This window comes from Halichoerus grypus, chromosome 10 (assembly GCF_964656455.1).
Source record: "Halichoerus grypus chromosome 10, mHalGry1.hap1.1, whole genome shotgun sequence".
NCBI classification, from domain to species: domain Eukaryota; kingdom Metazoa; phylum Chordata; class Mammalia; order Carnivora; family Phocidae; genus Halichoerus; species Halichoerus grypus.
This window is the reverse complement of record NC_135721.1, coordinates 37,658,564-37,720,979: the sequence shown is the minus strand read 5'-3', so window position 1 is coordinate 37,720,979 and position 62,416 is coordinate 37,658,564. Positions and strand designations below refer to the sequence as shown.

Sequence of the window (62,416 nt, the reverse complement as noted above, 5' to 3'; positions counted from 1 at the left end):
GAATATTCGCTCAACAAGCATACTCTGACCTCCTATGTGAAATTTGTGGGGTGAGGGGTTATGTTTTGAATCTACAAAGGAACTCACTGTGTAGTAGGGAGCATGATGAGAGTTAAAGCTCCCTTTTGACCAAGATGAAGTTTGAATAAAACTTCAAAATGTAGAGAATGATTGAGTCAAGAGTAAGAAGGAATTTTCTGGTCAGGGAAGTCAAGATTCATGAAAGATTCGTGAATAGAGAACAAAGCTTGCAAAGGCATAGAAAAATAGGCTGTTGCTGAACAAAGCATGAGGTTCGAGGAGGAAGAGTAGAGAGGAGAAGGAAGACCTGGGGATGGGAGCCAGAAAGGGAGGCCGTAGCAAAATGGTGAAGGGGAGGCTGCTTTGTATCCCCAGATGAGAGTGTGTGTGTATACCCAGAATGGGGTATATATCAGCACAGGACATGATTTTAGATGGTAATGGACAAACACTTTTATATTAATATATTAATATTAATAGTTATGCATTTAGTCTAATACAGATTAGAAAAACATACACCAACTTAGGACCTCATAGATGTTATTGCTTAGGACAAGGGTGAGTTGTTGTTGTTTTAGGAGTAACTTAGAGAAAAAATAACCCATAGGACAGGAGTCCAGGAGAGAAAACAGATATTGCCTTGGGCGTTTCAAATGAGGAAATTTAATACAGGTTATTGATCACCAAGGTGTTGGAAGAGCTGGAACAGCAAAAGAGCTGGAACGGCAAAAGAAAGGGGAGTCAAGGCTGTGAATGCCCCTGGGCAGGGTTCCAGAGGTCTACACGTGCTTCTACAGGGTTGGAGGTGGCTGGTGCCTCCAGCTGTGGATCTGGTAAAGTGGTGCTTCCTTGGCTTGGGCTTGAACCCCTGAGAGGGGCCACCCCCAGGCAGGCTGCTGGAACCTAGAGCCACTGCACTCCTGCTGCCAAACCAGCAGCCACTAGAACTGCGAGCGAATGCTGCCCAGCAGGACTGCGTCTTCCTTCCGCCTTCTACGCTCCCGCCGCTTGGCTCATCGGCATGCCCGAGGTCCGGACAGGAGGCAGCGGGCAAAGGAGTTCGGGAAATGTAGTTTGTAGACTCCAAGTCCCTAAAATACAGAGACACAGGCAAAACCCTGGCACAAGGGACACCTGAAGCTATGACAAAAAGAAATCGTGAGGCTGATAAACTAGTGACAGCATTTTGGATATTGCTATGCCAGGCGATGGACGGTCAACAAAAGAGCAGAAGAGAGGTGTGATTGTGGTTTTGGACGATTACTCTGGAGGCAACAGGAAAGACTGGCCGGACTGGGGAGAGATCTGGAGGTGGAGAAATGGGTAGGGAACTCCTGCAAAAATTGTGGGAAGAGACGAGGAGGACCTGATCTTGGGAGGAGGCGGGCGGGTATGAATTGGAGCACTGTTGTGAAACTGTAACCGAGAGCGTTTGGGGGTCCACTGTAGGCACATGGGTGGGCGAGGAGAGGAGATAGATGCCTCCCAATGGCACTGCTGCAGACCCATGCGTCCCTCCCGCATGTCCTTGCTGTTCCAGCTAACACTTCCTGAACACTCACTGTTACCAGGCACACTTACATGAATTACCCGTTTCGCAACACATTAAAACCTGTTTTAGGGATGAGAACTCTGAAGCATAGAGAAGTTAGGAAACTTAAGCTCTTCCCAGGTGAGAAACAGAGGAAGGAGCCAGGATTCAAACCCACAGAGTCTGGCTGCACCGCCCAGACCGGTGACATCAATGCAAGAGGAGGAGTCAGACTCTATCCTATTTCCCAGGTGCATCCGGATTCACAGGGACCCACCTACACTCACCAACTTCACAGGAAACTTGGGTGGAAATCAAGGCCGAAGGATTTATTAATGTCAAAATCGTTCTGATCTTCTCCTTGTTAATACTGGACCTGGGAGTGAGTCCACTTAGGAGGAACCATGCTAAATCTTTCATCAGGATATTTCCCACAAATGTTCTCCAAACATTTGGGACGGCCTCACAATTAGTGATACCTCACCAAATGGTCCGCAGAGTTTTTGAGGCGGCCAAGGTCTCCAAGAGTGGTAGGTTTCAAGCCTGAGGCATTCCCTTGCACCGTCAGCAAGCACAGGGACGCCGAGGCTCCATTTGGTCTGAGGCTAAAGGGAAAATCTTGGGGCTCCCTGAATTATTATCTCCTCTTTTGTACCTCAAACTCTGGTGGAATTATTAAGTTTTAAATGTTATGAAAATTTGATTAGGAAGTAAAGTTCCCACAAAACACAAAAAATACAAAATTTTGACTGCTTACTTTCAGTCTATTGATCCATGACTGGGAGGATTTCAACTTTGAGGAAATGATCATCATAATATTAACTCGGGAGTACAATGATACGACTGGAAGGTTTAGGTTTGTAATGACATTTCTATCTCTGTTTTCTTTTGTTTATCACTTGCAACTTTCTTGAGGGCAGGGACTGTGTTTTGACGTGTATCTTTAGAGCTTAGCAAAGTCCCTGAGAGTAGAGAGCTCTCAGGACCTGCCTGTGGGATGACCAAGTGAACAGATAAGAATAAAATAAATGCGGGGCACCTGGGTGGCTCAGTCAGTTGGGCTTCAGCTCTTGGTTTCGGCTCAGGTCATGATCTCAGGGTTGTGAGATTCAGCCCCTCATCGGGCTCCATGCTCCGTGCACTCTGCTTGAGATTCTTTCTCCCTCTCCCTCTACCCTTGCCCCTGCTCCTGCTCTAAATAAATAAATAAAATCTTTAAAAAAAGGAACAAAATGTCACAAACTTTGCCTACAAGTGACGACTCTTCTGGCATTTGCCTGCTGGCAGGATCTTCAATTACACAGGGAACAAATTCATTGTACAGAGTGGAGATGTCATTAGAGATCTATGAGAAAGGGCAGCAGGTCTGTTTAAGCAATATCCTTATAAACATTTCATAGAAATGCTAAAGCCCACCACCCTTGGAAAATAGCATGGGGAAGTTACAGGATTCCATGAGGTGGGCAGAGCTCATGACATGCACACTGTCCATTGAGAGGAGGGATCACCCCATCTGCTGACAGGTGTGTGTGTGTGTGTGTGTGTGTGTGTGTGTGTGTGTGTGTGTGTGTGTTTCAGGGGTAGGTACATTTTTAATCACATGTTCAGCTCTGGCCCAAGTTTCTCCTTTGACCAAAGCTTTTGACAATTTGGTTAAATTTCAACTAAGTATTATTTGACTAAACTACCCCCTTTGTAACTCAGGGCCCTGGAGTCTGTCAGCTTTCTTTGGCTGTCTTTGCTGAAAATAGCTCTGATAGCAGTTGTTTTCCAAGGTCAGGGCAAAGTTTTCCAAGGAAATCTTGGTGTCTTGAGAAAGGGCAGCATTGGCCATGTTAAGCGGGAATCAAACCTTTATTAGAAAGAGGTATGGGCCTGAATGCAACCAGTCCGATGTCTCAAACCATTTACTTGACTCCTTTTCCAAATAGGCCCAAGTGGACAAAGTCTTGACCCTGGTTTTGGATGATATTTTTCATTGTGGTTGGGGAGACCGATTCAAAGAGAACCCAGATCGCCAAAGGTTAGAATAAAATGCCAAACCATAATCTGCACAGGACAGCTCAGGCAGGATGTAGGCATTCCCAACCACCCCTTGGGCAGGCATGATGCATACTGCTACTCCCGTTTCACCCAGAGAAAACTGAGATCCAGAGAGGGAAAGTGTCTTGTCCGAGGCTGCACTGCTGGGAAACGGCAGAGAAGGCAGCCCTTCTGGGAGTAATGCTAGAACTCTGTCCTCTGTGCCAGAGACGCCTCTCTCTGCATTTTCATTCAAATGCAAAACAATTTTGTATTTTAATGAAGTATGCATACTCAGAGTTTGGAAATTTCTCGTTTAGTTCATCACCAGCAAGTTTGGCTACTAGACCAAAGACCCAGAGAAATCAGTGCCTGGCGCACTGCAGGTGCTAAAGAAATACTGAGTGAATGAGTGAGTGAATGAATGAATGAATGACTAGGGTTTTACTACTGTTTCAGAAGCCCCCATGCTGCAGCAGCAACACCCCCCAGCCTTTCCTATCAGCTCAGCTCAGGCCCAGGCTGAGCCCAGGCAGGAGCTGCCCAGGGAAGAGCAGACTCCTCGGCTCCCAGGCCCCGTCTGCCCCAGTCACCACTGCTTCTCAGCCACCGAAGCTCCCTTGGCCCCTGCCCATGCCCTGAACTGGGCCTCTACGGCGGCAAGTGGTTTTCGACCTTGCCTTCTGCTTCCACACACAAGCAAGACACACTGCCCTGCCCGGTTTCTAGTGTGAGCCATTTCTTCCTCTCACCCTCAGGGGTGCATATCAGGACCAAGGGATGGGTGTCCCATAATCACAGAAAGAAGCTTGAATCCACATTATAAGAGAAAACAAAACAAAACAAGGAGATTTCTGTACTTCTGACTCTTGACTCTGCTGATAAGTTTGAATGTGTTGCTGGAGGCCTGTCTGAGCATCCTGGGATTTCCCAGGGTGTCCCCTTTCCTACCTTCTCCACCCCCTTTGGAAAGCCCCCACTAGCCCTGCAAGCTAACTACTATCCTTGCCATTCAGATCTCCAGCACAGATCACTGCACCCTGGCTTCGGGAGACCACTCCGGCCCTCAAGTGAATATAACAAGACTGCCTCGATTTGTGTCTTGAACCATTCACAGACTCAGACTGCAGCCTTTACAATTTATTGCTGCCCATCTTGCTGCTTCTTAACTCCCACCTCTGCTCCCAATCTAACGGACATGAGAAATAGGCATTGCCATCCATTGAAAAGACTGTAGGATTTGTGGGTCAGGTATCATGGATCCCTGGCTACACCATCCTGGGGGTGCATCAGCTTCTCTGACTGCAATTTTCCCATTTGTAGAATAAGAAGCAATTTACTCATTCACTCATTCAACAAATACTTATCAAGCATTTACCTTGTCCCAGGACTTTGCTCATCCAAGATATTAACACATTGAGGCCATTGTCCTTGAGAAGTTTGCAGAGATTTGATCCTCCCACGAGACAGACTGGCTGTCCCTTGGCTTTGCTGAGAGGATTTTTTTTTTTTTTTTAAGATTTTATTTATTTATTTTAGAGAGAATGAGAGAGCACGAGAGCTGGGGGTGGGGAGGCGGAGGGAGAAGCAGACTCCCCACTGAGCAGGGAGCCTGACGCGGTGCTCAATCCCAGGACTCTGAGATCATGACCAGAGCGGAAGGCAGGCAGAGGCTTAACCGACTGAGCCACCCAGGCACCCCTGCTGAGAGGATTAATGGACATCAATCATGTGGATATCTTTGTAAAGGACAAGCAAGGAGGATCCCGGGGGCTGGAGGCACCTCCTTACTACCTGGGTTGAAGGTGTAGGGACAGGGAGCTGGGCATAAGCAGCTCACTCAACCTTCCTGAAGCCTGTTACTTCAATGGTAAAATGTGGAGCTAAATCTACTATAGAGATCAAATGGTCTAGACTCTGCTTTGATGGATGATGGTAAAAGACCAAAAATGTTAGGAGATTGACCCAAAGTTCCAGTGCTCTTGTATGGGAGCTGGTATTCGAACCCTAGGCTCTTGACTCCAGGTCAGAAATGTTTCCCTACACCATGCTTAGTAATGCAGCAGACAATATTGATTGTTTCCTAATATCTTCTTTGCTAATAAAACCCCATCCTTGTTCAGATGGTACTCTACTTTCTCTTACTTGGAGCTCTGTGCATTTCTGATAAATCAAGTACTTTCTATACCTATGTTTGTGTCTACATCAACCTATAGAGAATTGTCATCCTTATAATTTTGAGTCATCCCATCAAACGCACATCCTCTTAAATTCTTTAACAGAGTTTAAAAATTTTAAAATTTCCCCACAGAGGTACCGTATGTTTTATAAATTCAGTTCCTAGATGTTTTGTGATTTTTGCTGATATTGTAGATGCGATTATATTTTCTAATTGATTATTGCTGGTATAGATAAATGCTTTTTTTGTTGTTGTTGACAGATATCTGGCAACCTTGTTGAACTATTTTATACTAAAAGACTAATTTTTTAACAGCTCTATTGATGTCTAGTTGACATGCAATAAACTGCACATATTTAAAATGTATAATTTGATAAGTCTGACATATGTATGAACCCCTAAAACCATCACCACAATCAAGGTAATGAAATATTCATCACAGTCTAGGTTTTCCTCATGGCCCACTGTAATTCCTCCCCTCACTCCTTGCCACCCAACTGCCCCCATTCCTAAGCAACCACTGATCTGCTTTCTGTCACTGGGTTAGTTTGAATTTTCTAGAGTTTTGTATAAATGCAATCATACCAGATATATACTTTTTTGTCTGACATTTAATTTAGTATAATCAAGTCATACCATAGATAACAAAAAATCAAAAACAAACAAAAGGAGGCATAACCTCAGATGGAACAGTTGACAACCTTATTCTGCTCTGTTATATATGTATGTAATAATGGGATATTGAGGCTGGGAACAAGAAGAGGACAGTAGGCTGATGATGCAGGACATAGATATCTTGGGCAGGCAAGTCACACCATCCTTCCACGTATGGCCTCTCCTCCAGGCTGGAAGGATGATGGACAGTGGTCAGGAGTCCTTTGCCAGCACACATGTCCCTGTGGATGGCTCACAGCTTCAGTGGCCCTGAGTTTACTCTTCCTATCTAAGAAATTGGCCCTGTGACCATTGACCAGCTGGCCATGTGCCACAGATTCAATTAATCTCATTGAGATTAGGGAAGCATCAAAAGCCAATAGCTCCTTTGATTAGGCCTGAAATGGTCTGAACTCAGCATTCAATCTAGAGGTCTCCAATGGCCCTAGATAATAGGCAGAACTGTACCCTGGTTCTGGTCTGGATGAAAGGTCTTCTCAGGTTTGACAAAGATGACTGAAGACCTTTGGGCCTCACAACTGCACGGGTTATCCTACCCCTTCTCAGTGCATCTGAGCCCATGAACTGGATGAGGAATGAGCACCATGGCCATTATCAATATCGTTACTTATCTAGAAAGACTGTTCTTTCTAGGATCTGAAGGAGAGGGGTGGAGCTGGGGCCACTTCCTCAAGATGACTTATCTTTCTTAGAGTCAATTTTTTAGTAAATGCAACTCTTCTGAGATGTTCTGCTTTCTTATAGCTCTGGATGTCCTTGGTCCTTCATCACTCCCAGGAGACTTGGCCACCAGTGTCTTGGTCAAGGTGGGAGAGATTTGTATCTGCCAAGTTAGTGACCAGATCTTCGATCCCATAAAATGTAGTGTGAGGTGCCCATTCAATGCAGGAGACCACCCATGGGCTAGGACTCTAAAGTTGCTGTCTGGGTGGGAGTCCTGCCCTCTTTCCCCAGCCAGCCTGCCCACAGCCTCCAGAATCCAGATCAGCCTTGAACATCAGAGCTGAAAGGGACATGTTATTGGAGAACATTCTTTCCAAAAGACTGTAACCAAAAATCTAAGGGACCCCGAATGGTCTAGGAACACCCTGAAATTGTGTGCAACATATACTACATTTTTCTGATAATGCTTTAATTAGATTCTCAACCTTCACCTCTCAAAAAATTCAAGAAGCTCTGACCTAATTTGATCCCTTGCTAACATGGGGAGACAGAAAAGTGAAGTGGTTGGCTCAAAGTCCCACAGTGGGCCTGGAAGAGAATTTGGGGCTTAGCTCTAACCCGCTTTCTATCCCTGCTCAGAACCTAGAGCAGAAGTCCTCAAAGTGGTCCTCTGAACTCCGGTATCAGGTTAAGCATTCAGGTATCTGGGCCTGCCATAGACCTGCTCAGAGTCAGAGGGTGGGGCCGGGGGTTTAGGAAGTTCCCTAGGGTTTTAGGGCACGCTAAAGTTTGAGAATCGAGGACCACCCCTAGGGGTGCCTAGGTAGCTCAGTTGGTTAAGCACCTGACTCTTGATCTCAGCTCAGGTCTTGATGTCAGGGTTGTGAGTTCAAGCCCCACTGTGGGCCCCACACTGGGCATGGAACCTACTTTAAAAAAACAACAGCACAAAAACCCACACCTAAATGGTAAGGTAATGAGACTACTGCAACCACTTTCAACTCTTTTGGCTTTCTTTTCCTGGCACTTTTCTCCACATTTCTAAATAACACTGTTTTATGATCCTTCCTTCTCTCGTCCTACTTCTCTCCTTCCTTTTTCAGCCATAGATATTATCAACTAGGTTTATCATGGGGAATTAGGATCATGAGACTTCTTTGGTGGTTTCCAGGTGCCCATCTGGTCTCACCTCTGCCATCTTTCTGGTTGGTGAATGTTCTAGATGTACAAGTAAACCCCATTTCACCTGCCACAGCAAGTCCATCCTCCCCTCCCCGGGGGGGCGCTGGAGAGTGGCCCGTTCCCCCCGCCCCGCCCCCGCTGTGTTCCCCCCTGCCTTCCACTGCTGCTCTGAACCCTCAAGAAACCTGGGAATCCCTCCTAAACCTTCTCTCCAGGCACATGTGGGTAAGAGAGGGGATCCTTGCTTTTCCTGGGTTGCAATGCCAACCAGCTGCCTCTCTGCCATGGGCTCCTAAACCCAGTGTCGGCTTCGTTCCTCTGCCTGCACCCTTTTCCCTCTATATCATCTCCCCAACTCATGAGAAGTTGATAGAACTGTCCATAATTCTTTAATGTGTTGTTCTCCCATTTGTGTTCTTTAAAAAAAAAAAAAAAGGTCATGCAGCACTTTGCATCTAGCAAATGCCTAATGCGTGTTTGTTGAATGAATAACTTTGCCTTGCAAAATATCTGCTGGTATTCTTTAAAATATAGTTTCCCTAAAGTTATGAAACACAGACACAATACTGGCTTAGTTAATAAGAAATGAGAATTTTATTCCCACCAAAAGGAGATTACTGGAAATGAACCATATTACCTTGGAGATGAGACTCCCAATCCTGGTTTTGCATCTGTAAACTATCAGGGAAGTCCAACCTATCTTCTGATTCTAACATATCATAAACATTGCAGACAATAGCTGCTTTCCAATCATCATCTACTTAGAGAGGCTGGAGGAACAGCCAAAAGTGATAGAAGATGGTGCCAACTGGAGATCATGAAGAAAATTAAGTATAACATCACCAATGTGTACACCTGGTACCTGGCCAGGGAGGACATAGTAAGAAAAGATCATTCCCATGAAAATTCCAGTTTACCCATTTTCTAGGAAAACATGGAAGAGTAATTTCAGTCTACTATGGAGAGCAATACTCTACCATTTGCTTGATTTTTCAATCCTTTTGGGCACATGAATATATATACCATATGCAATTTGATAAATTAAAGTTAAAAAAAAAAAAACAGGAAAATCCTATTGCCATTCCCAGGAACTCACCATCACCCCCACCCAGCTCACCCCGAGGATAAACCATAACGGGATCTGCGGCTGACTTTGCAATAAAGCAGCTTAGCTGTGGCAGCACTTTTGACCCAATACTGCCATCTAGCGGCACTGAACGTAGGCGCTATGGTTTATGATGGAACCAGCAATGGGAGGTGGCACTCAGGGTGTTGGTACCAGGTAAGAGAGAAGGGAGTCAAACGCTCTGTATCAGCCAACCTCCTGCCTGGTGTGAGTGGGTAAAAAGAAGACCTCTTCTGTTCTACCTATAGCTGCAAACCTGAGTCAGAGAGGCTGCACCAGGGGCCACCTCCTCCAGGAAGCCTTGGGTGTGACTCCTGAACCCCAGCTCTCTGTGCTGAGCCAGGCCGGGGCTTGCTTCCCTTAGAGCACTGCTCAGTTGGGCTGTGCGTGTCCCTCTCCCTCTGCTCCCCAGAGTGTGGGGTCCTGAAGGGCAGAGGTCTTGTTTCATGTCTAGAGCCTGGCCCAGCACCTGCTACTCTGTAGGTGAGCAATATATATGGAATATAATCATACACCAGACACTGTATGTACAATTATACATAACTAACAAAATAAAAATGAATGAATGGCAGAGTAAATGTCTACCACCTTGACATTTACTGGTTGTGTAACATCCTCTGCTTCCCCCATTTTGATGGTAAGTACCTGCAAGGCTGAGACCACCAGTCAGCAGTGACTCTCCGTCCTCATGCAGCACTTTGCATCTAGCAAATGCCTAATGCATGTTTGTTGAATGAATAACTTTGCCTTGCAAAATATCTGCTGGTATTCTTTAAAATATAGTTTCCCTAAAGTTATGAAACACAGACACAATACTGGCTTAGTTAATAAGAAATGAGAATTTTATTCCCACCAAAAGGAGATTACTGGAAATGAACCATATTACCTTGGAGATGAGACTCCCAATCCTGGTGGGGCTCCTCTTAAATCATTTTCTAAATACAGGGGATGCTGTGATGCGCTGCCCATAACCTCCTTCAGGAAGAAAGAGCTTCTTCCCCAGCTGCTGGGAACTGCGGGGAGAAGGCCTTCAGCCCCCAGCCTTCTTTGGGGATTGTATCAGCTGAAGACACAGCTGTAGACACTGACCGTACCAGCCTTGCCCAAGGTCACGCTTCCTTCCGGGGCAGCCATATGCAATGACTTACCAGTGTGGGAGAGCAAAGGCCTGCATTTATAGAATCACATCCAATTCCTGAGGATGCTGGGGTGTTTCTGAGGTCTGCCCCCAGTGGCCTCCATCTCTTTCAAGCCCTGAGTGACTTGTCCCATTTCTACACCTGAGGAAACATGCCGCTCTCTCCTCCCTTCCCACAGCTTGGGGTACGCATTGTCGAGTGTCCCCACTCCTTTTCCTACTCCTGTCAGGCAAGCTCAGCTCAGTATCATATATTTTTTTTAAATGGAGCCTGTAGGGTAAACTGTTCCCCTTGCCTCTGAGTCCCTGTGTGACTTGCATTGCCTCCCGGTCCCCACGCCTGCCTTCCTTCCCGAGTGGGTGTTTCCCCGACTCTTCTTGTGAAGTCCCATCGTGAGAAACAGAGGTGACAAGTTCTGAGTCTCCTCCCAAGTGTTCAGATAAATACTGCCCACCTTTGCCTCCCTGACTGTAACTCTACTTAAGAAAAATCTTCTAACCTGCTTGGGGGGGGGGCAAACTTTTTCTGTAAAGGGCCCGCTTTTAGGCTTTGCCAGCCATGTGGTCCAAGTCACAGTCTCCCCACTCTGCTGAATTCACTCAGGTGAATGGGCACAGCTGGCTTCCAGGAAAACCTCATCTCCAAAAACTCACAATGGACCACATTTGGCCCAAGGGCTCTAGTTTGCTGACCCCTGTTCTAGGCAATCAGTATCTGCTCCCATCCTGGGCTTAATCGGCAGCTAGCCTGCCTGATTTGTGTTTTCTTAACTTCCTATGATCCCTGTCCTATGTTACCTCCGGCTTGTTCTGTGTGACCCAGACCCGTGCCGTCCAAGTGGCCTGTCCAATACCTATCCAACTTGAAGCTCACCTCTAGTTTTCTCTTCACCTGAAGTAATAAATTCCATGCTGACCTTGCCCGATTTGGCCTCTCCCAAATTTGTTGAAAACCACATGTAACCACACTCAGGGTAGCATTAGTCATTAAGGAGAGTTAACTGCTTTTTCTCATCCATGGCAGGGTGGTGGTAAGAGCCTTGGGGCCTGGAGGCACTGGGAGGAAGGAAAGGTATCAGGGTACAGAGAGGGGCAGGCCATCTCCATCCCCGTGGTCATGGCTTCCTTCCTCCTTAAGCAAATATTTTACTGAGCATGTATCACATGACAGGCACTGTTCTAAGCACTGGCGAAAAATCAGGAGAATGGAACAGTGCCAGTCCCTACTCTTCTGGGAGCTTCCATTATGATGAAGAGAAACCAATGGCCCCCTACAGTGTCTGGTGGCGATAAATTGATGCAGAAGAATAAAGCAGGGTAGGGGGATAGAGAACATTGCTTTAGACTGAGGGATTATGGAAGCCTTTTCTAATTAGGAGACCATGGAGCAGAAACCTGGCCGTAACAAGAGGGAAGGACTCTCTGGAAAGAGCATTCTGGGCAGAGGGAAAAGCAAGCGCAAAGACCCGAGGTGTTGCTATGTTGGTTGCGTGAAGGAGCTGCCATTGTGGCTGGAGCAGAGAGGGCAAAAGAGAGCGTGTAGGGAATGGAGTTAGAATTGAATACTCCCCTACTTCTCACTGCCCATGAAAAGGAACTGTTGCTCAGGTTTTTCCTAAATATGAACCCAGGCCCATTGTCATGAGCGATGCCATGCTCTGTATTAAGATTTCAGTGGCCCATGCCTGAGATTCTGGGCTAGACATTTTCAGGTGTCTGAACAAGGGCCATTTACAGTATTGTATTGCAAGCATTATGTTGTGTCCCTCTTCCGCACCACCCACGAGAGAGGATCCGTAAAGAGCTCCCTCTCTACCATGGCCCAAACCCTTCTGCTATTTCTTCAGCTGCCATTTGCTACCTTTCAAGGCAGCTTGTTAACTCATCACTCTTCTTGAGTTTTTTTATGACAATGGTCAAAAGCAAAACGTCTCTAGATGTGTCAGCAGACCATCTGAGTCAGAATCACCTGGGCCACTGATTAAAAACAAAGATCCCTGGGCCCTTCCTACTGACCTTCTGGATCAGGAGCTTGGAGATTGAGCCCAGGAATCTGCATTTTAAACAAAATTTCTCCGTACTTGCTACTCAAAGTGTGGTCCTCAGACCAACAACATTGGTCTCACCTGGGAAATTGTTAAAATGCAGAATCTCAGCCATATCCCAGATCTACTGAGTTAGAATCCACATTTTAAAAAAATCCTCAGGGAAAGTTTTGGGTGTTAAAGTTTGAGAAGCATAGGCCTAGATGATATTTATACACCCTGGAGTGTAAGAACAACTGATCTAACTCTATCAACAGGTGAGAGTAAGTATTCTCAGAATTGGGTCTATGCTCAGATTGAAGCCACAGGAAATGGTTGCTTGGCTCACCCAGAGGAAGAAAGTTGTGCAGCTAGCTGCAGGTTCCTTTTCTACATTCGAGACCACTTCAGTCCATTCAGATTTTCTAGTTCTTAATATATTCATCTGCCAAACACATGTCCTCATCCTGAAGCTTGATAATAACCTTGCTGACCATTGTGTCCCAGGGATGGTTAGCTTGGCCACCAGTTATGGAATTTCTTATCAGACTCCAACCAACTTTGGCAGGCTGGCCTTTGCTCAATGAGTAACCAGTGACATTTAGGTGGCTGACAACTTAAGCAAGTCAACTTTGCTTTCTATGCATTGTACTCATTTGTTCAGTAAGCATACACTGAGTGGGGCCAGGAATTGTTTTGGTGCCGGGGAGAGAGTGGCGGGCATAACCCATAAGGTCTGTGTCCTCAGAGAGCTTCCGTCAGAATAGAGAGGGGAGAAAACAACCAATGAGCTCAAGAATGCGATGTAGTAAGTGCCATGAAGACAATGGAACGGTGATGGGTATTAAGGAGGACACGTGTGGTGATGAGCACTGGGTATTATACGCAACTAATGAATCGTTGAACACTACATCAAAAACTAATGATGTATCATATGTTGGCTAATTGAACATAAAAAAAAAAAAAAAGATGATTGAACGGGGCCGTATGGTGGTGGCTGGGGAAGGGTGAGCTCTGAGGGTTCCTCCAAGGCCATCTACTCTCTCACTCCTAGAAAATAGATGTGGCTGTCTCACCTCCCCAAGCCCACACCGATTAAGAGCTTCAGTGGATGGTGCTGGGCACAGAATCTGTAGGCACAGTGGTGAGTGGGGCAAAGGTCTGCTCCCAAGCAGCTGACACTTCAGTGGGTAGGTGGACAGGAAATTGAATAACAACAAGCAAGAGAACTGCAGAATCTAGTAAGTGCTATAAAGGAAATAAGAAGGATAGTTTGACAGAAACAGGGAAGGGAGAGTGGTCAGGGAGGGTTCTCTGAGAAGAGGACATGAGTGCAAATACCTCAGGTGTGAGAAAAAGCCAGCCGTGAAAGAGGCTGGGAACAGCATTTTGTCAGAGGGAATGGCAATGCCTAGAGATATGGAAACACTTGGCTTATTTTTTAAGGGGAAAAAGCTGAGTGCTCCTCAGTCATCACAGTGGGTAAAGGTTGGAATATTTCAAGGTGATGTTGGAGAATTCTCTCGGGCCACATGGGCTCAGAACTAAATTCTAATAGTGACAAGAACTACTGAGGATTTAATGGCTGGTGTGCTGGGACCAGTCCTGCTGCCAAGAGAAGTGATGATGGGTTGGGAGGGTAGAGGCACCAGGGGGCTGGTGGGGATGAGGTGGAGACGGTAGCACATGGACCAAGAAGGTAGGTTCTGTGGGTACAACCTTGGGGCTGTGATGGATTGGATCTGGGGGATAAAGAAAAAGGAAAAATGAAGTATTCCAACTTGGGCGTTTTCAGCAACTGAGCCTATAAGAGACCATCCACCGAGCGAGGGAAGAGTAGGTGGTGGATGAAAAGTTCTGTGTACGGCATGTTGTATTGAAGATGAAAGGCCATCTTTCCATTCTCAAGTTTCATAGTGATTCTTTGTCTCACTTGCCCGCCCGCCCACCCCCCTCTTTTTGGGGATTCTCTTTCATCCTATCATTTTGTGATAGAAGACATTAGCAGTTAGCATGTTGTTTGGCTTCTAGCTTCTAGAAACTCTGAGAAACCAAGGTTTAAACAAGTTGAGTCCAGGGCTGGGTCAGCCGCTCAAGGATGTCACCAAGGCTTTAGGCACCTTCAATCTTTCTGCCCCTCCATCCTTAGTTTGTTGCTGTCCACTATGGCACAAAGTGGCTGCTGAGCCTCGAGGTGTTGGGGGAAAATTCTCAAAGGATATTTCATAGTTTCGCCTGATCCAGGCTTTCTGTACAAAGGGTATGTTTGACCAGCAAAGGCCTGGGAACATGGAGATAGTGTCTCCCTAAATGTAGAGACCTCCAGAGAGATTTGGGAAGTTAAGGCCCTCTCCTTCTACATCCTGGAGACATTTCTTAACATTCCAAGGTAATACACCTAGTGATGTCTTCCCTCTTTCCTGGAGGCCAAATAAATGACTCATCTCAAGGGGTAGATGTGCCAATGGCCTAAGAAACTCTGAATTTCAGGGTTCCTCTACCGTGATGCCAACCCCACTCTATGTACAGGTTTAATCTGGTTCTCACCATCTTCTCCTTTGGGGGTTGAGGGGTTGGGGAACTGGTGCTAAGATGCTTCTCTGGCTGTTTTCGTCAGGAGTGATCAACTGTTTGTCCGATCCAGAAAACCTCATGTTTCCTGTCAGTAGATATACGTAAAGTGTGGCAGGCTAACATTAGCTTCCCAGCTGGGTAATGTCCCAGACACTTCATGGTTTCCGACTTAACACCAGGCAACAAATCTAAGTCCCAGGTGCATTCACTAGTTGAGTCTATTCCTTACAAAAGCTGTCCTGGAACCCTTCCCAGAATTTTTAGCTTATATTTCATTGGCCAGAACTTGGTCACTTGGCCACTTCTCAAGGCAGAGAAGTTTGAGGACACATGTGAGTTTTCCAGCTGCACATCTTGCCACAGCGGGGGAGGAGGTGAGAGTGGATGTTGGTCAAGCATCTCGCAGTGCTCTGTCCTGGGACGTTTGTAAGCCTGCTCTTACACTGCTGTCTTTCCCAGGTTTTCATCATTTTTCATTAATGGAGAAACTCGTTTCCAAGTTCCAAGCAACTTACAGTTGTGGTGGGATGAGAAGAAAATTGGATGTGGAATTGGGAGACCTAGGGGGAATCCCAGCTGCCCTGCTTTCTAATGGTATGCCCTTCGGTAGGCTTCGATCTTGCTGAGTCTCCGCTCCTGCAAACTGGAATTGAAGTGGTGACGGGGAGGATATATGGGCTGATATATGTGAAGATTCTTAGGAAATGTGAGTCCTGGCTGAGAGAGTGGAAGAGCAAAGGGTGGGTCTAACACTTGTCAGCCAGCAGGAGCCAAGTCCCCTCCCAGAACACAGCAAGAGCCTGCTCCAGTGACGTGGTGTATCCAAGTCCACAGAACAGGACCTCACATCCTGACAGCCAACAATACCCATGACTGCGGAACTGTACAGGCCATTTACAATTATTACCACTTATAGTGGTAATAACCTCTTATAGTCTCGAGATCATGGAACATGAGTCTAGGCTTTTACTTAATTCTGCTTCAGTGGAGATAATTGGGTTGGCATGATTTCCTATTTGCATGAGCAAAAGTACCTTTGAACTTGGCACAGATGCTTTCATGCACGCGGAGCATGAAATGCTTGGCACAGGCCAGGGGAAGGAAAAAGACATGACTGAGAAAGCAGCATCCAGTCCTTAGGACAGACATCTGTTAGGATTGTGCATTCATCTCAGATGGTCAGAGAGCAGCACCTGAAGTGACATCAGCTATGGAACTATTTGTACTCTTCCCCAATGTATTCTGCAGGTTTCTCAAAAGTTATGGAGTAAAACCAGGTATCAGGATGTTATAATGCATCTCTGACCTGCATTAATTATGCACCATTGATTGCTCTTCCAAATAAATTCAGCAATGGAAGAATTTATTTAGAACAGTAGCAAAGAATCCACAGAAGAAACTTCCAGCATTGAAAAAGGCTTGGTTGTCTTTCCCTGAGTTTTTATGAATGATTTCTAAAGTTGTTTACTGATGAATTAGACCACGTCTGAATCAAAACCACTCTCCTCTTATTTTGTACTCCCAGTGGGAGCAATGTGCCCCTTCTCAGGACTCAGTCTATCCCTTCCGGACTTCAAAGCTTTTCTCTCTGGGCAGCTATTTTGGATAATGTGCCCTGACTCCTAGCCAATCAATTTTTATGGGGTTTTTTTGCAATTTTTTTTTATTATGACATAATTCACAGAGCATTAAACTCACCCTCTCAAGTATAGAATTCATATTCTTATTATACTACAAATTTGTGCAACCATCACCTCTGTCTAATTCCACAACACGTAAATCATCCCCCAAAGAAACCCTGTCTTCATTAGCAGCCATTCCTTATTTCCCTCTCACCCAGCTCCTTGCAGCCACTAATTTCCTTTCTGTCTTTATAGATTTGCCTGTTCTGGACATTTCATATAAAGAGAACCATACAAGACGTGGACTTTTGTGTCTGGCTTCTTTCAGTTAGCAGAATGTTTCCAAGTTTCATCCATGCCATAGTACATTCATCCATGCTATAGTATTTCTTTGATGGCCAAATAATATTCCACTGTATGGATATACCACATTTGGTTTATCCATTAATCACATGGTGAACATTTGGGTTATTTCCATTTTGGGGCTATTATGAATAAGGCTGCTATGAACATTTATGTTCAAGATTTTGTAGGAAGATATGTTTTCGATTCTCTTGGGCATGCACCAAGGAATGGAATTGCTGAGTCATCTGGTAACTTTTTAACATTCTGAGGAAGTGCCAAATTGTTTTCCAAAGTGGATATTCCAGTTTACATTCCCACCAGCAATGGGTCTCGGTGCGTGTATGAGGGTTCCAATCATTCCACATCTTCACCAACAGAATCTTTCTGATGTCAGCCATCCCAGTAGGTATGAAGTGGTATCTCATACTGGTTTTGATGTGCATTTCCCTAATGGCTAATGATGTTGAGTATCTTTTTATGTGCTTGCTGGCCATTCATAGCTCTTCTTTGGAGAGATGTCTAAGTCCTTTGCCCATTTTTAAATTACGCTGTCTTTTTATTATTGAGTTGTAGGAGCTTCTTATATATGCTGGATACTTGACTCTTATCAGATTTATGATTTGCAAATCTGTTCTCCTATTCTTTTTTTTTAAAGATTTTATTTATTTATTTATTTAGTTAGTTAGTTTAGCGAGAGAACATGCATGCATGCATGAGCGGGGGGAGGAGCAGAGGGGGAAGGAGAGGAAGAGGGAAAGAATCTCAAGCAGATTCCATGCTGAGCCCATGTGGGGCTGGATCCCACAACTCTGAACTCAAGACCTGAGCCGAAACCAAGAGTCAGACGCTTAACCAACTGAGCCACCCGGGCGCCCCTATGTTCTCCTATCCTATAGATTGTCTTTTCACTTGCTTAATAGTTTCCTCTGATGAACAAAAGCTTTAATTTTTTATGAAGCCCAATTTGTCTATTTTTTCTTTTGTTGCATTTGATTTTGGTGCCATATCTAAGAAAACATTGCCTAATCCAAGGTCATGAAGATTTCCATTGTTTTCTTCTAAGAGTTTTATAGTTTTAGTTCTTACATTTACATCTTTGGTCCATTTTGAGATAAATTTTGCATATGGTGTGACATAGGGGTCCATATTCACTCATTTGCATGTAGATATCTAGTTATCTCATCATCATTTGCTTAGGGACTATTCTTTCCCCATTGAAGAATCTTGGCACCCTTGTTAAAAATCAATTGACCATACATGCATGGGTTTATTTCTGGACTATCAATTCTATTCCACGGATCTGTGTGTTTATTCTGATATCAGCACCACACTGTCCTGACTACTACAGCTTTGAACTAGGTTTTAAACTCAGGAAGTGTAAGTCTTCCACTTGTAATTTCTTGTCAAGATTGTTTTGGTTATTCTGAGTCCCTTGCATTTCCATATAAATTTTAGGATCAAACTGTTTCTGAAAAAAAAAAGGTAGTTGGAATGATACTAGTCAGTTTTTTCTTGATAATTTCAGACTAATTAGTTGAAACCCTTAGTTACAGAGTCAGGAACTCAGAGTAATGAAGGTGATTCAGAGTATGTGAGCTTAAATACCACCCCATCTCCTCAAACAACCACCACACACATTAAGTAAAACAATGGATTATCAGTTTAGGAAGTCAAAATGCTCAGAGAGACCAGGCGTGTCCTGTCTCTGAATGCCATCTTTTCTCCCCTTTGCCTTGCTCCCTTGCCCCACCAGAACTCCAGAAAAAGCCTGAGCGCCGGCCTGTGGCCTCCACAAATGGCTGGCGGGCTTCCAGCAGGTCACATGCTCCTCTGGCAGCCTGGGCCCTGTGTGCTCTCGAATCTTTACAGAGGGCTCTGGCCCCTAGCTCCTACATCCCACTGCAGGGGGATCCTCTGTGCGCACAGTCTTGTATTCTGCCTCCCTTAGAGGGCTTTGTAGGGACACATGGAAGAGAGAGCACTGCAAGGGGCCCTGGGGCTCTGCTTTGAAGATCCTTGGCTTCAAAGCCACAGACAGCTAAGCACTCTAACCCCTAAGGTCAAAAAGCAAAATAAATACATAAAAGCAATTTTTAATCTTATAAAAACTCAACGTTGGTCCAGTGTAAAAGTCTCAGGGAACTCCACATGCCTACTATTCCTGCTCGGCACTCCGAATTCTGTCCCCCTCATAGGCCGGCCGTGCAGAAGTTTGTATTTTCCAGAGCCGCATTGTTCTGAATGTCTTGGGCGGGGATTCCTAACAAATTAAACCTCTTCTTCTCCGAGCCTTTTGCTCCTCTCCTTTCTGAGGGAGTCAGAAATGAAGAAGTCCTGAGGCCTCTGTAAGTCTGGCAAGGGGCCTGAGGGGAGAACTCCGTGGAAGGTACTTTTGTCCTTGTGGGGTTTTTGAGATACCATCCTGGTTGGTCATGAGCATTGTAACATATACGACCGCGTCTTAGGGCATTTTTGCCAAGTGCCTCAGCTTCTCCGGCCTTTGAGTGACAAAGTATACCAGATACAAGGAGTGGATACTTTGGGGGTCCTGCCTGGCCTGGATCCCTCTCTGGGAATGGCTCCCTGGCCTCTGTGTGAAGTCCACCATGACAGTCCGCTGGCGGAACAGTGACCAGTCAGACTCTCTCTTTCTGGAATCTGAGATCCATCCAGACTCGAGTCAGTCAATGGCAGGTATGTGGACTTGGGTGGATATGTCCAATGAGCACATGCGGGCCGAAGTCTGGAGAGAGGTAACTTGAATAAGCAGAGACCACAGGTTTAGGAGGATGTCATAAACAGGAGGAAGAAAGGAGGAGGGCAGTCATCCACATTCTCTGTCCCCATGAGGCCCAGCTACAGGGACCAGGCCCAGCACAGAGGAACAGACTAACCCTTAGCTGACATCCGTCCAGCTCCTCAAACTTTGCCTCCTAAGTGAGGTGGGACCCGGGAGGATGAATGTGAATCCAGGGGCATTTGCCATGTCTGGAGGACATTTTTTCAAGTGTCTTGCTTCTTTAAAAATAAATAAATAAACTGGGGAGGATTTTTACTCTAGAATAGTTCTGTACTTAATAAAAAGTGTTTTCCTACAAAGAACTGTTGAGCTAAAACAATGCCATGTATCCCTGTGGATTCCGAATTCCTGATGTACTAGCCCTAGTCGGAGGAACAAGGAGTTTGTCCAGACGTCTGATTTTGCAGGTGAGAAGCATGAAGCCCAAAGAAAAGGGGTTCTTCTTTCCATCTTGTCCTGCCTTCTAATCGGAAAAAAATAAGGTTCCAGGGCGGCAGTGAAGATTGGGAGACTGACTGTCAGTGATTTGCCAGGTGCCTTAAAACACGCCAAGTGAGGCTACAGGGCTGCGCTCGCACTGGCCTTCCCTCCGGCGCCCTCCTGCACCTCTTCCCGCGCCGCTGCCTTCCGCGCTCGGCCTCACCCCCCCGCGGCCCTTCGCCCTCTCCCGGCGGAAGCCTGACCCTGCCGCCCAGGCCAGCGCGCACCGCCCGCGCCGCGGACCCGGTAACCGGCCCCCGCCCGGCCCGGGCAGCCCCTCCGGCCCCTCGGGCCCAGGCCAGCCGATCCCCGGGAGGGGGTAGGTGGGTGGGGGGGTGGCGCCGCTCGCTCGCCGCGGCGACCGCCCCCCGCGAGCCGGCGCCCCCGCGGCCGGGCTCCACGCACACAGGCCGGCTGCGGGGGCCCCTGCCCGCCTGCGCTTCCGGCGATCGCGGAGCCCTCCCGGGGGGGGGGGGGGCGGCGTCCGTAGCGGTTTATCTGCGCTCTTGAACTTCTCGCGGTTGGCTTCCGCTCGGCTGTGTCGGCCTCCCGGCCCCTTCTGTAACCTCCAGCTGCGGCGCTCGGCTCGGACTCGGAGGAAGCTGGGTTTCCGAGGCTTTGCACCTTCTGTAGGGTTTCTGCAGTACCGTGTTTTCAGAGGCTGGGACTGTGCCTTCTCCTGCAGGCCTTATCAAAACCTCCTTCCCTGACCCGGGGCCTGGTTAGCGGGAGGACTGGTCCCCGGTGGCCCTAGAGAGGCAGAGGCCTACTTGAGCCTGCTAGGGCCTCTGCCCCCCACCCCCCCAGGGTCTGCCTGCGATCTGCCTGCGATCAGTGGCCAGGGGCTCAGCTCCTCGGGTCCAAGTCCCTGCCCTGCCCCACCTTTTGTCAGAAGATTTCTTTACCAGCCGGCCCTTTCTGAAATGTTTCCTGGCCTTGGGGCTTTAAAACCAGAGCTCCTGGATTTACCACCTGGATCCAGAGAACGGTATTCAGAGCTCAAGCTCAGCTCCTCGACCTGGCACCTGGCTCCTGGGAACCTAACTGAGGCGGCATTGTGACCACAGTTAGGCCTTGGGCGCTCTTGGATGCTCCTCCCCACAACCCCAATCGGAGTCCCGAGTCCACACAGGGCCAGTTAGCCTTGGCTAGACAGTCTTAAGGGTAGCTTGCCAGCACTTCTAACGATTCCGGGATTAGGCTGAGAGGTAGGGCACTGGATCTCAACTAGGATGACCAAACCGTTCCAGTTTGTCTGGCACTGAGGGGTTTCTTGGGACATGGGACTTTCAGTTTTAAAACTGGGAAGGTCTTGGGCAAAGTGGGACAAGTTGGTTACTGTATTCTTACCCCTGGCTGCACAACAGCCCCACCCATGGAGCCTCTCATATAGAGGTTCTAATCTCATTGATCCAGGGAAGGCCCCAGATAGGAATACTTTTTTTAAAGCTCCCAAGTTGATTCCAACAAACTACCAAAGTGAGGAACCACTAGGTTATAGACAACCATTGACGGTGGTTACTTTTTGAGCAGAAGTGGACCCAGATATCTCTCAAAAGGGTGTACAACCAACTGTGGTGGTCTTCTCCTTATCAAGAGGGCTATCAAAATGGCGGTTGCCTTATTGCTATGATCTGTTCCCAGTTCCCTTACTCCTTGACCGTGAGGACCAAACTTTCTCCTTTCCTGAAATGACTTGGTACCCCCTCTCCCAAGGTCAGTGAATTTGCCTCATTTTCACTGGGGAGGTCATGATTTGGACAGTCCCAAATGAAGCTGGCGTGAGACTCGACAGGGCTCCAGTCTCTCAGGCTGGGATGCTTACCCCCGTGAGTGGTGATCCAAGGGCTAGCTGAGGGTGCTGTGTACACTTCAGCTTCCTCCTGTGGGGTACTGAGCTTGGAGATCAGGTGCCTCTGGGACCGTTGCCTCTGCAGGCTACCAGGATCATGTGGTACATCAGCACTCGGGGGATGGCCCCACGGGTCGACTTTGAGGGGGCCCTCTTCTCTGGCTATGCTCCCGATGGAGGTCTCTTCATGCCCGAGGAGCTCCCACAGCTGGGCATAGAGACCCTGCGTCACTGGAGTACGCTCTCCTACCCCAGCCTGGTTAAGGAGCTGTGCACCCTCTTCATTGGTCCTGAGCTCATTCCAAGAGATGTCTTAAACGGTGAGCATCCCCCAGCCTCCCTACCCTCCCACCTCATTCCCCTGCCAGTCCAGCCCCCCACAGAGCTGCGAATCCATCACTTAACCCCTAGGAAGTTTCTAGTCCTATTTCTCAAACGTTGGCGTTTTCCCCCAGATTCTAGAATCCCAAAAGTGGAAATATCCCCAAAGAGTTTATCCATTCTACCTTCCATCTCCAATGGGATGAATGCCATGGTGATCTGCAGAGAATGTTTTTTTTTTTAATTTTTTTATTGTTATGTTAATCCCCATACATTACATCATTAGTTTTAGATATAGTGTTCCATGATTCATTGTTTGTGCATAACACCCAGTGCTCCATGCAGAACGTGCCCTCCTCAATACCCATCACCAGGCTAACCCATCCTCCCACCCCCCTCCCCTCTAGAACCCTCAGTTTGTTTTTCAGAGTCCATTGTCTCTCATGGTTCGTCTACCCCTCCGATTTGAGAATGTTTTTCCTTTAGTTTATTTTTCAAAAATCTCTTTAAGACTAGAGACTTCACCAACATCCTGAGATGCTTGAATGTTGGGATATTTCCTACCTGTATGTATATAAAACACCTGGACCCTCAGATTACTGTTTTGTTTCCTTGAATGGTAATTTCAGAAGGGACTTGGAGAGTGTCCTGGACCAGCTCCTCTCAAACTGGAATGTGCCCATCGATTTCCCTGGGGATCCTGTTAAAATGCAGATTCTGATTCAGTAGGTCTGGGGTGGGGCCTGAGAATTCTGCATTCCTACCAAGCATCCAGATAATTCTAGTGCCGCTGGTCCATGGGCCCGACATGTGAACTAATCCACGACGTCATGGTGGGAGTTTAGGGCTGGGAAGAAGAGGACTGCTCTAGAATGTGGGCTGACGGCCCTGTTGGCATCACCTGGGCATTTATTAGAATTCTCTGCCTTCCTCAGGCCTACTGAACGAGAATCGGCATTTTAAGATCCCAGGTGATTGGTTTGTCAATTAAAGTTTGAGAAGCACTACCTATGGTGGACCTGCCTTAGGTAGGATTATATGTGAACCATCTCTGGTATCACAGGTGTGAAATTTAGTATAGCAAAAACAAACCACGTCTGGGCTTTAGGAGGGAACACGGGAAGAGATGAGACATTGATTTGTTTGTTGCACAACTGTTGAGTTGAAACTTGACTGGCATACATGCACGCAAGACATCCAAATGATGAAGTTTATAAAGTAAAAAATGGAAGTCTTATACTCTTTCTCTTCTCTGGGGGGCATCACTCTGAGGAATCCATGAACAGTGTAGTGTGGTTCATGTCTTTGCAGACTTCTTCTTAGGATTAAGTAATTTTATTCATAGATAGTCTCCTTTGGGGTAAACATTTCTGGTCTCTTATCTGGTAGCAGGAGAGAGAAACTTCACACTCAAAAGCATAAAGAGGGCGCCTGGGTGACTCAGTCGTTAAGCGTCTGCCTTCGGCGCAGGTCATGATCCCAGGGTCCTGGGATCGAGCCCCACATCGGGCTCCCTGCCCCGCAGGAAGCCTGCTTCTCCCTCTCCCACTCCCCCTGCTTGTGTTCCTTCTCTCACTGTGTCTCTCTCTGTCAAATAAATAAATAAATAAATTCTTAAAAAAAAAAAAGCGTAAAGAAACAGGGGTGCAGGGGAGTGGAGGGGGGAGAGAGCCTGAGGCAGAGCTAATGCCCTTCCCCCACTGTCCCACCCCTCTCCCCACACAGATCTGATCGACCGAGCCTTCCGCAGATTCCGCCACAGAGAGGTGGTCCATCTGTCCAGGCTCAAGAATGGGCTGAACGTGTTGGAGCTGTGGCATGGGGCCACGTACGCGTTTAAGGACCTGTCCCTGTGCTGCACAGCTCAGTTCCTGCAGTACTTCCTGGAGAAGGAGAAGAAGCACGTCACTGTGGTTGTAGGTGTGCATCGTGCGCGTGAGGGCCGGAGCCCCGTAGGTGCCCTGACGTGCCAGTATCTGCCCACGGGATGCTCCGCATGCATGTCTCAAGGAGTGTGTGTGACTGGTTCTTCTAGAGCAGGGTTCGTCACCTTTTCCTGAGCCGTGGACCCTTGGACAGTTTGGCGGAGGCTACAGAACCTTCTCAGAAGAATATTTTAAGTACACAAAATATGTAAGATTGTATGGTACCAAGTTCACAGATGCCCTGATTTCTGTCCCTGGATCTCTAGGAGGTTAATGGACCCCAGGTTAAGTACGAGGTTCCGTCTCTTCAGGTGTTTGAAGTAGACATTGCCTTCTGTGCAGCAATGCTTTAGGGACCATTTCTTTCCTTTTCTGTCTCCTTGTTGTAAAGGGGAGGGTTATTTTTTCTTCCTGTCCAGGAACATCTGGGGACACAGGAAGTGCTGCCATTGAGAGTGTTCAAGGAGCGAAGAACGTGGACATCATCGTTCTGCTGCCCCAGGGTCACTGCACGAAGATCCAAGAGCTCCAGATGACCACGGTGGTGAGGGAGAACGTCCATGTGTTTGGAGGTGAGTGCTGGGATGGAGGCTCCAGGGAAAGCATGGCCGCCTTGAGTGCGTCTGTTTTGGGAGATGGGCTGGAATACAACTGGTCAATTGATTAGTTGACCACCCTTGCTCCTACTTTTTCTCTGTCCTTCCCTTCCCTCATAAATCGTGAGGTTGGTATATGCCTTGCCCAGCTTTGGGCAAGCTCTTGGCAACACAGTTTCATAAGCTATTGGAGGTGACAAGTGCATAAACCATTACTGACAGTATAACCCAACACCAAACCCCAAAGAATGCCACCTCTGTGTAGGTTCAACCTACTGGTGCCATATATAAAGGCAGCCCCAGACCCATAGCCCAAGCCAAGTGACCTGGGTTTTGTTTCAGTGCACTGAACTTTAGAGGCCACAAAAATGTTAAATATTTTAAAAGAGTGTATCCTTACATGTTAACAGCTCAGGCCCTCCCTTATGGTGTAGAAACAACTAAGTCGTGCATTTGGTTAGCAGGTCTAGGAAATTACTCAATAGTACCCACTGCTGGAGACCCCTCTTCCTGAGCCACATCATGAATTTTGGCATTTTGTACTTGCAGAAAAGCAAAAAACGATCTCCTTTAATGTCAGGGCATCTATTCGATGGAAATCGAGACTCTAGAAGGGCAGAGTGAGCTTGAATGGAGCCGTAAACTCTTATTTCCACTTTTCACACCTAGCTAGACCCCAGGTAGCCCTGAAGTAAGGGTAGGCATATGAGGAGTAGGGGGTCTTGGTGAGGTTTTATACACTATGGCCTTAGGAAAGCTGTCTGGGAGGCCTGGCTTGGTTTGGTCACTCACTTAGCAGGAGAGCAATGTTGGTAGCAGAAGACATTCCTCCTACAAATCGCCTGGCCTCCTGGTATATAATCCCACAGAGGATGTTTTCATAGAACACTGGTTTTGTCGAGGAGCAAAAAGCATAGTGCAAACAAACCTTACCCATGGCGGTAGCAGGAAGATCCTTCGTCCATTGGTTCAAAAGTAAGCAAAACCCCCTTCTACTCTTTAACAAGCACCTACACATTTCAGTGAAAATTCTGGGTTTAGCTAATGCAGGTGTTGGGAAATCTTACACGTTAGCATTGGCGGTTGCCTATATTTGGCTGCATTTTCCTGCACTCGTTGCAAAATTTTGATGTATGATATCTGGGCTCCTGAGGGTCCCTATTATACTCTAAGCACTAAAATTGCTAGTTATGGATCCAGGACTTTCTTTGCCTAGAATCGAAGCAGAGAATAACATTTCTTACATCTGTTCTGCCACCTTCTCCCTTCTTGCCTTATACCAGATATTGGAAGGCTTTTACCTAAGGGCTTGTGTGTAAGCTCGGTTCCTGACCACGGAGTGGAGAACGGTGCCCATTTGTAAAATAGTAGTAGAGCTAGAGATGTGGATGGTGATGAGTGCAACATGTTATGAATGTCTTCTTGCTGGAGCCCAAGGGGCATTTCTGTTTTATCCACGTTCTGAGCTTCAAGAAAATAAGACAGCGGACTTTAAAGAAATTAATTTTTGTTTCTAAATAGCACTGTTCAGGTCCTTCCTTTTATTCTGGAATCTTCTGGTTTGGTTTCTAGGAGGATGTGTGTTTGTTCCAGAGCTAAGAGTGGACATGTCTTTTCCCTTAGACCAGGGAGCTCAGGGAGTAGGGATGGGCCACCTGGATTGTTGTGTGTTGGACACTGATGTTTTTTAAAGTCATTAATTTCCATATATGTTTTATACTTGGTTCTTCTTGCACAGAATAATCAACAAGTGCTGGTTATACATTATTTGGGATATTTTTGGCTGGAAGTAACAGAAAATCTAACTCTGACCAGTCTGAATAAGAATATTTTCCAGCTTATATAACTGGAAGTCTAGAGGTGGGATGGGGTTCCTGAATAGTTGATTCAGTGACTCAGCAGTCCCTCAGCAGAGACCCAGGTTCTTGGCATTCTCTCCTCTGCCTTCCCCATCCTAAGGCTCATTTCTCTCATGGCATATGATGCTTACTTAAGGTAACTAAGTCTCTCTTCCTGTGGCTCCATCTTAAGAGCAGTAAATTTTTTCCTGGAACCCCAGCAAACATCCCGCTGCTGTGTGGATCTAGAGTCAGTGCCGTGGCCTCATTGCTGCTCTACAGTGAGAAGGGTAGAATGGATGAGAACCTTGGTGCCGACTCTGGCACTTCCTACAGTAAATCTTACCCCTCTCCTTCAAGTTTGGATCCGGTGGAGAAATAGACCCAGGTTTCAGATAAGAGATCAATATTGGCTTGATTGCTAGTTGGGCTGGATTGAGGAGTGCAACTTGGACTAGTAGCCAACTCACCCATAAATTTACCCAGTAATTCATCCATAAATTAAACTGTGCCCACACCCAGCTCAGGGAGGAAAGGTCCATGCCAGCTTACCTACCACGTGGGAGCAGAGAGCAGAATGCCTCTCTGTGATCTAACTGAGAGAGGGGCAGAGCATATGAGAACAGAGACTCTTTACCCCCACGTCCTGGTAGAGGACCGTGGAGTGAAGAAAGGATCAGCCTCTTACCACCGCATAGCCTCCTAAACCATCTCTCCTTGTTCCTGGAGAGTGGGGCAGGTGGGCACGGACTCCAAAGAGGAAGCCTTTTCCCAACCTCCCAGCAGGTTGATAATTTATGTCTAATTTTATACAATGGTAGAAACGTTGGAAGTATGACCACAAGAATATGAGACATGGTTTCTTTTCTTGAGTTGCTTAATTTCGAGTCTAGAAAGCCAGGCCAGGACATGGGAGAGCAGACACCAGGGCCTAGTGAAGGTCCCGGCTGGATGGGCCCAGTGTGCGAGAGCCTTGTGCCAGGCAAATGCCGACCACCTGGGGGTTCTTCGTGCTCCTGATAGCTCCCCTCCCCCCTCTCCCCTGACAGTGGAAGGCAACAGCGACGAGCTTGATGAGCCAATCAAGGCCGTGTTTGCTGACGTGGCTTTTGTCAAGAAGCACAATCTGATGAGTCTGAATTCCATCAACTGGTCCCGGGTCCTCGTGCAAATGGCCCACCACTTCTTCGCTTACTTCCAGTGTGCGCCATCCTTAGACACGCACCCCCTGCCCCCTGTGGAGGTGGTTGTGCCAACAGGGGCTGCCGGTAACCTTGCAGGTAAGGAGACCCCTGGGCAGAAATGGGCTTTCTGGAAAAATCCCTGTGGCCCTCGTCCTCCCAGCTGCCCTTGGGCTGCAACTGTGAGGAGAAAGTTGGAGTCCCTGCTCTGAAGGTGACAGGCACCCAGGCAGAAGACGGCCCCAGCAAACGTCCCGGTCACTCCCTGGGAGGACCGCCCGGCCTCTTGCTGCAGGGGGGCAGGATGGGCTCCCCCCCTCAGGGGGCTGGGGAGAGATGCGGTTACGGTTCAGCCGCTGTGAGGCCTGCCATCACCCGCTTCAGAGAGGCTGACTTTGCTCCCAGCCTCAGCCAGCTGCCTGCTATGAGGGCAACCGGCACAACACGTTCCCACCCCTAGAGTCACTACCCAGAGACCGTGTCAGGGGGAAAGATGTCTGGACTTCAGGTTCTGGCCCCAGCTGAGTGGCCCTGGGGCAGTCCCTTAGACCGGCTCCTCAGCTGTAAAAACAATATTGGATAGCTTATCCTATCTCTCAGGGCTCCTGTGAAGTGCAAGTAAGATCCTTCACGCGTGTGTATGAACTTCGTGAAGATGCAGTGCTGTGCCGCTGCGTGGCCTTAAAATCGCCTTCTAGAATAATAATAAACATGTATCCCGCACTTGCTGTGCATCAGGCGCCCATCTAAGTGCTTTTCACTTATCACCTTATTTAATGCTCACGCGTGCCTGTGAGGACGGTACTGTTGTCTCCACGTCACGATGAGGAAGTGGGGGCACAGAGAAGTTGGCCAGCTTGCCCCCGCGGTCGGTGGCAGAGCCAGGATGACCACCCCGGCGGGCTGGCTCCAGAGCCTGCGTCCTCGTGAGCTTGCGAGGCTGCCTCCTCACGGGCACGGCTGTTTCTGATGGCTCTGTCCGTGGCTTTGCTTCTGATGGGCGCCAAGGATGGCTTCGGCGAGACCGAGAAAGCATCTCAGTGGTCCGGAGGCTGCCTGACTTCTTCCACTCCCACGGGGATGGGAAGAGCAGGGCTGGCGATTAGGGAAGGATAGCTCAGAGGTCTTCACCATCCACGGGGGGGTGGGGGTGGGGGGCCCCACAGCGCTCCCCGTTTGCATCAGCCTCCCGTGAATGGTGCCGCCTGCACGTGTCCCAGTGCCCCCCACAGTGGCTGGCACAAAATGAACGTTTGCAGAGAGTGCTCCTATCGATCTCTGCTCCATCAGGAACTAGCCGTGTAAATTTAAGCTCCTGGGCCCTTTTGAGCATCCATTTCTCCTCTGCACGATGTTTACATGGGGATCAAGTGAAAATAAGAATGTGAAAGTGCTTTGCAAAATTCGGGGTGAGGTGTGGTGATCCCTAACTCCTCTTAACGACCCACCAGAGAGGAACCATTCGTGGAAGTATGTAAAACCCTCTCCCAGGGTGAGGAATTCCTTGTTTGTTCCATGCAGACAGGAACTGGTGGCTGGGAGGGTAGAGGGCACAGCTCTGTTCCCCCCCACCCAGGGGCCTCTCCAGGAGGGGCAGGGTGTCCACAGACGCTGCTTCTAGGAGGCTGAGTGGGGGTCAAGAGCATGTGCCACTCAGCGGGCTCGGGGTGGGTCATTTCAACTTCCCAGAACCTTCATTTTCTCTTCTGCAAGTGGTAGCGAGCATGTGTGCCTGGTGTGTGTGTGTGTGTGTGTGTGTGTGTGTGTGAGAGAGAGAGAGAGAGAGAGAGAGAGGGAGAGAGGGAGAGAGGGAGGGAGGAAGGGAGGGAGGGAGGAAGGGAAGGAGGGAGAAACGTGGAGGTGGAGAAGAATATCAGGGAACAGTAACATCTCTTCTTTCCTGTTTTGTGTGTGTGTGTGTGTGTGTGTGACAGCTTGTTATACGATTCACATACTATACAATTCACCTGTTTAAAGGATACAACTGAATAGTTTTTAGTATATGTGCAGATTTGTGCAACCACCCCCACAGTCAATTTCAGAACATTTTATCATGTGGGAAAGAAACCCTGTTCCCTTTAGCAGTGACTCCCCATTTCCCCTCATCTCCCCAGCTCTAGGCAACCACTGATCTATTTTGTCTCTATCGATTTGTCTATTCTGGACATTTTATATAAATAAAATCATACAATATGTAACCTTTTGTGTCTAGCTTCTTTCACTTAATATGTTTTCAAGTTTCACCGATATTTGTAGCATGTATCAGTACTTCGTTCTTTCTATGGCTGAATAATATTCCATTGTAAGCATATACCACATTTTGTTTATCCATTTATCAGTTATTAGACATTTGGATTGCTTCGATTTTGTAACTATTATGAACAATGCTGCTGTAAACATTGGTGTCTAAGTTTTTGTGTGGACCGGTATTTTCATTTTTCGAGTATATATACCTACGAGTAGAATTTCTGGGTCACATGGTAAGTCTATGCTTAACTTTTTGAGGAACTGTCAGACTTTTCCAAAGCAGCTGCACTGGGGGTTTCAAACGAGCCTGCGTCGTTTGAAACCCTTGCAGAGGGTTTCAATTTCTCCACAGCCCCACCAACACTTTGATTCTAGCCATCCTAATGGACATGCAGTGGTATGTCACTGTGACTTTGGTTTCTATTTTCCTGATGTTGAGTATCTTTTATGTTCTCACTGGCCATGTGTATATCTTCTAGAGAAATGTTTTTCCAAGTCTTTTGCCCACTTTTAAATTGGACCATTTGTATTTTTATTGTTGAGTTTGAAGAGTTATTTACATATTCTGTATGCGAGTCCTTTATCAGATATACAATCTGCAAATATTTTTTCCCATTCTGTGAGCTGCCTTTTCGTTTTCTTGATCGTGCCCTTTGAAGCACAAATCTTCAACATCTTCAAAAGCACCAAAGTTTCTTAATTTTTATGAAGTCCAGTTTATCTAAATTTCCTTTTATTTCTTGTACTTTGGGTGTCATGTCTGAGAAACCTTTGTTCTCCTCTCTTGTCTTAAGCTGGGTGCATTGCTCAGAAGATGGGCCTGCCCATCCGCCTGGTCGTGGCAGTGAACCGTAATGACATCATCCACAGGACTGTGCAGCGGGGAGACTTCTCTCTGTCCAAGGCTGTCGAACCAACCTTGGCATCAGCTATGGACATTCAGGTAGGACCTGTGGGAAAGTGGGCGCCTGGCCCAGGTGTTGACTCGGTGGGGATGGACAAGGGCTGAGATCAGTGTGGCCCCTGGCACCCTGCCTTCCTGCCCAGGTGCCCTACAACATGGAGAGGATCTTCTGGCTGCTGTTGGCCTCTGACAGCCAGGGGACAAGAGCCCTCATGGAGCAGTTTGAAAGGACCCAAAGCACGAGTCTACCCAAGGAACTGCACAGCAAGGTCAGTCACCACTCACGCACCATGGAGACAGCAAAGGGCGCAGCCATGAAACCCAACTTGGGTTTGGAAATCTGGTTACAGGAAGAGGGCACCTGTTTCTTGAGCACCTGCTATGAGCTGGGCACCTTTGCAGTCACTTTCTATGGATTAATTTATTGAATGAGGAGACGCAGTAGAGAGCATTGATTTAGAGTCAGACAGGGCTTGGCTCCAAGCCGGCCGTGAAAACTTGGGCCCGTTTCTTAAACTCCGTGCCTCAGTTTCCTCATATGTAGAGTGGGGCTAATGAGAATGCCTATCGCTATTGAAAACTGAAGTCAAATAATGCCCATGAAGCACTTCGTACACTGCCTGGAAATATAGGGCTTGATACATTAACTATTATTATTTTTATTTATTATTGTTGTTGATTTTCAGCAGTAGCAACAATTGGCAGCCATTTTGCCCATCCAATTTGAACAGAGACCATTATCCTCTTGAGTTGTTTTTCTTTTTAAGAAGGAAAGGAGAAATTTTATTTCTTCAGAGTGGTAGGAATCTAGTTAGGAAGGACTGCTTTTATTTTATTTATTTATTTATTTTACTTTATTTTATTTTTGAGAAAGAGAGAGAGAGAGTGCACGTATGTGCAAGTGGGTGGGGTTGGGGGAGAAACAGAGGCAGAGGGAGAGAAAATCTTAAGCAGGCTCCACGCTCAGGACGGAGCCCGAGACAGGGCTCGAGCTCACGATCCTGAGATCATGACCTGAGCCAAAATCAAGAGTCCGACACTTAACTGACTGAGCCACCCAGGTGCCCGATGGCTTTTATTTAAGTGCAACCTGGTGATGGTCCACCTTTAATTTTCTCTACCACATCCCACCAAGTCATCCTGGCCATATGTCCAGTGACCAGGACCTCACTACCTCACACCAGCTCTCATCGTTGCAAAGTTCTGTGTGTTGAGCTGGAATCTCCTCCTTCCAACCTGTGCACTGGGGAGCAGTGTGATTCCCATATTGGAAGAGAATCTCCATTTCTCTGCTGAGTCTTCCCGGTTCCTTTAGCCGTCCTTTACATGACCTAATTTAGCCTAGTCAATGACTGTCTTAAAAGGTTGCTCCTAGAACTGGACACAGTTCTCTGGGCTTAGCCACCCGTTGCAGACCGGAGTGGCATTTCAGTGTTTCCTGTGATGCAACCTTAGTTGGAGCTACTATAACAAAGTAGAGACTGGGTGGCTTATAAACCACATACCTCTGTCTCTCATAGTTCTGGACGCCAGAAGTCTGAGATCAGGGTGCCAGCATGATTGGGTTCTGGTGGGAGCAACTTCCATAGAAATGGTAGACGGTCAATGTGTTGTCATGGCCTCACGTGGTGGAAAGACACGCAGCTAGCTCTCTGGCCTCTTCTTATAAAGACACTAATTCCGTTCACGAGGGCGCCACCCTCATGACCTCCCCAAAGTCCCACCTTCAGATACCATCACATTGGGATTAAGTTTTTCACATATGAATTTGAGCGGGGGGAGGGAGACACAAACATTCAGACCATAACACAACCAAAAATCAACATATTCAGTTAATGGTTTGTTTTGATACCCCGTTCCTTCTCACGTAAATGAGGTGCTCCAGGAACACAGACACCAGATCCCGCCCTGCTTCATTCTCTCCCTGGCTGTACACGGACAAGACTTTCCATCTGCTGGAACAGCCATCACTTACTCACTCATTCGTTCATTCATTCATTTATTCAATATATCTCCTGTAAGCCGGGAACTGTGCTAGGTGCTGGAGATATAAAGAGAGAGAAAACACATTCTCTGTCTTCTGTGAACCCTAAGGGGACAGGTAGCTGTACAAATGATTTATGACACCCTGTGGTCTCTGCTGCAGGCAAGTATATGCAGGGTGATTGGCACATCGATAGCATGCAATAAATTTTCAGAAAATGATCAGATCAACCCTCCACACTGAGGGGGCAGTGGGGAATCTTCCTCTGTGGGTTGGGGGGAGGCTTCCTGGAGGAGGTGTGACCTGGGCTGGGTGGGAACTCACTGGAAAGTATTCTTGCCCCCACAGGGAAGGGGTGTGCCAACGACAGGGCACCAGGAATGTTTGAAAGCCCTTAACCTTCTGTGTTTTGTCCTTTTGCTGAACAAGACTGTATACTAACTTGCTAAATCATGAGCTAATCCTAACTAAATTTACTGACCTGAAACTCAAAGGATCCTTCCCCGAAGCTGAGGGAATCGACTTAAAACTGGGAAACACGGGGAGCCAGATTTTTCTCTGAGCTGAAGTTGAGCGACTTAGTCTGAAGATTCCATCTGAGGGTCTGGTGTTGCCTGCCTCTGTTATGTAGTGAGTTTTGGGTCACTTTCCACGGGTTCCTCCCGACCCTGATTCCCACCCCTCTGACCCTGGGACCTGTCAGCTTTCAGGGGCCGTGACGTCTGAGTCGGTGTCGGATGAAGCCATCACCCGGACCATGGGTCGCTGTTGGGAAGAGAACGAGTACCTGCTGTGCCCGCACTCGGCCGTGGCCGTGAGTTACCATTACCAGCAGATGAACAGGCAGCAGCCCAGGTACGGGCCGTGGGCGCCTGGCTCACCGGGGTACTCGCTTTCGGGGGCCCTCCTCCTCCCCAAGCAGGGGAGACAGGAATCTGCACCAATGGCTTTCCTGAGCATGACGGGTGCTGTGTGGAGCTGTGCCCTGAGAACTGTGGTCCCGGAGGAGGGTGTGTGATAGCTGTCTGGGGGCGGCCACTGAGACGTGGTGGTTGAGCTGGGTCCCCCACAAAGAGGAGCAGTTTCCCTGGCAGTGTCATTGTCGAGATAAGTTCAAGGTGCCCAACATCTGCCTCTTTCTCTCTCTTCCTTTCTTCTCTGTGCACCACCCTATCCCTTCCTCCCCTGTTCCTTCTCCTCCTCCCTCCTCGCTTTCTCCTTTCCACATCTGTCCGTCTGGTCTCTCGGCCGCCCTCCTGTTCCCACCTGCCCCACCCCACAGCCTTCCCCGGTGCTGTCTGGCCCCCGCCTCTGCAGCCAAGTTCCCAGAAGCTGTCCTGGCTGCAGGGCTGACCCCAGAGACCCCTGAGGACATCCTAGCCCTGGAGTTCAAGGAGACGCGCTGCACCCCGATGCGGAAGGGTGACGACTGGACGCTGATGCTTCGGAACACCATTGAGGGCCTGAGCTGGCAGCAGAGGGCTCAGTCCTGAATGCTCCAGAATAGCCAGGCTGGATTTGACTTGAGTCAAGTTGCCCTGTTGCTCTTGTATCTGGGTCCCCTGTTCTGTGAACCCAGGGCAGGTGTCACAGCACCACTAAATAAAGTCCAAATGCCTGCATTTCCGTAGGTACCTCCGTAACCACGCTGCCCCGGAGAAGTCACACTGTCTTTTCCTCTGAAAATATAACTCACCCTCTCCCCTCTCCGTGCCTTCCACCCTGCCTTTGCCTCTGGGAGACTGTCCTTCTTTGATGAGTCTTGGTCGCTGCAAATTGTTTACTGCGGAGTTGTCCCTCATGAGCCCAGATGGAAATAAGGGCTCCTGATTCTGGCAGAACATCAACGGTAGCTTTCCTAAGGCGTGTATTCCCTTCTACCCTGTTTTATTCGCTCCACATTAGACATTACCTCCCCGTCTCAAAGCTTCTCGAAGACAAGAACCACTGTTTAACACAATGGGCTGAAACCTTTTGGGTTTGCCCCTATTAATCAAAACATTTTTAAAATTTGTTCTCCCGACATGTGTATACTAAATTATATATAAACTACACAAACCATATGCTAAAATATGAATGAAGGGCTAATGATAAAAACCTACATTGATCTTTCCTCCCCATACTCCAGTGGCTTGTCTTGTGGACCCATCTTTGGCAGTCCTAACTGAGCTTAGTGTCTGGTGCATTCCGTAACCAGCAGGAACCAGCACGCCTGTGATTCCCCATCTGCCCGATGACTGTGTGATGGTTCTCAAAGTGTGGCCCTTGGGTCTCCTCAAAATGCACACTTCTGGCCACCTTCACAGGTGAATCTCTGGGTATGGGATGGACATCATCTGCAGTTCTTACAAATTCCCTGAGTAAGTCTTCCGTGTGCTCTAATTTGGGAAACCCTGGCTGGGGAGTTTAAGGTGATAATTTCTTGTTTATCAATTATGAGGTATACTTTATTTTCACGAGGGCATGCTTTATGGTTCCTACTGTTTCCATAATCTAGCCTTGCGCTGTCGAATTCAGTAGTTACTAACCACATGTGACTCTGAGCACTTGAAATGCTTTAGTTGAAATACAACTAAAGAATTGAATTTTTAATTTTTAAAAATTTTAATTAATTTACATTTAAATTTCAAAACTATTACTTGATTCAGTTATTAAAAAAACCTTTTAAGTATGGTTGGAAAAATGCAGGTATTTGAATCTGCGTTTTCAGCTGTAAATTTTATGAAGTCTAAATACAGATAAGTATTTCCAATGAAAATTGAGCGTTCTAATTGAAATATACCGTAAGTGTAAAATATATATTGGATTTCAAAGACTTCGAATGAAAGAAATCTGCAATATCTCAGGAATAATTTTATATTGATCACATGTTGGAAAGACAATATTTGGATGTATTAGGTTAAATAAAATATACCATTAAAATTAATTCCATCTGTTTCTTTTACTAGGATGTTTAAAGTTATATATGGGGCTTGCCTTTGTGGCTCGTGTTGCATTTCCATGGACAGCAGTGATCTAGAGTTTAGCATTGGCTTCAGGTACACGTGAATGCACTGCAGATAGGTGCGGGTTTAGTTATATTACTGGGTTCAAATCCTGTATGAATTGAGGGGGGTGTGTTTAGACCAACACAAACATGTAAAGGTGAACGCAAGCCTTATGTTCTGGATGGGAGGGCAGCCTTTGGAACACAGGTGAGAGAGGTGAGTCAGGCACAGCATGGAGGGAGTTTGGGGACCACTAGAAGATGCTGTTGCTACCATTCTGAGAGCCCCCTGGAGAAAGCATCCTGCCTCCAAAGCCCTCTTCCTGTGCACTGAGGTCTAAAGGAGCTGGTCACCCAGGTTGATCTCTGCCTGTCATTCCCACAGCGGAGCATGCCAGCCCCACATCTCTCTGTGCCCAGGGAGAGAAGGAAGAGGCTGGAGGGCGCCCCCCTCCTGGAAAATTTGACGTCGAAGTGTGGCATTCATTACAAAGGGGGAAGGGCAGGAATGCTGGATCCGCAGGAGGATGGATAGAACATTCCTAAAGGAATGACAGTGGCCAAAGCCCTGGGCAGTTTTGGAGACACTGTAATATCTACACCAGCAAACAGGATGGAGCCTCAGGGCCCGTTTATCCACTAGGCACTACAGGCCTGATGCTTAGGAGTCACGATACATTTAGAGGCCTATGAAAATGTTTTCATTTCTTTTAAAATCAAAAGAAACAATGAATACAATCCAGCTTGGCTTCTATTTATCTTTATACCAGCCTACTTGTACAATAGAATTTTTAACATTTGTTAGAGAGGAAGAGGCCCATGCAAAAGTGCCCAGAAGTCATCAGGTGGGCCTGATCGAACCTACTCTGTGCAGGTAATGCTTTACAAAGTAACTAATTGAATCCTGCCCCCTGTGACAGGGGTATTGCTATTATCTGCATTTTGCAGATGAAGAAACCGAGGCCCCTGGCTAGGGTGGCACCACTAGGCTGCAGAGAGGCTGGGACTTGAACCCAGGTACTGTGACTTCAAGTTCAATGGACAGTTTCTATCACACTGTGTCTTCCGTAGCTGGTCTGCGATCGGCTGCTTTCCATCCTTCCCCAGGCTGTGGCCCTGCTTCTGGGTCCTCCTCCACTCTCCCCTTCACGGATGGATTTGGGAGCATGGCTTTGTGTCTGAGAGGCCCGCCGGGGGACTGCTGCAGCCCTGCTTTACAGGTCCAACAGGCCCTGGCCTTGGCTCCCAGGAAGCACCGTGGGCTGGCCTGAGCCGCTGGCTCCTTATCTTTTGCTGCCATATTTCTGAGGGCCTCGGGGCAGTGCTGGGGTCATAAGAGTCCCCCAAATCCCCACCCTCTGGATGGTTCAGAGACCTGTCCAGCTCTGAGAGGTCACCACACCTGGAAGAAGGGACCGTAATAAAGCCACTGAACACAGCACAAATAGATGCGAAACATGAACTACAGGATATCCTGGCCACCGGGAATCTTGGGGGCCGGTGGAGGAGTAGGGCAATTCTGAAGGGAAAATCCGAAGAAGCACCCACTCCGTAAACATACACACAGCCCGGCTGTCTACACACACACACACACACATCTATGCACCTACACACATACACACGCATCCCATGGGCACCAGACAAAGTTAGAACGAGGTGAAGCGGTCCTTCCCGAGTCCACCACTTACTGGCCGCGTGATCACAAGCCATTTCACCTTTGTGAGCTTCCGGTTCCTGGTTGGCTAATGCCAGTCCTTACCTGGCTGGTTTGTTTTGAGGATTACATGAGATAATGTATTTCCAAGTGCTAGGTAAATGCTAAAATGCTACACAAATGGTTCTTCTTATTAACACAATTATAGTCTGCACCGAACAATTTAGTACTTTTAAGCTATCTTGTATTTTTTACTAATTGCTTTGCAATTAGTCTTATCTTGCTGCAATGCTGCCTCTTCCCGGAGGACCTGGCACTGCTCTGGGTGCAGGGTTGGAGTGGCCCTCGCCCAGCCTCCCTTGGGGGCTCGAGGGCACGGATTGGTCAGCAGTGGCTCTGCTAGCTTGTTAACAAGCTTTGCTTAATTTGCAATGAGGATGGTGATGGAATGATGCCCTTTCTTGAGCACCAATGACCGGCTGAGCCCTTTGCGAAGCACTTTCCAGACATTGACTTCTTTAATGTTCACGAGGACTGTATGAGAAAGTACTATTGGGATCTCCATTTTAAAGAGGAGGAAATGAAGCTCAGAGAGGTTAAGTCACTTGCTGAAAGCTACCCCTGCCAGTGAGTGGTGGAGGAGAGATGTGAGGCTGGGTGTAGCGTCTGTGAGTTTAAACATCGTGCTAGCCTGGGAGAGGCACTTTGGGCCAGAGGGTCTCTGGGTTCTCTTGAAATCAGGGCCTGCAGTCATCTGAAGATTAGATGGGGAGATGGCCTAATTAGAGAGGAGGGCCAGGTGCTCTGGGGAGGGAGCCGGGAGCCAGAACCTTCGCTGGAGGCTTGCCTCTGGCTCGGGTTCCCACTTGGAGCTGGGTTCCTCCCTGGGGAAGGCTGGGAGCAAGTGTCTGCTGAGTGGGGTGGGAGCTGTCCCAGGAGGAGAGTGGATGACAGAAGTTCTGAGGGGTTTTTCAAATGCTGGCAAAGAGGCCCTGTCTGGGGGGCCCCACTGGGAAGACCCAGACGGATGGAGGTGGGGAGACTTTGTTGAGTTTTCTGTGTCCCCAAATGAACAAAAGGTGAGCAACACAAGGAGCGCTGGGCCATTAACTTCCTGAAAGAGGAGAGAGATGACTTCTCTGTGTCCTGGTCAAGAAAACTTCTCCCCAGATCCACCCTTCAACATACCAGGGGCTGGGCCCTCTGTTGGGTTCCAAAGGAGAGAGAAAGAGTAAGAAAAGATGGGGCTGGGGTTGACCTACATAGAAGGATAAAAGTTTGTGACCACCCCCAGGCCCCAAGGCTGTGAGTGACTGGTTCTTGAATGCAGGAGCCCGGCAGCCCTCCTGTGGCCCACTCTTCCTGGTCCTGCTCCAGCGCTGACCGCAGTGTTGCCATGATTGGTTTAGGGGCCTGCTCCCTGGAGACGTAAACATTTCTGCAAGACTGCTGTCCAATACCCCATCAACCAAGACCTAGCTCCCAAACCTAGCCTTCCTGAGTATGGCCTCAGTGAGTGGCTGATGAGAACAGAACTGGTCGGAGGGCTGCAGGGCCCAGAAGAGGAAAGACAACAGCAGGAGAGGGAGGAGTGGGGGAGAAGGCTGGGCTGGCTGTCCAGAGGTCTGCTAGGTGCGGAGGCGGTCCTCCTAGATCCAGAACTGTTACCTTCTCCTCCTCAATAGTTCGTTCATCACAAAGATCTTTTATAAGAAGGTGGAGGGACCTCCTCCCCTCTGAAAAAATGCTCAGGAGCTAAGTAACCAAGGCAAATGTCCTGTAACAGGTACAAAACTAAGAACCCAGGCAAGGCTCTGGGTCCTTCAGGCCAGGGTGAAACCACTAGAGCCTTCCCCTGGTGTGGCCGCTAGGTGGACCCCTGGAGTGTCCCCTCTCCTGCCTCCCCTTCAACTCCTGGCGTCGCCTGGATCACTGTCTCCCTTCCACCATCCCTTATCCAAGCCTCATCCCCAAGCAGAGACAGCGTTTGCTTGTAGAATGGACTCAGTTTAGGTCTTGAGGGATCAGAAGGGTTGGGGCCCAGCTCTGTGCCATGCTCCTGCAAATAAAGGTCACTTTTGCCCCCCCTTTCCTCCAACCTCTGGGCAAAAAAATCCCTCCAAATTCTCCAAGCCCAGGATGAGCCAGCCAGGGATTCACATGACCAGCAGAGGGCAGCAGAACACACCCCAAGGCCCTCTCCCTCCAAAGGTGACTGACCCCAGCCCCATCCCCACCCCTTGGGGGCATGCAGGTCTGACTTTGTTCTCTAGGAATCAGAAATCCTGAAGGTCAGGGTGGGGGGTGGGGGCAGAGTTTTTTAGTTCATTCTCAGATTTAATATTGGGATCTCCCTCCTTTCAAAAAAAAAAATATATCACAGAGGCTTCCAATGTTGTGTTTAAGTAGTTTTTGTTTTGTAATAATGCTACTCAAACATGTACAAACATAAAGCTACCTGTGAACTCCTTATACTGATAACTCCCATACAAAGATAAACAGAAATAAAAATTCAAATTAAATGAGAACAAATCTACAAACGAAATCGAAGTTCAAAGTAATCTCCTGAATGTGTGTGATACATCACATGCCGCACTCAAGCCTCCGGGGCCGCGGGACTGGGGCACTGAAGTCCAGACGCAGGATTTTCGTTGTTGTCGGTTTAGCAGATTTATCCTCTGTTTGTGATGGAATAGCTTCATTCTTCCATCCCTCTTCATTTCAAACCACCTGGAAACATCCCAAGCACAGCACGGTGTGATGTCATATAGCCTTTGCTTGGCACCAACTCGCCATGTATTTGTCACATGGTCAACCCTTCCTCACTGGCTTGCAACAATCCAGACAGTATTGTTGCTTGTGATTGTAAATACAAATACAAATGCAGACACTAGCATTCTGCGTAAGACTTAATGTTAAGGTGGCTGGACACACACAAAATCACATACCAAAAAACCACACCATTGATTGAAAATTCTTAAATAGCAAGAATGGGGGGGCGCCTGGGTGGCTCAGTCAGTTAAGCATCTGCCTTCCGCTCAGGTCATGATCCCAAGGTCCTGGTATAGAACCCAGAGTCAGCCTCTCTGCTCAGTGGGGAGTCTGCTTCTCCCCCTCCCTCTGGCCCTCCCCCTGCTCGTGCACTCTCTCTCTCTCAAAATAAATAAATAAAATCCTTTAAAAAAAAAAGCAAGAATGGATGTCCAGAGCCCCGTGTGACGGGGCCCCAACCCTTGCTTTTTACAGATGAACACAAAAACTCAGAGAGGAGAGCTGGCTTAGCTGAGGTCGCAGGACTAGTCAGGCTGGGCAGCTTGAGAACTCTGGGACTCTCACTTTGCACAGTCCTACCTCCCGGAAAGGAGCCCCGGGGGTTGTCTTAGGGATTCGTCATTGCCATTTGGGTAGTTCACTGCAGGTTGCAAGCAGCCATCTTGCGAAATCTGGAATATGAAAGAAATCACACAGACTACACACAGCCCTGCCATAAATGAAAAGAATTTGTTTAAAGCCCTTCCCGACTCTGGGGTCTGAAAAGAAGTCCCAGTCTGCACCTTTCTGTATGTTCTCATTTTCTGTATGTATATATATATAAGCTTCCTAAGTCTTTCGGGTATTGAGGCCTTATTGGATGCTCTTTTAAGGGCCTGGGAAAAGAGGCCATCTCCGTCCCAGCTCCAGGGGCAGGTTTTGAGTTGGAGGTCTAATAACTCCCAAAGGGTCCATGGATAGAATTCGAGGGGTTTGGGAACCTGAATGGGAAAAACTACAGCTTTATATTCCCTAGCCTGTGACTTGCCATGTAAATGCTGCCAACCAACGGATTAATGGGAGCAGCCCCTGGGACTCTGCCGGAGCCGGAAGTCATTGTCACAGAACAATACGGCAATGGCAGGTAGCGTGAAATATTATTAACGCTCATCCCCACTTTCAGATAATACTAGATCTGACACTATATTATGTTATTTAATTATCAGTAAGGAACATATACAGGGTTTCTGTATTAGAAGTATTTTTAAATATTTTAATAATGGTCTCTCAATATAATCGGTTTCCTTTCTTATCTCATGCACTTTATTTTATGCATTTGAAAATATTATTCCAGCCTGCCAAAGGAGTTTGCACACCGGAGAAGTACCGTTCATCTGGGGGAAGCAAATCTGTGGAGAGTCACATCAACTACAAACTGGGTGCATCCTGGGGTTCGGTATGTGTATTATCTCTGGCAACGTTGAAGTGGACAGTATTATCCCCCTTTCATGTGTGAGGAAATTGGGAGGCGCCTAATTTCACACACTCTGCAAAACAACAAATATGTCAAGTCCTATAATAGAAATAGGGACAAATGAAGGCAGCCCCATGTCTGGTTTTGCTCACTTCTACTTGCCTCCATGCCTGGCACCTCTTGGATGCTCAGTCGATGTTTTAGTCTGAGGAACTGGATGAGGAGACATCCAGTAGCCCTGCCACAGGTGGGATAGGAAAGGCTTCAAAGGAAAAGTGAAGGTTGGGATGAGACCCGGGTCTTTGGGAAATGGAGGCTCGTGTAAAACAATCACGGTACTCCGTTGCCCAGGCCAGTTTCAGAAAGGGCCTGTCACTTAGCTTTGGCCCATGAGATGCAAGGGAAAGCTCATCCAGGACTGGTTCTGCCTCTTGACATTGGAATGGGAGGCAGAGACACTCGGAATGACTGCAGCCACCTTGCCCCCATGAGGAGCATCAGTGATGCTGTAAACCTCTGAACTGAATAGCCCGCAGCTTCCTGCCTCTGGACTTCTAGTGAGGGGGGATCACAAGGGTGGTTATATTTAAATTTATTTGAGTTGAGTTTTCTGTGCCTTGTAGCTAAAGGCATCCTAGTGATAGAGTGTGTACACACAGGAAGGCAGGGGCCATATCAGGAATGACTTCCATGCTCTTCTAAGGAGCTTATGGCTTATCCCTGGAGGTGATGATGTGGGTGGGCAGGGTGGGGGATTAAATGATTGGAAGAAGGGACTGAGATGGTGTGATTTATACTCTAGAAAGAATACTTTGGGGGCAATGTAGAGGATGGGAAAGTGAAAAATTGGTTAGTAGATAAAATGGTAAAATAGCGCAAATACGGTAAATAAGCAAACTGGGGTGGAGCCTTATTCTGGTCTCAGCTTGAGGAAAAAGAGAAACTGAGTAAGTAAGCATGTTAAAATTAGAAATTTGAGGGCGCCTGGGTGGCTCAGTTGGTTAAGCGACTGCCTTCGGCTCAGGTCATGATCCTGGAGTCCCGGGATCGAGTCCCGCATCGGGCTCCCTGCTTGGCAGGGAGTCTGCTTCTCCCTCTGACCCTCCTCCCTCTCATGCTCTCTGTCTCCCATTCTCTCTCAAATAAATAAATAAATAAATAAATAAATAAATAAATAAATTAGAAATTTGTTGTAGAGTTCAACTTGCAGGGGACCCCAATCTTCACACATCTCACAGAGGACAGGTTGCTGGGGCTGGTGCTCAGGATGGTGACACCGAGGCCCTGCCAGGCCCAGCGAGGCCACCAGCATCATCAAAGGGATTCATCTGCACGGGGCCATTATAGTTTCTGGAATCTTCCCTTCTGGTGTATGCTATTCTTTGAAAATTGATCATCTTTCTGACTTAAGTGGTTACTCTCAATGAACCAGAATACCCCCCTTTTTTTTCCTAAATAAAAGAAAGGTTGCTATGCTTGGGTGTGCGAGTCTGTCTCGAGGCGTGTCCTGGGGACAGAGGTGGTGCTTGTGGTGGACAGAGGAGTGGCCTGGGAGTCAGAAGGCCCCATTGGTGGCTCTTGCTTTATCTGTCCCTATCTGGCTGGGCACCCTCAGACATGCCTCGCCCCCTCTCGGCGCTGCAGCGTTCTTGCCTGTGAATAGTGGTGTTGGCTCCATGTTCTCTGGGTTCCTTCCTGATCCCCACACCCCTGTACTCTGACAGCCCCCCCACTGGGCTGCATCTTTTACTTGCACTGGTCCTTCCAAAGGAGAGGATAGGATTCCTCAGACTAAAATATATTGTTCTCAGGTCTCGGGGTTGGAGCCAAGAGCCAGCCAAATAATCAGTATTGATAAAGACCCTACTATGTGCTTGGTACCATGCACGAGGAGGCATCCTCAAGAAAAAGATAGGCTCCACTCTCCAGTAGTTGCCAGAGACCTATGTGCACACACACACACATGCACACGCACGCACAAACATACACGCACCACGCACACACACAGACATGAAATGGTGGGAGCAGTAGGTAATTTCCTGCGGTAGTTCTGAGAAGGGGGGAAGTCACAGGTTCGGCGTTGGACAGTTCATGAAGGCTTCCTAGAGGGAGTCAGTCAAGTTTCTTGCCAGAGGGTGGTAGGTTTTAGCTAATGATCTATTAGCCACTGTGGACTGAATGGTATTCCTCCAAATACTCATATGTTGAAGTCCTAAGTACCAGAGAATGTCACTGTATGTGGAAATAGGGTCTTTATAGAGGTAATTAAATTAAAATGGGGTCATTAGGGTGGGCTCTAATCCAATATGACTGGTGTCTTTCTGAAGAGGAGATTTGGACACAGACATATATGGAGGGAAGATGATGTGAAGACCAGGGAGAAGATGGCCACCATCAAGCCAAGGAGACAGACCCTATGAGCCAGGCATGGCACTTTAAAGGCAGGGATACGACAGATGAAGTACCTGCTCCTCTGGAGCTCTCATGCTGGGGCAGGCAGGGAGCAGATCCCCGAGAAAAAATAAAGAAGCAAGGTAAGTCCAGGCTGCGATGTGGCCGTGGAGGGAAGCCAGCAGAGGGTGAAGATGTGATGGAGACAGAGGAGGGGCAGGGCCAGCTGCAGGTGGGGTGGTCAAGGGATGGTCTCTGAGGGGCTGCCACCCCAGGGATGAGGACTAGATAGCCAAACTCAAGAGCATTCTAGCAGGATGTCACAAGCCGGAGCAGGAGCTTGGACGTGGGATCTGCTGGGGTGATTGAGAACCCCCAGGATGCAGTGGGATGACATGAGCTCCCTGAGACCGTTGTGGGCTCCAAGGGAGGCTTGGGACAAAATGGTTTCACTTTCATGTTTAAAAGATCAGTCTGGGGACGCCTGGGTGGCTCAATTGGTTAAGCGTCTGCCTTTGGCTCAGGTCACAATCCCAGGGTCCTGGGATTGAGCCCCATGTCGGGCTCCCTGTTCAGGTGGGACCTGCTTCTCCCTCTCCCCACCGCTTGCTTGTGCTCTCTCTTTCTATCTCTCTCTCTCAAATAAAGAAAAAAATCTTTTTTAAAAAATAAAGAATTGAAAGCAGACAATTGAACAGATACTTGTACACCCACATTCAAGGAGCATTATTCACAAGAGCCAAAAGGCAGAAGCAACCCAAGTGTCCACCAACAGAAGGATGGATAAATAAAATGCGATATATCCATACATTAGAATATTACCCAGCCTTAAAAAAGGAAGGAAATTCTGACCCATGCTACAGCATGGATGAACCCTGAGTACATTATGCTGAGTGAAAGAGCCAGACCCGAAAGGACAACCATCATGTGATTCCATTTCCGTGAAATACCTAGAAGAGGCAAATTCATAGACAGAAAGGAGAGTGGTGGTTGGTAGGGGGGAGGGGTAAGGTCAGGGGAGAAGGGAATGGGCAGTTAGTGCTGCAGGGGTATGGTAGGTGAGTTTCGTTTGGGAGGATGAGAATCTTCTGGAGATGGATGGCGGTGATGGTCATCCTATATTAGGAATGTCACTGAATGGATACTTAAAAATGGTTAAAAGTAAATTTTATGTGTATTTTATCACAATTAAAAAAAAAAATCAGTCTGGCCGCAGCTCAGGCGGGGAGTGAGGCGCAGTCTGGAACCATGTGGGCAGGGCAGGCCACTTCCCCAGAGCTCCTGCCTCTGCGGCTGCAGGGCTGCAGGATGTCCCTTCCAGCACTTTCCCAAGCCCCAGCCTCGGGATGGGGAGCCTGCAGCAGAAGCCGGGACTTCAGACCCTCGGCCCCAGGCTCCTGGATCGGGACTTGCATCTGGTCGTCATCTTATTGCCAAACTGGGGAGGCTGCGGGTGTGTGTGTGTGTGTGTGTGTGTGTGGAGGCCAGGGGCACCAGCTGCCGCCCAGACCCCTTGCAGCCTCCCCCAAGCAGAGCATCCTGATCCGCAGCAGACCACTCCGGCAGGCTCCTTCCTGCGCGTGGCCCCGCGGTGCTGCCCGGGCAGGCCCGCACCGGGAATCACCCTGCCCTGGAAAAAAAAAAAAAAAAAAAAAGCGAGAGAGGGAGAAAAGCAGCACCATTAAAATCTTAGTGTATGAATAATTACATTTTAAAAATCCCCACATTTTTTTTACATCAAAAGGAATTCTGTAATCGGAGGTTTAATTTGCAGATTTAGTGGCATTTGGCAGGTTAAAAGTAGGTGCTGTGAAGTGAGTAAGCGTGGGATTTGGGGCTGGAAGCAAAGAATGGGGGAATCTGCTCAACCAGAAATCCCTGCTTTGAGCTGCCTCTGAGCTTCTCGGCCTCACTTCCTCTGCCCACAGCCGCCCTCGGACTGCGCTACTCTCTACTTTCGGGGCGGGAGGAAGGAGGGAACGGAGAGGGAGAAGAATCAAGCCCTCCAGCCCTGCGTCCTCGCTTCCTCCTCCTTCTTCAAAATAGCTTTATTGTTTCTCCCCCCTGATTATTTGCTCATTGCAAAAAAAAAAAAAAAAAAATCCTGAAAATATAGAAAACCAAAAAAAAAAAAAGAAAGAAAGAAAACAAAGATCACCTATAGTTTCACTGCCTGAAGGTAGGAGTGCCTTTTCCTCCTCTCTAAAATAATGTGGATAAAAATCCCTTTGCCAACTCTTTTGGGCTTTACTGATGTGCAGGCTTATTATTCTCACCCTTCTCTACTTTTCCCTCTTCTCCTCTGGGAGTCTCCCTCTCTTTCCTTCCCCATGAGAAACAAAACAAAGCGGGAGCTTTAGCGTACGAAGTTCAGGAAGGGAGATTTGGGCCTGAGAACCTCTGCAGAGCTGATGTTTGCAGGGCAGCCTCCCGGCAGGGGCGCAAAGCAGGGCCATCCTGGCTGGGGGAGGGGGTGGCCTGGCGGAGTGCTACCACTGGGGGGTAATTCTGGGGTGGCCCACCTGTGGAAGGGAAGGAAAAGAAGCAGGAGTGGGCAGTGTTTGTCTCTCATATCAACCACTCATCGGAAGTGGGCTTACCCCAGAAGGGGGGACTTTGGGTGACGTGACAGTCCTCAGCTGAGACACTTTCTACATAAGCAGGGCTCAGGGCTGTCTACAGCAGAGCTCCCAACAGCTGGGGGTGGTTGTATGCCCTACGGTCCCTTCAGTGTGTGTGTGTGTGCGTGTGTGTGTGTGTGAGAGAGAGAGAGACAGAGACAGAGACAGAGAGACAGAGGCTGTGGGGCCAGCAGCTTCGGCCTCCTCAGGGAAGTCTTGCTCTTTGTTCCCACTCTGAATCACACAACACAAGAGTCAATTGTTAAATACCACACATCAATAGAGGCTATATTGGATGTCACATGTGTGTAATTAGGTAATGCTTCCTGCCATTTTTTCAATATGGAACATCATTTTAAAGAAGCAAGAAAAAAAAAGCAGACTATCATGTAATAATATCAATGGCACCTATATGAATGTGTCCAGTGTTTTTCTTAAGTAGATATTTTAAATATTTTTAGAGCAAAAATATGGCTAATAGAGCTTTGAGCTTTTCTGGTGCAACACCTATTGACATCCCACAGCACAAGGCTGCACCTTGGTCTCCATGATAAATTGGTAAAATCACGCTAATTTGATCCAATGCACAAAAAAAGTAGCAAATGCCCTGGATGCCATGATTAAAGACTTGTCCTGTAGACATGCATTCTAGAGAAAAACCATAACAGATTCAGAGACAGACTATATTGATAAAGTTTTGAAGGGTCCAGTGGTTTGAGCCATGATCAGATTAACCCTCCAAAGTAAGGACAACGTATTGCACTTTAAACTCCCACTACTGAGAAAGAAACATAACACTTGGTAGACTTCTTTGGGTTTTGGAAGCTACATAGTCCATACTTAGGAATCCCATTATGATCCATTTATTAGGTGTTAGGGAAGGCTGCTAGCTCTGAGTGGGACCCAGCACAAAAGCAGGCTCTACAGCAGGTCTAGACTGTCGGACAAGCTCCCTGCTGCTGGCTAGGAAGCCTGGGAGACCGCATGGTGTCAGACATGTCTGGGGCCGAGGACGATGCCAGGTGGAGCTTCTGCATACTCCAATAAAACAGCAACAGCACAACACTTAGGGTTCTGCAACAGGTCAAGGCATTTGCAGAGCAGAACTATGTGCCGTTATCGCAAAAACAGCTCCTGACATGTTAGTGGGTCCTTGTAGAAATTTCGCCCTGACCCTGGGGAGTCAAGGGGCCATGAGGCCATGAGCTGGATACAGTTAGAGCCCCAAGTCACAAGGCTGGGGAGGGAAGCAGCAGAAATCTCTCATAAAATAAAAGTGGTGCCTTGGGGTTTGGGCTGAAGTGGGTTCAGGGGGGACAAGGGAGCTGCACAAATGGAGGACCTAGACACCTTATTAGTCACCACTATGGTACCAACACGTCTCTCTCAGCTCATAGCTCTGGTCTTTGTGTCATCTAGACCTGTTTCCTTGCCAATAAAATCCGGATGAAAGTGACATCCTTCAAGCCCCCTCAGGGGATGTTATGAGAGTAAACCAAGATAATAGACGGAGAAAAATGAGAAAGTTAAAATTACTAAGCAAATTACAATTAAATACTATCATAGATGAAACTCGAGTAAGGCTTGACTAGAGTCAGGGTATAAAGGTGGGAAGAACCTGCCCTCATTCCAGGACTGGAAGGCTCTCTGGGACTTTTCAGACTGGGGTCTATGATGCTGGAGGGGTCCTCCGAGTCCCTGTAGCAGCCTGGGTGGGGAGGGGGCTCTGGCTGTCCCTAAAACACTTCTGCTTTCATCTGTTGTTATAATGGGCGCAGGACCAGATTAAGACTTAAAGGCCCTGAATACTGAGAAGACCCAGCAGCCCCCATCCCTACTTACTGACATTAAAGTGGCTCATCTCTAGTTTTGCTGATGGAAAATGCTAGCTGCGTTTATTTAAATGGAACATTTCTCTCTCCCTCTTCCTATTTGTCCGGTGTTCCGAGCACATGCTTAGTATGCCTTTTGGATAATCTCAGCATTGACTGGGTTTTCACAGAAAGATTCATTGTAAAAAGGAAGTTTCAGGGGCGCCTGGGTGGCTCAGTCGGTCGAGCGTCCTACTCTTGATTTCGGCTCAGGTTGTGATCTCGGGGTCCTGAGATAGGGCCCTGTGCACTGAGCTTGGGATGTCTCTCTCCCTCTCCCTTTGCCCCTCCTCGCACTCGTGCTCTCTAAATTAATTAATTAATTAATTAATTAATTAAAATCTTTAAAAAAAGAAAGAAAGGGACGTTTCATTGTTTAAACTTTTGATCAAATCTAATGTCTATTTAAATCCCCTCGCTCACCAAACATTTTCCCAACTCTGGCTTAAATACTTCCCATACTATTTACTATTTACTACCCACTCAGTGACCCTGGCACATCTTCAGATTATTATTAGAAAGTCTGGTAGCGAGGCCAAACACATCACCTTCCAGCTTCTACCACTGGGTCTTCCTCTGCCCTCAGGGCTCCGCTGAACATGTTTAATCCCCCTTCCGCTGTCTGCCGGGGCTCAGGCAAGTGCTTGGGTGGGGTTCTTGGAGTCAGCCCGTCTCCTCTCTTTCTCTCCAACCCTGAGTCCTCAAATAGTCTCCCCAGGTAGTGATAATAATAATAATAGCCCCCATTAACTGGACTCACTGTGCCAGGTGCCAAAGTCACACACCTAGAGGGTTTTAGAGCCAAATGTTAGTTTGTCTGATCCCAGGGTCTCTATTTTAACCTCTACATTATGATTGTAACTGCCCATCTAGTCTGAAACAACTTCAAGTGTCGTCTCCTCAGAACATTCAGAACAATTGGTATAGGAAAAAAATGTCAAGTACCCTCCAGCCTTTGACATGGAGCATTGTCTAGAGCCTGAAGTACTAAATCAAGGAGTCTTCACTTGTCAATCAAGGGCCCTGCCCCTGAGTTGGATCTGCTCAGGCTTTTCCTTTAAGGAGGCATCTCTTAGGTGAGGGGGCTGGGCTGTAGCTAACTATGGCCTTTGGCAGCAGGGAAGAGTCATCGAATCTGCTGAATGTTCTCTGGATTATCCCTGATACCTGCAGTGATCTCCTGTCCATCTGGGTGATACCTTCCCCTAGGAAGTCCATGGCTGAGGCGTCATTGGCACCTCACTAAAGCCAAGGCAGGTGGGGGCTTCTGGTCGGCTAGCTTTGGTCCCATGACAGTGCTCTGGCTCTAAAGACAGCTGGGGAAGCGATTTCATGGGTTTCTGCTTCCCTTAGTGTGAGGTGGGCTTATAAGCGCTTATTTTTGTAAGTAGGGAATTCTTCCAACCTAGGAAGAGAGATCAAATGTGCTGAACCAAAACGTGTCCACACCTCTGTAGTTCTAAAATTCCCCAGGTCTTTTCCTTTCATGAATCAACTCCTATTTAACTCATATTTATCAAGTCCAAGGTCCCTGTAAGGCATGGTGAATGGAAAGGTGACTGCCTCATTTAGTTGAAACCTCAGATCTCCACTGGGCTCAAGGTCTTTCAGTTCTTGTATGCACCAAGCCTACACTGGGCTCTTTACTTACAAGACCAGAGGTCAGATGGGATTCAAGTGACTGGCCTTATCCTCTCAGATTTAAGACACCCAAACTAAAATCCTCAAACTCTCATCCTGCTGCCAGGGCTTACACAGGGTTGTCACTGTGATATTCCTAAAATGTATATAAAATTGTGTCACCAGGGCGCCTGGATGGCTCAGTCTGTTAAGCATCTGCTTTCTGCTCAGGTCATGATCCCAGGGTCCTGGGATCGAGTCCCGCATCGGGCTCCTTGCTCAGTGGGGAGCCTGCTCCTCCCCCTTCCACTCCCCCTGCTTGTGTTCCCTCTTTCTCTCTGACAAATAAATAAATAAAATCTTTAAAAAAATAAATAAAATGTGTCACCTCCACAGCTCAAAAACTATTGATTAATGTCCCTCACTCAGAGGCTAACCCATGCATTCACTTATTCATCCGTTCATCCACTCAAAGTGTACCTGTGCCCATTATGCGTCAGGTACAGTGCTAGACGCCTGAGATGGAAGGATGAAAACCATGGGCCCAGCCCCCAGGGAGCTCAGAGTGTAGCCAAGGAGATGGATGTGGACACGATTACATCCGGAGACACAGGAACCCATGCAGTAGTGTGTCCTTAGTGCTTCTGGCTGAAATGCCCTCCCCAGGAGGCAATCCCCACCCCCCCAACCCCATACCCATACCTGTATTCTGTAAATCCTGTGCTTCCCTCGAATCTAATCTAGACATCTCCCTAGGGGATCTTCAATGTTTCTCTGTGTGTTCCGAATGCTGGAATCTCCTGGAGAGCGGTGTGGGGTGGGGCAGGATGGCCCGTGGCATTTTTACTGTGGGTTTCCCGCAACGCCCTGCAGAATACACCCTTAGCATCTAACAGGATGGGTTCTCTTCCCTCAAAATCAACACATGTTTGGTGATGCCTTTCTGAAAGACGAATACACACTTTCATTTTGCAGTACCTGAAAGGGATGGGGTTGCTCCCCAAAGTCACATCCACCATATGCTCTGCACCTGGTGGGCACTCAGTGACCATCTGCGGGGTCTGTTCAGAGGCTCATCTCCTCCCCCAATCAGGCCCGCACAGGGCAGGGCTCCCCAAGTCCGGGGGCTCCCTGAGACAGCTGGGGGCTTAGGGAGAGCTTTGCTGCTCGGGGGATGCTCCGCCCCCGTCAGCTCTAAGTGAGGAATCTGGGCCCAGAAGATAAAATGGTTTTCTGCCTGATGGAACTTGCCGCTTCTCAGATTGGCCAGCGGAGCTTTGGTTTCCGGCCAAGTCCATGGTGGGCTTCCCTGCTTTGATGTGGTTTTGCAAGGAAAACATCCGCAAATGAGCAACAACTAACAGTCTCTTTCTCTCTTAGTCCACCTTGAGTTTTTTAAAAAGAAGTGCTAATTAGCTTCTTGGAGTTGGTTGGGGCTGGAGGCCACCACCCCTCTAGAGGAGAGAAGGGTATAGGCTTCAGAGTCTGAATATAAGCATAAATTTAGATGAAGTTGCGATCTCCAAACAGTTACTCAAATGTGTGTCGTTGGTGGTAAGGGGAAGAGAAGTAATTTGGAATTAGGACACCCAGGTCCTGAGTCACTCAGGCTCTACCCCTTAGTTAAGGTATACCATTTTGTATCTGAGCCTTGGTTTTCTCATCCATAAAATGGAAAGGCTAATCAAAGTACCGCCTTTGCACTAATAATCTTCAATGAAATGGTGCCTGTCAAAGCCCCGTGTGATCTGTACGGCTCTATCCATGGTAGATATTAACCAGGGACAAATAGCAACCCCAAAATAAGACAAAAGAATTGTGTATGAAGGGCGCCTGGGTGGCTCAGCCCTAGGTAAGAGCGTTCTGGGCAGAGGAAAGAGCAAGTGCAAATCCCCCGAGGTGGGCCTGTGCCCAGCTGTTCGGGAAAGGAAGGGAGGCAAGGTTAAGAACGGTCCAAGAAGCAGGCAAGGCCAGGCAGGGCCTGTAAACTGTAGAGAGGAGTTTGGATCTTATTCTAAGGGTATCATGCAGGGGGAAGTATGATGCCATTAATGTTTTAAAAGATCACTCTAGAGTCCAGAGACAAACTCTATTTTAAGCCCCTGGGTGTAATTTCACTGAGTAACTACTCATTGATTATTCACAAACCCTCCAACTAGAACTGAATGCTAACAGCCTTTGTAGCCACTAGTCACGTGGGACTAACTCACCCCCTCCCGGTCTAAGGGGAGTCCCTGGAGGACAGGCAGGGTCAAACATTTTCTGCAGCTCCAAAGCCAATGGCCCAACAAGTATGGATTCACCCAGAAGAATCTGCAAATGTTTTTTTTTTTAATAGACACCTGTTGTATTTCATTTGGACGCCATGAGAACTTGCTGCCCTCCCCCTACCCGTCCCACTGTGCACCTGCCCCCCTCCCCCTGCCAGTCCCCAGTCAATGGCAGAGGTGAGAGGAGAAGGGGATGAGCAGGTAGAAGAAGGGGAGATCCTCCATCAGGGGCCTCAGAGAGCTCTCAGTCTGCTTGAGGGATTGGTGGCTGGGTTAGGAGAGAAAGAGAGAGAATGAGAGAGAGTAGAACAAGAAAAGAGCAATGTGGGCTGACATGGGAGACAGGAAGTGACATTGAGAGTCCAATCCCAGCCCTGGTAGTGGGGAGCAGTCACTTTGCCCCTCTGGACTTGTGTGTCCTCATCAATGGCCTGTATGTTCTGGTCAGAGGATGCTTTCTATCTGCAGGACTAGTCAGTTCAGGACAAATACGCATTTCTCCGTGGCTGACTTGTCTGAGTGAAAGTGAGGGGGTATTGAGGTTAGGCAAATGGGGGACTATCTCCCTTCTTCAACATAATGGGGTAGAGTCTAGAAACTGAACCAACTCTAAAACCCAACGGTGGAAGTTGACCACCTGCAGAGAGGTTGCCCTAAGTCCTCCAATTCTGGAGTAACTCGCCTTAAGAAAATTTGATATGCAAAAATTTAATTTTCCTGATAAACTAGGGCAGGGTGGGCAGACCATGACCTAGTACCAAATCTGGCCCACTGCCTATTTTTGTATGGCCCACAATCTAAAAATGGTTTTATATTTTTAAATAGTTGGGAGGAAAAAATCAAAAGACGAATGACATTTTGTGACTGCAAAAATTATATGAAACTCACATTTCAGTGTCCATAAAGTTCCATTAGAACACATTCATTTGTTTAAGTCCTGTCGATGGTTGATTTCAAGCTACAAGGGCAGAGATGAATAGTTCTGACAGAAACTATCTGACCTGCTAGCCTAAAATGTGTCCTCTCCAGGCTTTTACAAAAGTTTGCTGATCCCTGTGGTGGACAGACTCTAAAGGGCCCCATGAGTCCTGCTTCCAGGTGTTCACACCTCTGTGGAATCCCTCCCCTGGTGTGTGGGCAGAACCTATGACCTACTTCTAACCAGTAGAATGCAGCAGAGGCTGCCACGCCCCTTGCTTACGTCACACAGCTCCGTAGCTTCCGCCTTGCTGGGGGACGCTCTCCCTTTGCCGCTTTGGCAAAGCCACCTGCTGTGTTATGAGCCGCCTTACGGGGAGACTCCTGTGACAAGAAACTGGGGATTGGCACCAGACAACAGCAGGCAAGAGACTGAAGCCCTCAGTCCAACAACCTGCAAGGAGTGAAATCCAGCCGATTGCCACAGGAGCTTGGAAGTAGATCTTTCCCCAGTCGAGCTTCAGAGACCCCAGCCCTGGGTGACACTTTGCTTAAGGCCTTGTAAGAGATCCCAAAGTAGATCTTAGCTGAGCCCAAACTCGTGACCAACAGAAACTGTGAGATAATAAATGCGTGGGTTTTTTAATTTTTTTATTATTGAAGTAGAGCTAACATAGAATGTTTCAGCTGTACAACAATGTGATTTGATAATTCTATACATCATGCAGTGCTCACCACGATAAGCGAAATCATCATCTGTCCACCATACAGCGTTATTACGTTATTATTGACTATATTCCCTGTGTTGCACTTTTCATCTCTGTGACTTATTTATTTTGTAACTGGAGGTTTGTACATCTTAATCCCCTTCACCTTAAATGTGCATTGTTTTAAGTTGCTAATATTGTTTCACAGCAATAGGTAACTAGGGGATCAGAATTCAGATTCCCTCAAATATGGAACATTCCGTGGCATTCCCTCCACACAGACAGGATTTCTACCCAACTCCTCTGGAGCAAAGCAGAGAAGTGAGGCGAGGCTGTGGCAGCCTGGGGTGTGGCAGGAGGACCACGTTCATCAGACTCTGGGATAGTTAGAAGAGATTCCTAAGGACAATCCTATTTAAATGAATCACTGAAAAGCCTGTCATTAAGGGTGTTACCAAGTGGGCAGGACTGGAACGGTCTGAATTCCCTAGATGTGCTTAGGGTCCTGGGGTCCTGTGGCCCAGAGGCACACTGGCTGCTTGGCTCGGAATTGCTGCAAGGTCATGGCCCTGGTGAGCTGGGCAGACCACTGAAATCTGAGGACCTCCTGCAGCCCAAGACATTAAGTCTTAGCCCGGAGTCAGGATTATGCAGTCTACCCTGTGGCCGCTCTCAGCTATTCCCCAGTGGCCGTCCCTTAATCATGAAGAACCCCTCCCCACCGCCCCCTTGATCAGACAGTCCCACCACCTCAGAACCATCTATGGCAAGAAAGTAAAGCCCAAAAAAACTGAAGAGGGCAAGAACGGGGGAGCTCCGGGCCCTACCTAGACGTTAAAGAATGTGGATAGATGTGGATACAAAGAACGATTTGATTATGAAATTTAGGACAATAAACTAAAGAAGCAGTTAGCTATTTTTTTTAAGGTTTTATTTATTTATTTGACAGTGAGAGAGCACAAGTAGGGGGAAAGGGAGAAGAAGGCTCCTTACTGAGCACGGACCCCGATGTGGGACTTGATCCCGGGACTCCGGGATCATGACCTGAGCCGAAGGCAGACGCTTAACCGAGTGAGCCACCCAGGCACCCCGCAGTTAGCTATTTTTAAAGAGAAAGTTCAAACCCTCTGTCAATCCCCAAGTTAGGAAACATCGCCATGGGGTTTCAGGAGAGAGTTGTCATGGGGCCAGTGTGTGTGTGGCATGTCCGGTGGGTGGCTAGGCTCACCACTCAGCTGCAACTGCAAACGGGCTCCCCCTTTTAGACCAGCCTCAAGGCCCTGCCATCCACCTGCCAGCCTGAGGCAGAATCAGGAGGACTGATCTGCCAGGGTTTCTAACAACTAGAAGAAATCATGAATATTAATTTTTGGACAACTAAGTGCCCTTTTGTTTTAAAACTCCCGAGGCAGGGCACCTGGGTGGCTCAGTCAGTTAAGCAATGTTCGTTGAGCGTCTACTGTACTCCAGGCACTGTCTTAAATGCTGGAGACACAAAAGCAGACAGGATGGGCTTGCTTCTAGCATAGGGCAGCCTCAGGGAGTTTCAAATTCACAGTGGCAATAACAGCTTTTGTTATTACGACTGCTACTGTTATTATAATTTATAGCATAGGTCCTCCATAACAACCTTTTCTGTGCTTGCTGTTAAAATTTTCAAACACTTGTTACAAGGAGTCCACCATGAGCCCCATTACCGTTGAACTTCGTGAGCTGCCACCCGCCATGTCCCAAGATTATTCCTGGGTATAAGAGAGTCTTCTCTGTGAAGTGTTGTCATTGAGGATGAGATGGATATTTCAGTGAAGACCAACTTAGCATACACTTGACTGCAACTCTGCAATTTGCTCGCTTTGAAATCAAAGAAAACTGTTTTGTGGCAATGCTTTGGGCTATAGATATATATTTTTCAAATAAAAATGTATCTATTATAAAACAAAATTCTGTAATGTAAAGAATGAAAGACCCCTATGAGTCTTTTTAAACTTTCTGCCTTTATTGTTTAAAAAATGAAAACTTAGAGCAATGTAGAGTCAATCTTGCTTTACCCTTGACCCTCCCGACCTGCCCACGCACAAATAAAAGATAACCACTGTTGATAGCAGCTGTGGGTCCTTTAAGCTTTTCTGTGCGTGCAAACGTACAGATTTCTGAAATAAAAATGGGCCATTACACCCACTTTTTAAAAATGCATTTCCCCCCCACTCAACCCTGCATGGCACAGCCGAACTGCGGGCACATTACTCCCGCGACTGCATGAAGTCACCTACACTGTTTTGAAAGTGGTGTAGGGTTCCATTACAGGCTGTTCCACAGTTTGTAACCAGTTCTCCACTGATGGACAATCAGATGGCAAACAATCATTTGCCAACAGTGCTGTGGTAATCATTCTTGTACACAAATATGTGCATTTTAAAATAAATATTCCCATAGGGTAAATTCTTAGAAGTGGACTATTTTTATAGCCTGGCATTAGTTCTGATAATGAGCCATAGTAGAAAAAGCACTAGCCATGGATTCGGAAGCCCCAGCAAATTCCTGCTCTCACTCTTGGACAACTCACTGGACCTCTGAAACTCAAGTTCCTCATCCACAAGATGAGGATACTAATCCCCCATTGACCCATTTCATGGGGGGTGCTGAGATCAATTTGAAATAAAAAATACAAGGGCACCTTGAAGGAAATGAAGTGCTCAACAGATGGGGAAATGGTGGTAGTGTGATTACTATTATCCCTTAGGTGTGTAAGCATGGGAGGGGGAATGAAATTCCATACATGAATTTAATTAACTTTAATTTTTAAACTCTGCCAGAATATTCTGGGAGTACAGTGGTGGGTAGTTACAGGTGCCAGGGCCGTGGACTCAAAACAAACATGAGACTTTGCTGGCAGAGACTCCAGAACCTGTCTGCAGCTACCCACAGGGCCTTTGCCTAGACTTACCCTGGGGCCTCAGAGGCCGGAGTGAGACCGAAGGCTCGAGGTCGAGGGAGGCTGGTTCCGACATGCTCTGCGGAAGAGTCTAATACAATTAGAGCCATCCAACCCACAAGAGTTTACCCTAAGAGAGAAACTCCCATCCCCAGAAGCATTGAAAGAGAACAGATGAACCCCTGTAGGGATCACACAGAGAGGTTTCCTGCAGGAAAATTCCCACCAGGACTACTTGGTTGGACCTTCTTTTCTGAGAGACCATCAGACTCAGTCTAAAGGCGGGCTGAGGGCTCTGACTGGCACCTGTGCACAGGTAGTGTCCCCGACCTGGCCATTGTTCGAGGTCCCTTTGTTATTGCTCCACCACTCTGTGGGCTGTGTTCCTCAAAGATTTTGCTTACCACCAGATAAACCACTGTTACTATGAAACAATGAAGCACCACTCATTACTTATCAAATCAGAGCAGAGTGTTTTCTTCCTATAAAATAAGCGGGGTTGCCACTCTCAACGTATATGGTTATAGCCCTGAACAACGACACTTAATTCAGAGAGGTTGATTGACTTGTTAAAGGACACACAGCTGGAAAGCTGCCGAGCCAGGACTGAAAGCTGGGCCATCTGACCCTGCAGCCTCCCTCCTGAAGCAGATTGCTGGACGCCTCTCGGACGTGTGTGCTCAACAGACCCGGCTTTGGGAACTCCAGTTCTAACGTGCCCTGCACTTGTAGTGAGAAGCCCGGGTTCAAATCCCAACCTCGCTGCTCTCCAGCCGTGCGAGCTTCTGGGAAATGGGAGCAACGACGCTGTGCTGTTAGCGTGGCTCTGAGGAGCAGATGAGACCAAAAATGCTCTATCATTACATAAAGGGAGGCTTTTATCCTGTGACTGAATGTGAAAGGAAAGGGGTGGAATGTGAGGGGGTAGAACGTGCACATGCGTTCAGCACTAGCACGACTGCCTTTTGCTGGAGCCAGAAACTGCTAAGTGGGGGCGTCGGCCTCTGCAGGCAGGAGACCAGGTTCCCTACTGTGGAGCCGGATCTGTCCAGGAGGAAGTGATGAGGGGTTTGATACTCCCTGCGGCCTCTTTGAGGGGCCTCAGGAGCAAAGTTGGCCCTGTGGGGAGAGCCAAGGGATCTAAGGCCAAGGGCGCTGGGCTTCCTTCATTTGGAAATTCATATTTTAATGTCTCTGAATTGTTATGATAGATGAGGGCCTTTGGTGTACAGTTTTTCTTTCACGGTGGCAGTCCCTGGAATGGTCTTTCTTTCTTTTTTTAAGATTTTCTTTTATTTTTTAAATGTTTATATTATTTTTAAAAGAGTTTATTTATTTATTTGAGAAAGAGAGAGAGAGAGAGAGAAAGCACAAGGCAGGGAGGGGCAGAGGGAGAAGGAGAAGCAGACTCCCCGCTGAGCAGGGAGCCCCACTCGGGACTCGATCCCAGCACTCCAGGATCATGACCTGAGCCGAAGGCAGACGCTTAACTGACTGAACCACCCAGGCGCCCTGGAATGATCTGTTTCTATCAGTGCCTGGACAGTCCTCGAAGCCCTGCCCCACAGAGGGCCCAGGGAGTCCTCTGATCGAGTACATTCTGGGCACATCTCACCCCTTCTCTTTACAGGAAACTGAGGCCCAGAGAAGGTGAATGACAAGTCCAGAGTCAGGGAGCTAGAGTAGGCATGAGCAGGGCCTCGGAGCCCCTGTGTGCTCTCTAAAATTCCAAATTCCGGAGGCTGAGGCGCCCCACCCACTGCGAGCAGAGAAAGGGCTGCAGGACACTGCCCCTCCTGGGCAGCGGGGGGCAGTCCCCAGGGGGTCAGGCCTCAGACAGACAGACAGACAGCTTACATTAATGACCTTTGGGGCCTCTTCATTCTCTACTCAGAGCCCTGACCAACCACAGCAATACCATCTGTCAGCTGGCTCGCCCTCCCTGCGCGCCCGGCACGGCACTGAGCTCGTGGCACTGCACCCCTGGAAGGGAGGCACAGAGAAGGAGTGTAAGGCTCAGACCGGAGCTGTCGCCTGGCCAAGGTCACACAGCGAGGATTTGAATCCAGTGCTCATCAGAAAATGTCATCAGACAAAAGAGGACGAGGTGTGCATCCCCCTTGCAGGTGGCCTGAGGGTAAAACAGCCGAGGTGTAATGCAGGGGTGCCTGGGTCTCAGTCCCAGAGTTTCTGACTCAGTCTGGGGTGGGCCTGAGAATCTGCATTTCTAGCAAGGTTGCAGCTGTTGCTGCGGCTGTCCCTGTTGGACCACAGGTCTAGAGCCGCCTCTTTGTTTCGCTTCTCCCACCACCAGTCCCCCTAACTCACACTCCAGCCCCATCTGGGCTAAGACCGGGGCATTTCAACCAAAGGCAGCTCAGAGATCAAGATGAGGAAGGACTCTATGGTCTGAATCCTGTCCCCCGGCTCCCCCAAGCCTGAGAAGGCAACTGAGAAGCAGTGACACAAACTGCAGCTTGGAAGAGAGAAGACTCAGCCTCTTTGTACCGAGTTTTTCTGGGCCTTTCAGAACCTCCGTCTCTTTATCTCAGAAAATGTGGGTCCTGTTACTTAATTCCCATGGTGGGAGATTACATTGAATAATGTTGCAACAACACTAGGTGCAGAGCCTGAGCTAGTGGAAACTTCCTCAGTAAATGCCAAATCCCTCCCTTTACCCCTTTGAACCACTCAAGCCTGTGTTACAGTGTCAGCCTGTGTTTGAATCTGAGCTCCGAGTGCAGTTAAGCTGTGTGTGACTGTGGGCAAATGACCAGAGCCTCAGGTTCCTCTTCTAGGAAGCAACTGTAGAAAGGTGGTTAGAAACGAAGAAAAGTCTAGACCCAGAGCCTGGATTCAGATCCTGATTCCTCTGCTCATGAGCTGTGTGACTGGGCAAGTTCCATAGATTTTCCCTACCTTGGCTTCTTCTGTAAAGTGGGGATCATAAGAGCATCCAATTTAGTACATGATTTGGGACAAATTTTGAGTTTTTTCTTTCCCATGCATCATTTTTTTTCCCCTTTGTGCTTCAGTTTGGGTAATTTATATTGACCTGCTTTTGAGTTTCTGATTCTGCAGTTGCAGCTTACTACTGATTTGGGAACTGTTTTAGATAAAAAAAAAGAGATAGTCAAGCTAAAACTTTATGCCTTTATGAGAAGACAACCATGAAGGGCTTAGGAGACAAACTGGAACATGCAGTCAAATCATTCTTGCCTGAAAGAAGGGACATCAGCACCTTGGCCATTTCCTTGGTCACTCCAAAATTTACAAGGAGGAGTCTGTGAAAACATGTTGATTTGCAAAATGATAGATGTGGAGGTAAATGAGGAACATTGCAACATCTCTCTCTTTCCCCACATCTGGAAAATAGTAGTAATAATATCTTTTTTCCTGCTACATTAATAGGATTTCTGAGAAGGACAAATCATAACTGACAGTTACTATGTATGTGCAAGGCACTTTGTTAGGCAGTAAGTGTGCTCATCTTTAAAATGGGTATGACTGGGGCTCCTGGGTGGCTCAGTCGTTAAGCGTCTGCCTTCGGCTCAGGTCATGATCCCGGGGTTCTGGGATCGAGCCCCGCATCAGGCTCCCTGCTCTGCGGGAAGCCTGCTTTTCCCTCTCCCACTCCCCCTGCTTGTGTTCCCTCTCTCGCTGTGTCTCTCTCTGTCAAACAAATAAATAAAATCTTTAAAAAAAAATGGGTATGACTTCCTCTTTAAGCTGTTGTGAAGATTAAGATCACGTTATGAGTGATCTCATGTGTGTGAAAATGTTTTGCAACATGAGGCAGTGTTATAGATTGTGAGAGCTAGAAGGGGCTGGAGAGATGATTGGACCCAAGTTCTCACTCCATTTACATGTGAGAAAACTCAGAAAGGGGACAAGGCACGATAGATGGTTAGAGCAGCAGAGCTGGAACCATTCATTCATTTGTTCTACTAATGTTTATTGAGCACCTGCTGTGTGCTAGAGCCACATTTAGCGCTAGTATTGATGGTTCTCAGATTCTCTTTCTGGTCCTCTGTGTTGCTGGTGTGATCTTGGGAATTTGACAGGTGGCTCTACGAAAAGCTTAGCTTCAGGTCTGCTTTAGTTCACCTTTAACACACTTGGCACTAGTCATGGACGGCCAGGGTGACTCCTGAGCTCTACTCTTTTTTAAAATAACTCCTTCATCCCACCCAGAGATCCCATGCTTCAGTGCCAATGTTCCCAACCTATTGGTTGGGGCAGAGGCTTCTCCAGTTTTCTTATAACCATATAAATAATCATTTAAAAGTAAAATAATCATTAAAAAATCAGCAGCTACCAAAATGTTTGTCTTTTTGTATACTCTTTATTTAGAGACTTCTATTATGCCAAGGGTGCCAAGCTTAGAAAGAATAGTATTCACTGAAACCTAGGACTATAGATTTCATCTTGGTAGAGTGTTCTATAAATGTCAATTAGATCTTATTGGTTGCTGATTTTCTGTCTACCAGTTCTATCAATTGTTGAGAAAGGAGTGCTGAAGTCCCAACTATAATTATGGGTTTATCTATTTCTCCTTTCAATTCTATTGGTTTTTGCTTTATATCTTTTGAAGCACTATTATTTGGTACATACATATTTAGGATTGCTATGTCTTTTTGGTGGATTGATCCTTTAATCATTATGCTTTGTTCTTCTTTGTGGTAATTTTATTTGCTCCAAAGTCCACTTTATCTGATATTAACATAGACATTCTTACTTTCTTGTAATTAATGTTTGCATTAATTTGCATTGTATTTTTGCTATCTTTTTACATTTAACTTACCTGTATCATTATATTTGAAGTGAAGTTCTTGTAGTTATATATAGTTGGAGCATATTATTGTAGCCATTGGCCCAATCTGTCTTTTAACTGGTGTATTTAGACCATTTACATCAAATGTAATTGTTGATATATTAGGACTTAAGTATGTCATTTTTAATTTGTTTTTTGTTTACTCCCTCTTTTTCCC

At 47.5% G+C, this 62,416-nt stretch overlaps 1 protein-coding gene across 4 annotated transcripts; it reads left to right on the top strand.

The window, feature by feature from the left end:
- Window positions 1-20,485: 20,485 nt before the first annotated feature.
- THNSL2 (threonine synthase like 2) lies at window positions 20,486-36,156 on the top strand. 4 transcript variants are annotated; one of them, XM_036076152.2, is made up of 9 exons: window positions 20,486-20,628; window positions 22,099-22,554; window positions 24,281-24,475; window positions 24,900-25,052; window positions 27,964-28,194; window positions 31,137-31,285; window positions 31,390-31,515; window positions 33,934-34,085; window positions 34,513-36,156. In XM_036076152.2, exons 2-9 carry the CDS (start codon window positions 22,332-22,334, stop codon window positions 34,721-34,723), a joined length of 1,440 nt encoding a protein of 479 aa, XP_035932045.2. In that variant the 5' UTR covers window positions 20,486-20,628; window positions 22,099-22,331; the 3' UTR covers window positions 34,724-36,156. The 4 variants fall into 4 exon arrangements, with proteins under 4 accessions (XP_035932045.2, XP_035932046.2, XP_077912449.1 ...); XM_036076153.2 differs by having other exon boundaries at window positions 20,489-20,628; window positions 22,320-22,554; XM_078056323.1 differs by having other exon boundaries at window positions 20,538-20,628; window positions 22,414-22,554.
- Window positions 36,157-62,416: the final 26,260 nt, after the last annotated feature.

Bases quoted from the DNA above. Each gene is read 5' to 3' on its own strand.
- THNSL2 (XM_036076152.2), top strand. From the start codon at position 22,332: ATGTGGTACATCAGCACTCGGGGGATGGCCCCACGGGTCGACTTTGAG. The intron at 24,476-24,899 runs GTGTGCATCGTG...CTTCCTGTCCAG, and splicing joins GCACGTCACTGTGGTTGTAG to GAACATCTGGGGACACAGGA. The intron at 31,286-31,389 runs GTAGGACCTGTG...CTTCCTGCCCAG, and splicing joins CATCAGCTATGGACATTCAG to GTGCCCTACAACATGGAGAG.